Raw genomic sequence first — 72,089 nt, 5'->3', positions numbered from 1 at the left:
GCCTTCTCCATATTGGGTCTTCTCCATATTGGGCCGAGCCGGGTATACTAATAATGGGTACCCGAAGGGTATGCCCATGTCAGTAGCCCCCGAGTTTATAGGGAAGTCGAAGACTTGCGTAGAAACTCCAAGCATAACCATCTCCGTAGTCGAACAAATACAAGGCGAGGTCCATGTCGTAGATCATGTGTAGCGTAGATGATGTCGATGATTCTTGAAATTATTTTTCTATCGGGTGCGCGACAGCGCTCCCGATGGGAGTAGCCCCCGAGTCTATGGGTAAGTGCTTGCACTTAGGCATAGACTCAAGTTGTACTACTCGATGAAGAACTTAAGTATATTTCTAGAGGACTTGATGAAATCCATGTGCTCCCGATGGGAGTAGGCTCCGCTCGAGTCGTAGAATCGAGTTGAGTCTACAAACCTTGATTGTCATAGATGCTGTCGAAGTTATTTTTCTATCGGGTGCGTGATGCGTGTAGTTGACACGTCCGTTGGGAACCCCAAGAGGAAGGTGTGATGCGCACAGCGGCAAGTTTCCCTCAGTAAGAAACCAAGGTTTAATCGAACCAGTAGGAGTCAAGAAGCACGTTGAAGGTTGATGGCGGCGGGATGTAGTGCGGCGCAACACCGGAGATTCCGGCGCCAACGTGGAACCTGCACAACACAACCAAAGTACTTTGCCCCAACGAAACAGTGAGGTTGTCAATCTCACCGAGCTTGCTGTAACAAAGGATTAACCGTATTGTGTGGAAGATGATTGTTTGCGGAGAAAACGAGTAAAAACAAGTATTGCAGACAGATTTGTATTTCAGTATTAAAAGAATGGACCGGGGTCCACAGTTCACTAGAGGTGTCTCTCCCATAAGATAAAAGCATGTTGGGTGAACAAATTACAGTCGGGCAATTGACAAATAGAGAGGGCATAACAATGCACATACATGACACGATAAGTATAGTGAGATTTAATTGGGCATTACGACAAAGTACATAGACCGCCATCCAACTGCATATATGCCTAAAAAGTCCACCTTCGAGTTATCATCCGAACCCCTCCGGTATTAAGTTGCTAACAACGGACAATTGCATTAAGTATGGTGCGTAATGTAATCAACAACTACATCCTCGGACATAGCGCCAATGTTTTATCCCTAGTGGCAACAAGCACAACACAACCTTAGAACTTTCTCGTCACTCGTCCCGGTGTCAATGCGGGCATGAACCCACTATCGAGCATAAATACTCCCTCTTGGAGTTAAAAGCAAAAACTTGGCCGAGCCTCTACTAGTAACGGAGAGCATGCAAGATCATAAACAACACATATGTAATAACTTGATAATTAACATAACATGGTATTCTCTATCCATCGGATCCCGACAAACACAACATATAGAATTACGGATAGATGATCTTGATCATGTTAGGCAGCTCACAAGATCCAACAATGAAGCACAATGAGGAGAAGACAACCATCTAGCTACTGCTATGGACCCATAGTCCAGGGGTGAACTACTCACTCATCACTCCGGAGGCGACCATGGCGGTGTAGAGTCCTCCGGGAGATGAATCCCCTCTCCGGCGAGGGTGCCGGAGGAGATCTCCAGAATCCCCCGAGATGGGATCGGCGGCGGCGTCTCGGTAAGGTTTTCCGTATCGTGGTTTTTCGCATCGGGGGTTTCGCGACGGAGGCTTTAAGTAGGCGGAAGGGCAGAGTCGGGGCCCGACGAGGGGCCCACACCATAGGGCGGCGCGGGCCCCTCCTTGGCCGCGCCGCCTTGTGGTGTCGCCACCTCGTGGCCCCACTTCGTATGTTCTTCGGTCTTTTGGAAGCTCCGTGGAAAAATAGGCCCCTGGGTCTTCGTTTCGTCCAATTCCGAGAATATTTCGTTACTAGGATTTACGAAACCAAAAACAGCAGAAAACGAGAGCGGCACTTCGGCATCTTGTTAATAGGTTAGTTCCGGAAAATGCACGAATATGACATAAAGTGTGCATAAAACATGTAGGTATCATCAATAATATGGCATAGAACATAAGAAATTATCGATACGTCGGAGACGTATCAAGCATCCCCAAGCTTAGTTACGCTCGTCCGAGCGAGTAAAACGATAACAAAGATAATTTCGAAGTGATATGCCATCATAACTTTGATCATACTATTTGTAAACATATGTAGTGAATGCAGCGATCAAAACAATGGTAATGACATGAGTAAACAAGTGAATCATAAAGCAAAGACTTTTCATGAATAGTACTTCAAGACAAGTATTAATAAGCCTTGCATAAGAGTTAACTCATAAAGCAATAACAAAGTAAAGGTATTGAAGCAACACAAAGGAAGATTAAGTTTCAGCGGTTGCTTTCAACTTGTAACATGTATATCTCATGGATAATTGTCAACATAGAGTAATATAACAAGTACAATATGCAAGTATGTAGGAATCAATGCACAGTTCACACAAGTGTTTGCTTCTTGAGGTGGAGAGAGATAGGTGAACTGACTCAACATAAAAGTAAAAGAATGGTCCTTCAAAGAGGAAAGCATCGATTGCTATATTTGTGCTAGAGCTTTTATTTTGAAAACATGAAACAATTTTGTCAACGGTAGTAATAAAGCATATGAGTTATGTACATTATATCTTACAAGTTGCAAGTCTCATGCATAGTATACTAATAGTGCCCGCACCTTGTCCTAATTAACTTGGACTACCGGATCTTTGCAATGCACATGTTTTGACCAAGTGTCACAATGGGGTACCTCCATGCCGCACTGTACAAACGTCTAAGGAGAAAGCTCGCATTTTGGATTTCTCGCTTTTGATTATTCTCAACTTAGACATCCATACCGGGACAACATGGACAACGAGATAATGGACTCCTCTTTAATGCATAAGCATGTGGCAACAATTATTATTCTCATATGAGATTGAGGATATATGTCCAAGCTGAAACTTCCACCATGAATCATGGCTTTAGTTAGCGGCCCAAAGTTCTTCTCTAACAATATGCATGCTCCAACCATAAAGGTGGTAGATCTCTCTTGCTTCAGAAAAGACGGACATGCATAGCAACTCACATGATATTCAACAAGGAATAGTTGATGGCGTCCCCAGAAACATGGTTATCGCACAACAAGCAACTTAATAAGAGATAAAGTGCATAAGTACATATTCAATACCACAATAGTTTTTAAGCTATTTGTCCCATGAGCTATATATTGCAAAGGTGAATGATGGAATTTTAAAGGTAACACTCAAGCAATTTACTTTGGAATGGCGGATAAATACCATGTAGTAGGTAGGTATGGTGGACACAAATGGCATAGTGGTTGGCTCAAGGATTTTGGATGCATGAGAAGTATTCCCTCTCGATACAAGGTTTAGGCTAGCAAGGTTATTTGAAACAAACACAAGGATGAACGGTACAGCAAAACTCACATAAAAGACATATTGTAAACATTATAAGACTCCATACCGTCTTCCTTGTTGTTCAAAACTCAATACTAGATGTTATCTAGACTCTAGAGAAACCAAATATGCAAACCAAATTAGCAAGCTCTAAGTATTTCTTCATTAATGGGTGCAAAGTATATGATGCAAGAGCTTAAACATGAGCACAACAATTGCCAAGTATCAAATTATCCAAGACATTTTAGAGTTACTACATGTAGCATTTTCCAATTCCAACCATATAACAATTTAACGAAGAAGAAACTTCGCCATGAATACTATGAGTAGAGCCTAAGGACATATTTGTCCATATGCTACAGCGGAGCGTGTCTCTCTCCCATAAAGTGAATGCTAGGATCCATTTTATTCAAACAAAACAAAAAACAAAAACAAACCGACGCTCCAAGCAAAGTACATAAGATGTGACGGAATAAAAATATAGTTTCGGGGAGGAACCCGATAATGTTGTCGATGAAGAAGGGGATGCCTTGGGCATCCCCAAGCTTAGACGCTTGAGTCTTCTTAGAATATGCAGGGGTGAACCACCGGGGCATCCCCAAGCTTAGAGCTTTCACTCTCCTTGATCATATTGCATCATACTCCTCTCTTGATCCTTGAAAACTTCCTCCACACCCAACTCGAAACAACTCATTAGAGGGTTAGTGCATAATAAAAATTCACATGTTGAGAGGTGACACAATCATTCTTAACACTTCTGGACATTGCATAAAGCTACTGGACATTAATGGATCAAAGAAATTCATCCAACATAGCAAAAGAGGCAATGCGAAATAAAAGACAGAATCTGTCAAAACAGAACAGTCCGTAAAGATGGATTTTATTAGGCCACCAGACTTGCTCAAACGAAAATGCTCAAATTGAATGAAAGTTGCGTACATATCTGAGGATCATGCTCGTAAATTGGCTTAATTTTCTGAGCTACCTACAGGGATATAGACCCAGATTCGTGACAGACAAAGAAATCTGGAACTACGCAAGTAATCCAAATCTAGTACTTACTTTACTATCAAAGACTTTACTTGGCACAACAAAACATAAAACTAAGATAAGGAGAGGTTGCTACAGTAGTAAACAACTTCCAAGACACAAATATAAAACAAAAATACTGTAGTAAAAACATGGGTTGTCTCCCATAAGCGCTTTTCTTTAACGCCTTTCAGCTAGGCGCAGAAAGTGTAACTCAAGTAACATCAAGAGATGAAGCATCAACATCATAATTTTTTCTAATAATAGAATCATAAGGTAACTTCATTCTCTTTCTAGGGAAGTGTTCCATACCTTTCTTGAGAGGAAATTGATATTTAATATTACCTTCCTTCATATCAATAGTAGCACCAACGGTTCGAAGAAAAGGTCTTCCCAATATAATGGGGCAAGATGCATTGCATTCAATATCCAAGATAACAAAATCAACGGGGACAAGGTTATTGTTAACCATAATATGAACATTATCAACTCTTCCCAAAGGTTTCTTTTTAGCATTATCAGCGAGATTAACATCCAAATAACAATTCTTCAATGGTGGCAAGTCAAGCATATCATAGACTTTTTTAGGCATAACGTAAATACTTGCACCAAGATCACATAAAGCATTACAATCAAAATCTTTGACTCTCATTTTAATGATGGGCTCCCAACCATCCTCTAGCTTTCTAGGAATAGAAGTTTCAAGTTTTAGTTTCTCTTCTCTAGCTTTTATGAGAGCATTTGTAATATGTTTTGTGAAAGCCAAGTTTATAGCGCTAGCATTGGGACTTTTAGCAAGTTTTTGTAAGAGCTTTATAACTTCAGAGATGTTGCAATCATCAAAATCTAAATCATTACAATCTAAAGCAATGGGATTATCATCCCCAAGGTTGGAAAAAATTTCAGCAGTTTTATCACAAGCAGTTTCAGTAGCTTTTAGCGGCTTCGGGTAATTTTGCGCGCTTTGCACTAGGAGTAGAAGCATTGCCAACACCAATTATTTTACCATTGATAGTAGGAGGTGCAGCAACATATGAATCATTAGCATTGCTAGTGGTGGTAATAGTCCAAACTTTATCTACATTTTCCTTTTTAGCTAGTTTTTCATTTTCTTCTCTATCCCACCTAGCACGCAGTTCAGCCATTAATCTTATATTCTCATTAATTCTAACTTGGATGGCATTTGCTGTAGTAACAATTTTATTTTCAATATCCCTACTAGGCATAACTTTCGATTTCAAAAGATCAACATCAGAGGCAAGACTATCAACTCTAGAAACAAGAATATCAATTTTATTAAGCTTTTCCTCAACAGATTTGTTAAAGGCAGTTTGTGTACTAATAAATTCTTTAAGCATGGCCTCAAGTCCAGGGGGTGTATTCCTATTATTGTTGTAAGAATTCCCATAAGAATTAGCATAACCGTTACCATTATTATAAGGATATGGCCTAGAGTTATTACTAGAATTGTTCCGATAAGCATTGTTGTTGAAATTATTATTTTTAACATGTTCTTCTTGGGCAACCAATGAAGCTAATGGAACATTATTAGGATCAACATTAGTCCTATCATTCGCAAGCATAGACATAATAGCATCAACCTTATCATTCAAGGAAGAGGATTCTTCAACGTAATTTACCTTCTTACCTTGTGGAGCTCTTTCCGTGTGCCATTCGCAGTAATTAACCATCATATTATCAAGAAGCTTTGTTGCTTCACCAAGAGTGATGGACATAAAGGTACCTCCAGCAGCTGAATCCAATAAATTCCGCGAAGAAAAATTTAGTCCCGCATAGAAGGTTTGGATGATCATCCAAGTAGTCGATCCATGGGTTGGGCCATTTTTAACCAAAGATTTCATTCTTTCCCAAGCTTGAGCAACATGTTCATTATCCAATTGTTTAAAATTCATTATGCTACTCCTCAAAGATATAATTTTAGCAGGGGATAATATCTACCAATAAAAGCATCCTTGCATTTAGTCCATGAATCAATACTATTCTTAGGCGAGAGATAGCAACCAATCTTTAGCTCTTCCTCTTAATGAGAAAGGGAACAATTTTAATTTTATAATGTCACCATCTACATCTTTATACTTTTGCATTTCACACAATTCAACAAAATTATTGAGATGGGCAGCAGCATCATCGAACTAACACTGCAAAATTGCTCTCGCATAACAAGATTTAGTAAAGCAGGTTTAATTTCAAAGAATTCTGCTGTAGTAGCAGGTGGAGCAATAGGTGTGCATAAGAAATCATTATTATTTGTGCTAGTGAAGTCACACAACTTAGTATTTTCAGGGTTGGCCATTTTAGCAGTAGTAAATAAAGCAAACTAGATAAAGTAAATGCAAGTAAACTAATTTTTGTTTTTGTTTTTGATATAGCAAACAAGACAGCAAATAAAGTAAAGCTAGCAACTAATTTTTTTGTGTTTTGATATAAGTGCAGCAAACAAAGTAGTAAATAAAATTAAGCAAGACAAAAACAAAGTAAAGAGATTGGGAAGTGGAGACTCCCCTTGCAGCGTGTCTTGATCTCCCGACAACGGCGCCGTAAATTTGCTTGATGCGTGTAGTTGACACGTCCGTTGGGAACCCCAAGAGGAAGGTGTGATGCGCACAGCGGCAAGTTTCCTCGCAAGAAACCAAGGTTTAATCGAACCAAGTAGGAGTCAAGAAGCACGTTGAAGGTTGATGGCGGCGGGATGTAGTGCGGCGCAACACCGAAGATTCCGGCGCCAACGTGGAACCCGCACAACACAACCAAAGTACTTTGCCCCAACGAAACAGTTGAGGTTGTCAATCTCACCGGCTTGCTGTAACAAAGGATTAACCGTATTGTGTGGAAGATGATTGTTTGCAGAGAAAACAGTAAAAACAAGTATTGCAAGCAGATTTGTATTTCAGTATTAAAAGAATGGACCGGGGTCCACAGCTCACTAGAGGTGTCTCTCCCATAAGATAAAAGCATGTTGGGTGAACAAATTACAGTCGGGCAATTGACAAATAGAGAGGGCATAACAATGCACATACATGACATGATAAGTATAGTGAGATTTAATTGGGCATTACGACAAAGTACATAGACCGCCATCCAACCGCATCTATGCCTAAAAAGTCCACCTTCGAGGTTATCATCCGAACCCCCTCTAATATTAAGTTGCTAACAACAGTACAATTGCATTAAGTATGGTGCGTAATGTAATCAACAACTACATCCTCGGACATAGCGCCAATGTTTTATCCCTAGTGGCAACAAGCACAACACAACCTTAGAACTTTCTGTCACTCGTCCCAGGTGTCAATGCAGGCATGAACCCACTATCGAGCATAAATACTCCCTCTTGGAGTTAAAAGCAAAAACTTGGCCGAGCCTCTACTAGTAACGGAGAGCATGCAAGATCATAAACAACACATATGTAATAACTTGATAATTAACATAACATGGTATTCTCTATCCATCGGATCCCGACAAACACAACATATAGAATTACAGTATAGATGATCTTGATCATGTTAGGCAGCTCACAAGATCCAACAATGAAGCACAATGAGGAGAAGACAACCATCTAGCTACTGCTATGGACCCATAGTCCAGGGGTGAACTACTCACTCATCACTCCGGAGGCGACCATGGCGGTGTAGAGTCCTCCGGGAGATGAATCCCCTCTCCGGCAGGGTGCCGGAGGAGATCTCCGTAATCCCCCGAGATGGGATCGGCGGCGGCGGCGTCTCGCAAGGTTTTCCGTATCGTGGTTTTTCGCATCGTGGGTTTCGCGACGGAGGCTTTAAGTAGGCGGAAGGGCAGAGTCGGGGCCCGACGAGGGGCCCACACCATAGGCGGCGCGGCCCCTCCTTGGTCGCGCCGCCTTGTGGTGTCGCCACCTCGTGGCCCCACTTCGTATGTTCTTCGGTCTTCCGGAAGCTCCGTGGAAAAATAGGCCCCCGGGTCTTCGTTTCGTCCAATTCCGAGAATATTTCGTTACTAGGATTTCTGAAACCAAAAACAGCAGTAAAACGAGAACTGGCACTTCGGCATCTTGTTAATAGGTTAGTTCCAGAAAATGCACGAATATGACATAAAGTGTGCATAACATGTAGGTATCATCAATAATATGGCATAGAACATAAGAAATTATCGATACGTCAGAGACGTATCAGTGCGCGGCCAGCGCTCCCGATGGGAGTAGCCCCCGAGGCTACAGCCAAGTGTTTGCACTTGGGTGTAGGCTCAACTTGCTTTTAATCGACACCAAAAATTTTCCTCTTTCTTGTATCTTATCGGGAGGGTGAACAATACTCTTAATAAGAGTAGCCCCCGAGCCTATGGGCAGGTGCTTGCACCTAGGCATAGGCTCAAGTTGTACTACTCGATAAAGAACTTGACTATATTTCTGGGCGCAGCCCTCTTTTTATCGACTCCGAGCCGTTGCTATTTTTATTTGACATCCATATCTATATTGTACGGGGATAATGGTAATTGGGGCTAGTTCATCCGACGGATCAGTGTACTAGTTAACTGCTCTAGTGGCAATCCGCAAAAACCTACTTCAAGATCACGTCCCTGGACATGATCCCGGGATACTGGTGTTAACTCGACAGGTGCCGCTTAAGGTCTTACCATTCTGTCGAGTCCCAGTCATGTTTTATCGGGTACCTAACGCGTCCGTTAGAATTTTTCTTCGTATCTGTTGATACGGAAAAAAGTAGCAAACCGACGTCAGAGACGGTGCCACGCCGCTCAGAACGGATCTGGGGTCTTACCTTCGCAGAGTTTTTCGGCATTCGAGAGATTATTCGCGACTTTTAGCGCTCTGAGAATATATTGTCGAGTGCCTTGTTCGGCTGATGCAACGACCCATTTTACGGGCTCTTCTATATTTTTCTCGGGCGTGATGAGACAGCCGAATATATTGGATTCTTCTATATTGTCGGGTTCATCACCGATGCTCTTGCTCGGAAGAATATGACGAGTCAATGGACCCGAAGATTTGTCCATCTCTTTTTTTTTGGGTTCCTCCTTGATGAACATTTCGTCGAGTTCTTTCTTGAAGAAAATTTCTTCGGGTCCTCCTTGAGGACAATTCTTCGGGACCTTCTTGAAGATAATTCTTCGGGACCTCCTTGAAAATAATTTTTCGAGACCTTCTTGAAGATAATTTTTCGGGACCTTCTTGAAGATAATTTTTCGGGTCCTGTTCTTTCTTGAAGACAATTTCGTCGGGTTCTCTCTTGTAGACAATTTCGTCGGCTCTCTCCTGCATAAAATAAACAAACCTTTTCTATCTTTTCCTTGACTCTCTTTTTCGCATGAGGTGTCAGATGCTCGGATTCGATGATATGTAAAGTGAATATACGCCGCGCAGCCCCCGAGCGTCGGGTGCGGCGAAATTAAATGATAATCAACTTTATGTGAAATAAAGGAACACTTAGCTTATTGGGCACGACGGAGTCGATGCGCGATGAGGTCTTCGAGTGCAGCGAAAAAGTCGAGCCGAAGTAGAAACCACCAAATTAACGAAATTGGATACCACCAAATTGTTGATGAAGAGATAGCCGAGCCCCCGAGCACTGCTGGGGTGATTTCATGATTGTTGCTTAGACGCCGTGTCACAGTTGTTACTCGGGGCGAAGTCGTTATCGAGCCCCCGAGTATTATCCGTGACGCCGAAAGAAGGCCATTAAGGATGAAATACTGAAGATGAATCCGAGATGAAGTACTTGAGATAAATTCATATTAAAGATTACACCATCAAATATGATTCATATATTAAAGATGAATTCGCCGATATCATAGAAGATGAATCCATTGACCCGAAGAATCCAGAAATAACCATAGAAAATGAATCCGCATAGAAGATGAATACGCTGATATCATAGAGGATGAATCCATTGATCCGAAGAATCCAGAAATAACCATAGAAAATGAATCTGCATAGAAGATGAATCCGCTGATATCATAGAGGATGAATCCGTTGATCCGAAGAAAATAGTTCCAGTAATAACCATAGAAGATGAATCCATTCACCCGGAAACGCATCGGGGATATTGTATAAGTGAACCAATAATAACCCAAAGAAAACCAATCTAGTAATCCGAAGAAAATAAATCCACTGAGCCGAAGAAGATAAAGCCACTAAGTCGAAGAAAATAATTCCACTGAGCCGAAGAAAATAATTTCACTGAGCCGGAGAAGATATATCCAGAGCCGAAGAAAATAAATTCACCAAGTAACCGAGTATATTTGTGGTAACGAAATAATGGCACAGCCACGAGTGTCGGGTGTATTTGCTGTAATGAGGTAATGACGTAGCCCCCGAGTATTCGGGTGTAGCGAAAGTGAATAATAATTGACTCTTGGGAAAGGAACACTTAGCTTTATTGTTGGATGCGGCGAAGTCGAGGTGGGAGTAGGTCGTCCGGAAGATGGAGTCGGCGAAGCGAATATACTTGATGCAGCGGAGCCGTGCGGTGTTTAGCCGAAAATATTTGACACGGTGGAAGTAGTCGGCATGGAGGAGAGAGTCATCGAGTTCGCGGCGGGCGAAACCCCAGCGAGGCGAGTGCGGCGTTGTCGGGTTAACGGCGGGCGAGCCCCCGAGCGTGACAATGCACGATGTCGGGTGCGCGACGGTGGACGCGTGATGGCGAACGGGGTCAACACAACAAAGTAGTCGAAGTTTGTTTCCAATCTGCAATTATATTACGGCGCAAAAAGCCTACGCGCAAATAATTGTACGAGCCAAGAAATATTTGGCGAAATAAATTTTGCGAATAGTAATTAACTGAAAATATAAGACCTGATTTTTGAATCGGATGTCGCTGATGAACTTGATGGCTTGATCCATGTAGGGGAGTAATAGTCGATAAGGTGGACCTATTTGAAGTAGTCGCTCGGCGCCTGGTAAAATAGAGACGACGGAGTAGTTGAAGTTTGTTCCGATCGTAGTTGTACCGATAGTCTTTATGTTGGATCGCGAATTCGCCATGGCCAGAATGTGCTGGCGGATCCTCAACGACGGGACGAGGATACTCCAGTCGAAGCAATGCGATGCTTCTTGATCGAGGATTCCTGACTGTCTTTAGCTCATTATTGCCTTTGCACTTGTACGCACAAATGATTAGTAGATAACAAGTAAAATAAGTTTAGAAGGAGAGAGATTGTTTTATGCTTATCTGATGCGTCTGTGCTGCATTGATGTTCCGTCGACTTCAGACCGTGTTTTTTTTTTGGTGAGATCGTGAGCAAGATCACCTGGAAGCCGACCTGATCTGACTTTTTTATCTGCTGGTCTGCTGCTTCTCCACGAAAACTCCTGCAGTTGATCAATCAGGCCAATTGACCTGAACGCACTGGCCGCCGGCCTTGTGTGACCAGATTTTGACTGCGCGAGTGTCAGGCTTCATGACGCTCCGTGACGACAACGAAAATCTAGTCAATGTTGTTGTTGAAGAAGATAAAGGATCCCGCCCGGATAACAAAATCCAATCGCCGCGAGTCCCCACGGTCGGCGCCAATTGACGACGCCAATTGACGAGGGAACACCTCGCCAATGTCTACGTATTGTAGACTTGGGTTTCGGGAGAGAGCGACGATGGAGATTCCGGGAGCGAGATTAGGCACACGACGTACCCAGCTTCGAGTCCCCTCGGTGGAGGATCCCTATGTGCTGCTAGCAATCCAGTATATGATCATAGATGTGTTTACAGGATGCCGCCGTAGGCGGAGCTATGTTGTCTATCTATCGTCCTCCCTATTTCGGGTGCCCTGGCTAGCTTTATATATGCAACCAGCCTAGGGTTTTACAAGAGTCCTAGTCGACTACTTCTTCGGGTTTCCTTGTTGGGCCTTCTCCATATTGGGTCTTCTCCATATTGGGCCGAGCCAGGTATACTAATAATGGGTACCCGAAAGGTATGCCCATGTCAGCTGCACCTGGAAAAGCACTAGCAACAGGGGTGATGTGAAAGTAGCAGTAATATGAGAGCAGTAGTAACAGTAACACAGCAGCAGTAATAGTAACACAGAGGCAATGGCACCAGAAAATAGTTGATACTACTTCCAATGACATATGGAACGAGTATATGATGATGAAATATGGACCGGATTTCCCAGCTATCTTCACTAGTGGTAACTCTCCAATAACAAATGTTGGGTGAACAAATTACAGTTGGGCAATTGATAGGATTGAAATAACATTAAGACAGAATATCAAGATTACCAATCATGTAGGCATGTTTTCCATATATAGTCATACGTGCTCGCAATGAGAAACTTGTACAACATCTTTTGTTGAACCAGCCGGTGGCAGCCAGTCCTCAAGAGAATCTACTGGCAATTAAAGTACTCCTTTTAATAGAGCACCGGAGCAAAGCATTAACACTTGGTGAAAACATGTGATCCTCATACCTAAGCCTTACCCTCCAGTTATCCCAGTTGCTGTCACTCTGGGGCCTCGGGTTCCGGACATAGACATGTGCAAACAACTTGTAGATACAATCTAAGCAATAAGTATAGAGCTTAAATCTAAGATCATGCCACTCGGGCCCTAGTGACAAGCATTAAACACAACAAGATTGCAGCAACAATAACTTCATGAACTTTATAGTAACAATCCATTGGGTCCCAACAAACACAACACCGATTACATCAGATGAATCTCAATAATGTAAGGCAGCTCATGGTATTGAAGTACATGGGGGGGAGAGTACCAACTAGCTACAGCTAGAACCCGTAGTCCATGTGGGAACTACTCACGGAGCATGATGGAGGCGGTGGCGTCGATGGAGATGGCTTCCGGGGGCACTTCCCCGTCCCGGCGGCGTGCCGGAACAGAGATTCTGTCCCCCGAATTGGAGTTTCGCGATGGCGGCAGCCCCCCTGGAGTCTTTCTGGAGTTTCGTCAATTGGTATCGCGTTTTTAGGTCGAAAGGCGTCTTATAGGCGAAGAGGCGACGCAGGAGGATGCCTGGGCCCCCCTCACCATAGGCTGGCGCGGCCAGGCCTGGGGCCGCGCCGCCTTATGGTGTGGTGGCCCCCTGGCCCGCCTCCGACCCTCCTTCGGTGTTCGGGGTCTTCCGGGAAAAATAAGATTCTGGGTCTTTGTTTCGTCGAATTCCGAGAATATTGTCCGAACAGCCTTTCGGAACCAAAAACAGCGAAAAACGAGAACTGGCACTTCGGCATCTTGTTAATAGGTTAGTTCCGGAAAATGCATAAAAACATTATAAAGTGCGAGCAAAACATGTATGTATTGTCATAAAACAAGCATGGAACATCAGAAATTATAGGTACGTTGGAGACGTATCATGACTCCAAAAGGGAGTATTTATGCTCAATAGTGGGTTAATGCCTCTAGTAATCTGGGAGAGATAGTAACTTCTAAGGTTTTAGATGTGCTGCTACTACTAGGGAGAAAACCACAATGCTTTATCCAAGAATAATTCTATTATTTACTTTACACACTTTACTTAATGCAATAATCTGGTGCTTGCAACTTAATACTGAAAGGGGTGCAGATGTAACCTGAATGTGGATTATTAGTCATAGATGCAGTTGGATCACGGTCTATGAATCTTGTTGTAATGCCCAAATGAATCTCATAGAAATCATCTTGTCATGTATGGTATTTATTATGTCAATTGCCCAGCTGTAATTTGTTTACACAACATGTTATTTATCTTTATGGAGAGACACTTCTAGTGAACTGTGGATCCCGGTCATTTTCTTTTACAGTGATAAAACCATCTACTACAAAGCATTGTTCTCTTTATTTCGCTGCAAACAAACATCTCTTTACACACTATACGTCTAATCCTCTGTTTTCAACAAAACCAGTGAGATTGACAACCTCACTGTAAGTTGGTTCAAAGTATTTTGGTTGTGTTGTGTCAGGTTTCACGTTGTTGCTGACACCGGTAGTGCGCCCTACCAAAGTCAGCCAGCAACACCTTCAGAAGTGACTTTATTTCTCCTACTGATCGATTAAACCTTTGTTTCTTACTGAGGAAAAACTTGTTGTTGTGCTCATTATATCTTCCTCTTGGGGTTTCCCAACTTCGTGCTCTGCACAACATCAACCGCTGGCACACCTAATATGGTGGTGCGTCGGGGGTATTTTTTTCCTCAAAATCTAAAAGCTAAAAAACTCCTATTTCTATTTTGAATTTGACAGATCCAACAAATTCTAAATGACCGTATGTGGTTTAAATCGGATGTAAAATTTTCGGTAGATACATTTTGATATAAAAAGTTTTTCATTGGAGGTCATATGCAATAAGAAATCCCATTTTACCGAAACATGACGCCATTTTGCATAATATATCGAAAATCATGTTTTAAAATTTTGGTTAAAACTAGATGACATAATACATGGGTATCTCGAACCATTTTATTTTTTGAAACTTCTATAATTTTCTTTTGTTTTTCAAAAACTGAAAAGGTGATCCTACCGTCGGCGCACTCTGTTGCCATCTTCTCCTGGACCAAACCTGGTCAACCATTACCCCAGGCGCACCAAATTTGTGGTACGTTGGTGGTATTTTGGGATCACCGGCGCCCCTATATATTGGCGTGCCGGCGTTAACTGACGAGGTGGCTCCTCGACAATGCCCACCACGAGGGGCTTAGGATTAGTGGAAGCCTGCATGTTAATACTAAACTTCGGATATCAAACAAGCGGGCGGCGAGATTTACCGAGGTTCGGGGCCCTCGTAGAGATAATACCCATACGTCCTGCCTGTCTGATCTTGATTATGGTTTGGAAACGATTACAATGGGGCAGCCGATGGACTGCGTGGATGTGTTCTCACCGAGAGGCAAGATGCCTAGGGTTTGGTGTATGCGTAAAGGTTGAGAGAGAGATCCAACAACCCTCTCCTGGCCTTTATATAGGAGGCCAGGTCCCGAGAGTCCTGCCCGGATTCGGTTACGATACAAACATATTCTATCTAATCTTTTCATACTTGAACGTATCCTCGTCTTGTGCTTCAAGAATTCGCCACTTTTCATCTAATCACCGCGCAACCAACGGCTTTGACCTCCTAGAGATGCGGCGCTCTAGATGCGCCCCTGTTGGGCCAGACGAGGTAGGGCAATGTCGATTACCCGAAGGGTAATGCCCACATCAGCGCCCCTATATAGTGGTTCGCCGGCGGTAACCCTTGCGGCTATAGGCATTTTCCTAATAATGGTTTTGGTGGTATCAGACTCGACTGCCACGACGACCCTCCAGCTTGGTCAGGAGGTGGTGGTCTCGGACTCGTCTGTTGTGTAAGGCACATGCGCATATCCTGTTTGTGCGGCGTGGGTACCTATGGACGGTGATGGCGCTGTGCTGGTCGGTGGTGCGCAACGTTCGAAGTGCGGCTACACGCTATAGCCACGTGTACACCTCGTAGCTTCTCCTCTAGACACTTCAACCAAGACAGTTGGCATTGCCGTGGTAGAAAAGGTCCGGCCGATAACGAGCGTGTATACTAAGCGAGGTCATCCTGAACATCGGCGGTTAGCTCGGCAAGCAATTGTAAGAGACATATATTAAAAATGTATGTTAGGTAACGGAACCATACCTTGGATAAATAGAAAGAAAGTACTTATTGTGTGGTGTCTTGAGCCCACTGTAGACTGAGTCGGGTACATATCTCAAGGTGAAGCGGCGGGCATCTGATAGGGGTAAGATGGCTGGCTGAGGCAGAGTGGAGTCGCATGCATGTACCTCTGCAAATAGCTGTTGAATTATTCCGAATCAAACGTACGACGAGGCCATACATTTGTCGCCGCAGTCTCCTACTCTGAAACACAAGTACCTAGCTAGCCTCTGCATCCACTGAAGTGCGGACCTGTCAGCTCCCTCCTCATGTACCTAAATTTGCGTTGGAGGATCAATAAATATGGACACGTGTGGAAGACAATCAAATAATGTAATGCAGTAAATATATGTACTTGTTAATGACCGATGGTAAGGGGATATTTGCTCGCCGAGGATCAACTTCCTGGCGAGAACCGAAATGCCTCATCACCCTGTGTTGAGACATCTCCTATGGGATAGCTTCATTAAGGCACATATTCACATATTCATTATCACCAAATGGACGACAAGCTTCAAGCATATGGTCTTCTTGAGATCCTCATCTTGAACTTGCCCTTCTCAATCTTGATGACGATCACCACTTGATATCATCCTCTCGTGGGTTATATGAAATCTTCACATTTGATGCATGCACATGAAAAGATATACCTAAACGACATAGCCAGTACAAAGGCACATATAATGGGTTAGCTCATGAAGCATAATTGGAAAGATTACCATACCACAAGATCCCATGTGGTATATTCTTTGTGCTTCATGTGTTGACCAACTTAAAATCAAACTTAACACTTTGTATTGGTAAACACTTATTTTCGCATGCTCTATCTCAATGTCTAGAGGTACATAAAGAATCCTTCATTTGATTGCATGCTCTAAATCTTACGGTGTGTTTGGTAATGGAATGGGGCGGAATGTAATGGAACCGTTCCGTTCCTAGGGACTATTCTTGTGTTTGGTTAGTATGGTCTTACATGTGGGAGGTATGCTCACCATAGCTAAGTAAAGTGGTGAGCTGAATCCAATTCTAGCCATTCCATTCCACTTTTTGGGTCTCAACCAAACAGAAAACGGAACCGTTCCATTACAAATTCTTGTCCAAACCAACCACGAGAATGGAGCCATTCCATTATAGTGGGATGGAGCCATTCCATTACATGCCACCCTATTTCATTACCAAACACACCCTTAGTCATCCATAGCTCAACCCATGAAACCATCATGACGCCGACATAGAGACATATATTAAATTATTCTCTTGGAATCAAACTCTCAAGATCTTGATCATATTATATTCTTCTCTTCAAATCGATGATCTTGATCATATCATATTCTTCTCTTCAAATCGATGATTTTGATGCCAATAGTCATGATATATCTTTTCTTCATGGCATCCACACTTAAATCCAATGCATGGACTATAAGAATGACCTATGAAATATTCCTTCATACAAACTCAAAGAAAATATTAGTTCATATAGATTGTCATTAAATATCAAAATCACACATAAGGGAAATGTACCCTTACAATAGTACCTCCGATCCACAATAAGTATCGTTGATTTAGTGCAAAGATGACACTTATTGTGAATCGGAGAAAGTATAACGTTTTAATTAGTGGGTTTTTCTCGCCTACATGCTGCAATAAGTGGGCTAGCGTAAGATGCAAAACATGTACGTTGTCTTCAACAAATGTGAGGTACTCCCTCGGTTAAGGGGCGAGAGAACTTTTTAAATTTGTTAGGATCATAAGGCCTCTTCCCCAATGAATATATTTTCTTGGTTTCCATTCTCCCCAAAAATATGGAACTATTGAGGCATGTAGTAATTAATGAGGAGGAGTTATGAACTTTCTTGGTCCTAGTGATTGACCATCTGACCTTATAATCTCAAAGGGAGTAGATTTCTATGACTATTTCATGAAGATCTTTCCATTTCCATATAATTATCTATGTATTCCTAGATTTATCATTATTTTTCCGATAGAAGTCTGTCTGCCCGAAAAGGGAGATGGAGATTTGTTTAAATTTAGATGTATCTATACACTAAATGGTGTCTAGATATATCTGTCTAAATATAGATATATCTATACACTAAATAATGTTTATATATTCATATTTAGTTAAATCTGTGACATCCTTATCCTTTTTGGAATGGAGTGAGTACTAAACTTAAAGTGAGACTTAAACAATGTGCACTACTCCTTCGGTACCGATTTATTAGCATATTATTATGTATTTTGAGAAAAACTTTAACTATTAATTTGATTAACAAAATATGAGATATATACAATAAAATTATACCTTGGATTCATATTTTAAATAATTTTTTAATATACAATTTATGTGCTATATATTTTATATTACATTAACCAAATTAATGATTAAAGTCTTTTTTCGAAGTGCATTGTACACCCCTTTTGAGAAAATCTTGTGCCTCAGATGGCAAGCGAGTCTGCAACTTCCCACGTCGGACTTTCCCGAACACCCCCGTCCCAGCAGATTGCGCCATTGCCGCCGCGCGACAACACGGGGGCGGCCGTCGGCGACTCCGTTCGTCGGCAACCATCGCGATGCTCTCCTCCGCCGTCGCGCTCTCGCTCCCCATCCCGCCCCTCCGCTTCGCCCCCAACCATCCGTCTCTTCGCGCCCACCACTGCCACCTCCTCCTCACCCGCACGGCCAGCCGCCCGCTCCCCGCGCCTCGCCGCCGCCTCCTTCTCGCTCCGAGGGCCTCTCCCTCCGCCGCCGAGCCGGCGCGTGACGGCAGCAGCAAGGTGCCCGGGTATCGGAACAGGTTCCTGGACCTGGCGCGGCTGGGGGCGGTGGCGGAGGGCGCGGCGGAGGCCTTCTTCCGCAGCGAGATCCGCCGCCGGCTGGCCGTCACCGCCCTGCTCATCGTGCTCAGCCGCGTCGGCTACTTCGTCCCGCTCCCGGGCTTCGACCGCCGCCTCATCCCCGACTCCTATCTCAGCTTCGCCCCGCTCCCCGCAGGTTCGTCCGTCCGTCCTCCAGATTACTCGCTCCTGCGTGCTAGACCGATAGCTGTAATGTTCATGTCCGGAAGCGTGCAGGCATTGCGGCAACCTACTCACAGATTGTAATAATCCGCAACGCGCCTTCATCTATGCAGATGACCTGGTTGATTTCGCCTCTGAACTGAAGCTGTCGTTCTTCCAGCTGGGAATCAGCCACCAGATATCAGCATCTATTGTGATGCAGGTTCGGTGCACTTAATCATTTGTCCTGTCACGTGCTTCTGTATTCCAATGGCAATACCTGAATGTATATACTAGTATCTTATTTGAGTACATATCATGCTCGTGCCACTTGCCACAGCAGAAATCCCATCATTGTCCCATTTTTTTCTGATTTCTCAGTGATTCTCACGGTTGAAGTTACACCGTTGCTTGAGTTTTAGTTTGGTTGGCCTGTTCAAGACTTAGAACCTGGCTTATTTTTTGTTTGATTAGGTTCAGATCCTGTTAACCCCAGTCATGCATAATTTGTTGCATATGCTATGCAGCAGCAGAATAGTCTATCATCAGAACCAAAATGACCACAACGGAAGGATTTATGCAACTGACCTCAACATAACATAGACTAACCAAATCCGCGCTCGAAATTCCAGCCATAATATAGGTTCAGGTTTTTGTGTTTATTAGGCTCCGTTTCTCCATACAAAACATAACTTCAAGTTTTTTGGCCTTTATTAAGCACCATTACAGCTGCACATTAGGCCCCGTTTGGATAGCAATTTTGCCCTCTGAACCGTTGGGTGTAAAAATTAGCGAGCAGCGAGGTATTGTGCTGGTTGAATCCGTTGGATTATGGTAACCACCTGGAAATGAAAAAAAAAACACCTCGAGACCTGCTAATCTCAATCTGATAGACATATATATGGGGGAAAAGGCTGTCACCGGACAGAGGAAGGAGTCACTGCCGGTACCAGAAGGACGCTACACTACTGATGGAGGGAGGCCATGCCAGGGGTGGAGCGGGCGCCTCGCCTCCACAAATGGCAGGTGACTCCGGTGGACTGCCGCTGCCGCTGCCACTGCTGCTTCTTCTGGCTTCTCAATGCCGCCATGTGCTCGTCCTCCCGCCGTCAATCCCCCTACGCAGCTGCTGCCCCCGTCCCATACTTGTGTTGCCCGTCGCCGACCCCCACTAAAGCCACCGGCTGCTTCTACCACCTGCTGCTGCCGGCCCGCCGCTGTTAGGAGAGAGGCACTGACATCTGCTACCGGCTTTTGCTGCTGGCCCACCGCCGTTAGGAGAGAGTCACCTGCCGCTGCTGCTGGCCCGTCGCTGTGAGGAGGGGTGCCAGCAGCCGCCATGATCTCTCTCTTGCTTCCCAGCATGCTCTTCCTCCCAGCTTCATTGCAGCCTTGCAGGTCCCGAGCCTTCCCCAAAAACCTGCTACCCAAACGAGGCACAAAAAGAAAATTCCAAACCAAAGAAAGAGCATAGCTGATCACCGTTTTTTAGGGGGACCAGTGAAATATCACTGAAATTTGTGAAATTTCACTCAGCTCCCAGACTGGGCCTAAGGTTAGTTCATTTTGGAGAGAGAACCTGAGTTTGGGCTTTTCGATCAGGGGATAGGATTAAGCTAGGGCCTAGGAGAAGCTGCTGGGAGTGGGGCACATGCGTAAATGAATCAAGAAAACGAAGTCTATTGTCATACAGGTGGGGCCATTTTGATCTTAATTTTGGGCTGTCACGGCCAAAGAGCATACAGGACCAAGATGCCATGCATGTAATGATATGGATCCAACCCTGCAGATCCAATGAATTGCTGTCCCGATCTTTCACTGCGATAAACCACCAGATAACTATCCTTCCAATCACGTGACGAACACGCAACCTGAAGAACATATGGATGAATCCCAACACACAGTATCCCTTGACAGATTCAAGAACACCCATGCCTTTACGATCACCCTTGACAATTCAAGGACTTGCACGCCTCTACTCGCATGATAACTCTTGACAGATTCAAGAACTCTCACACCTTTATTGGATAACTGGACGAACGTCCGAGACGCCGTCACACACGCCGATCCCATAGGGACGGTGATAATATGAACTTGGAGTTCTACATTGTTCTGAATCAATTCTAAAACTACTAAACCCTAGCCGCACCACCACCTTATATGAGGGGGATGGTGGCCGGCCAGCCCCTATTGGGTTGGGGCGCCCCACTATGGGCCTAGCCCTAGTTGGGTTGGACAGGCCCAAACCCAACAGACACACTAAAAACCCTAAATGGCCCACCACATGACCTATCTACATTATTTCCTGATAATAATACTACGATAAAATACTGGTACAACCTTAGACTTAATCATCATATCACGGGCTGTCCTAGTGTACCAAGCTGCCTGGATATCCTCATCATGTAAACTCAAGCAACGGTGTAATAGCAATAGTAAGAAGTCCGAAAGAAAAAGATAAAATTGAGATTTGGGCGTAGATAGTGGCACAAACAACATATTTCTTTTCTTGGAGAGACAAAGGAGGGTCCAATGCCTCCTAGACCCTTGTTTTCCGTGTACAGAAAACCAGAATTCTTACAAACATCCAGTTATAGCTTCGTAAGTATGGCCATCAAATATCAAAACTCACTTGAAAGTATACCTGAATACAGTGTCTTTGACTATACTTACTAATTACGCTCAAGATAATCTTATTCCAAGAATAACAACCTGCTATTATTATAATAACAATTGTGTCTATTTTAGGTTCTTTGCCATGTTCTTCCATCACTTGAAAAGATACGCAAGGAAGGATTAGATGGGCATGAGAAGATCAAAAGCTATATGTGTGTTTAGTTGTCCATCTTTAACAGTGAGATTGATTTCTTTTGGCAACTGCGCTCCAGTTTCTGTAAGCCATTTCATCTAGTCTGAGCTCCGTCATCTTGCTGTTCAGATGGTGGCTGTCACTGGGTTTTGCAATTGTGGCTGCTTGTACTGTGTCATGCTATTCGCTGCAGTATTCCATATATGCAGCAAGTTACAGGTAAATTTCCTTTTTGTATATTTGATTTGATAGTTTGACTTCTATCCTGCGCTTAACTGGCAATCTTGCTGAAGTGCTCCATCATTGGCTACACCATGCCTGTTCTTCTGGTTTTGCACCTTAAGACTAGAACCAACACAACTGTATGCTGTTACCAGACTGCACGTAACGTATCACTTAATTTATGCCAGGCCATGGGCCCATGGCCCATTTTTACAGGGACAGACGTTACTAGTCCTCCTAATATGAGTGAACTGGAGGGATGCATTATTATTATTATTATTATTATTATTATTATTATTATTATTATTATTATTATTATTACTACTACTACTACTACTATTACTATTATTATTACATCTGTTGCTCCATTTATTTTGCTTCCATCTGTCTCAGGGTTAAGCATGTCGTATTAACAAGCTTTCTTCTTGTCCTCGGTGCAATGTCAACGACATGGATCTGTGACACCATATCGGAATCTGGATTTGGTAGTACTCCTATCTCGTGCATAGCTTTGTTTTAGCACCATCTGTTGCATGCCTTGACTATTATGTGTATCTGGTGTACTATGAAACATTTTGTCATATATATGCTGTACTTGAAGTCTTGAATGGTTGTTCATAAGAGTATGTTTTAGGTCACTTAGTTTCATAGTACTGGTATAGTAGATGTCTACACATCATATCCGTAAGTTGTGACCGTTTGATTATTAATTTTGTCTGAATGACATTTTTTGTTCTGCATGCTAATTGTACTAAATAAACTGAACCTAGCTGAACAAATGCATACGTTTGGGCTGTATATACGTTTCATGCGCAACAGCAGCAGTTTAGGTGTGGCAAGCTGGGAGCTGCAGTCAGCATCTTACGAGTCCCTGTGGCTGTTCGGCACAGTACCAATAGTCAAGAAGGCCTGTTAAAAAAAGGCCAGCAGATTAGGTGTGGCAAGCTGTGAGCTGCAGTCAGCATGTTATGAGTCCCTGTGGCTGTTCGCCACAGTTCCAATAGTCCAGCAGGTCTGTTAAGAAAAGTCCAGCAGATTGTTGGAAAAAACTATTGCTTATTCTAGGCTGTTATCCTTACGATTAATACTAAATGGGAAATGATTGTGTTGATATGCCATCTGTTATCCAGTAGCATGTTCAAATAGATTTCTTTTGGATGAAGTAAGAATAATCAGTTGGTATCAGTTCTCAAATCCCTCTCTCTAATCTATGTCCTCTCTACCCTAGCGGGTGCTGTCTCATGTAATCGTCGTTCTTCAGACCATCACAGTTGGTCTACTTTCTGCAATCCCTAACAATATGTCCAAGGAAAAAAAAAATGCATATCCATGTTGTGGAATAGCTTCCTGATTTGGTAATTTAATGTGTATGGTAGCATCTAGTTCCTGACAGAAAAAATTCCCCACTTTTTATTTTTTACTAACTGGTTTGTGTCCTAAGTAATGTGACTACTGGTATTGCTGCTCTTGAGAAAAATGAGAGTGATTTGACTTTGGGGCTTTCATTCTGTTCTATTTCATCCCCTATTTCACTAAACTGTGCAATGAGTAGAATTTCATCTTATAAGTAAAATGGAAAGTTAAGTATGCATGGTTTCCTTACCTTCGTAATGTAGAATACACGTGCAGTCATCCTGCATGGTTTCAAAACCTAATATATGCAAAATCATTTTTTACGTTGAATGAGTTGGTGAGGTAAAACTTTTTACCATGTTTGTTGTTACCCATAGCACTGCATATCTTGTTCTTTGTTAGCACTTCCATGCTTACTGCTGCTTGTGTATTGTGTTGTCCAGGGCATGGCTCATCTTTGATTATTTGTGTGGGAATATTGACTGGTTACACAAATACACTACACAAGATGCTAACTCAATTTTCAGGTAGTCTCTTAACTTTAGCTTGTCAAGTTACTAAGCGTTTGTTTTTGCGTTTTACTTAGCTACCTATAAATTTTAGTAACAGTGATTTGTATATTTCTGAACTGTATTTGTTGTCCTTCTTCCTTCCTTCCTTCCTTTTTTTTCTTACTTTTGCGTGCCTTTTTCTTTTACTTGCTTATTCACGGGCAATTGTTTGTACTGTTGACGGAAAGTCACGGTTGAATTCTTAAATCTTAGTCTTCCCTGGCAAATCAATCATATTCTGCCAACTTTATTGGAATGAATAAAAGAATACCCTTGTATTTTTTTCGTTATTTTTTCAATAAATTAAGACTTGTAAATTTTATGTGGAAACTTGCACTTAATGTTGTAGGAAATATTGTCTCGTTTGTGATATCTTGGCAATGGCATTACCCTTTTTAAACCATGCTATCAGATCTACTGGAGCTCTATCTCTGTAGCTAAACATAAGATAATTTCATGTATTCTCCGTCCAGCATCATATGGGTTGTGAACAGTTAGTACGGTAGTGCCAATTTGATATAAGTAGGTCGCGCTCCAATGTGGCGTCCAAACCTATTTTAAAACATTGCCGTGTCAATACTCGCAAAGTGTACTATCAAGTTTCATGCACCAACCAGTAAACCAAAAGTCAAAACTTGTGTAGAAGGTTGGGAAAATCCACATATACTTCAACATGTACGGCGACCTTTGCCATAAGGCTGCTTTACACCCCCTTCTTACTACTTTTTGTGTGAGCACGTTACTCGAGATATCCCCTAGTCTTATGTTTCGGTAACAACAGCACCTTAAATTTGCAGAGTTTTATACTGTATGATATGCAGGGAACTGATAGTGTGACAGTTCTACTTTATGTTATATTATCTTATTATAACTTGCCTTCTGGAGCAGGAAATGTGTACATGTGTTGGCCCTACATCTTGGGAATAGCTGGAATCTTTATGATGGTTACTATGGGGGCAGTGCTGGTGACTGAAGGGTCTAGGAAGATAAAACTTCAATACTACGGATTTAAATTAGCTTCTGGTGCAAGGTAATAATATAGTTTGATTTTGCATTTTTCTGTTGCGGCATAATGTTGATGTTGTTATTTTCAGGAATGGCTCTATATTCCTTCCTTAATCTTTGTAAAAAACTGTCATTTTAACTGTAAAATGTATTGTCCTTTCTTATGTTCCTTAACATTATATTTCTCTGAGGAAATATATCATTATTCTTCTTCCAACCTTGCCAAAATTATCTTGTCACACTAGAACATTACCTGCGCAAAATGGTTGTATCTCTTCAAAAGAGGGTTGCATTACTTAGCATATGGTGATGTGCTCATGTTGTAGGATGCAGGGCATTAAGTTCATGATACCTTGTACACTGTCACCTTCTATCATCTGTTTGGCTAAGTTACGGGAATTTGTGAGTTGGTCTCTACCGTACCAGGTCCCAGCCAAAGAAATGGTTTGCCAGGGACCGAACTATTTTTTGTTCATTGTAGGTTATTTACAGAAGCCGGAAAGCTACTTCCGTTACGAGTATTTTTTTCTTGATGAAATATATTTTTTAACAACACTCAGAACCACACCTTGCTTCTTTGGACTACTTTTAGGTTTTTAGCTTCTGAGCATTCTGTGATACTCTTCTACCAACTCTTTAGCTCTACCCTGGTATGTCATGATGAGATGACTGGATGCATTTTAACCCTTCAGAGATTACTTGCTAGTTAACATCACCTTTTCATCTAATGCGAAGTTTCCTGATATTAGGTTAATAGGTTTAAATTGTTTAGAAGCATTACAGTTTTCTTTCTATTTCACCCTTTGCAGGAATGAAAACTCCCCAGTTACAGAGGTTGAGCCATATATTCCCTTCAATATAAACCCAACAGGGATGCAGCCTTTGCTTACAACCTCATACCTTCTTGCTTTTCCAAGTATTATGGCCAGGTAATCCATCGTCTGCGTGTTTGTGTGCCCGTGTGTGTTCACATTTCTGATCATTCTGATGTGGAATTTCTTCAGCATTTTTGGTTCACCGTTTTGGGAGAACTTGAAGGAAATTTTGAATCCAAGGACTTTTGGTGGTAGTCCTTGGGTTTATTATTTGACCTATGCGTTTTTTGTCTTCGTCTTCAACATTTTTGACATTGTAAGTTTCTGTCATCTTCATAACTCCTTTTAAACCAACATTTTAAATATCTGTAAGCAGTTAATGAGTGGCCACCCTACCTTGAAGCGCAACTACAGAGATGGCCTTTAAAGTTTTAAATATAAGCATCCATGTGGACTATGTATTATAGAAAACATATAACTAAACAGTCTGTCCTAAGATTGTCATTTGTTTTTGTATGGGAACGGTTTTGTCGCTACTGGCTTGAACTTTCAAATGATGGAAGGAACTAAGCGACTAACATTATTTGATGAAAACAACAAAATAGAACCTGCTAATACTGTAACCTACATATGCACCACGAAAAGGAAGCAAAGTCACATAAGTGTGAACATAGTGTCTACTGTGTTGTTTATCAATTTGCACCAAGTACAATACTGCATCCTGATACTACTGTATTAATATGGACTTCTAAACCAAAATGTAAAACTATTTATCTGTGTCACCCATGGTTCAAAAAAGCGTACGCCTAGGCGCGCTTAAGCGCTGAGCGACGGCCTTCCGCTTCGCTTCTGGCCTGAGCGTTCAATTAAGCGAGCCTGGGAATCTGGTCGTGCTATTGTTGGAATCTGGTAGAGGAAACGGAGTAGGGAAGGAGGGGTGGTTGCAGGGAAGGAGGGGGTGAGGGCAGGGAAGGAGGGGCGGAGGCATGGAATCCATGGAAGAGGAGGCAGCAACAATGCCATTGCGGTTGTCGATGAGTGCCTGAAGGGAGCAGGTGAGAGAAAAAGAGATAGAAGAGAGTAGATGGACAATGAAAATTAGAGAATATGGATGGTTCAGATTGAGCTAGGTAGGCTAGGGTTTCATATGGGCCTTACTGGGCCAACATTGCCTTACTAGGCTAATATTGAAGGAATATTAGACCTTATATGCGCTGAAAAATGCAACCGGCTGCCCCTCCTGGTGTGTCCGTACAAAACGCTTAAGCGCGCCTAAGCGCCGCTTAAGCGGTGATTGCTCTAGGCGGTGGCCTACCGCTCGCTTAGTGCTTACCGCTTTTTTGAACCTTGGTGTCACCCGCAACAGGGCTCATGTTTCTGTCTATATAGCTTTTTGAGGAAGTCAATGTGCCTTCTCGAGTCAGTCACACATCAAGAATTCTTTTTCGTTTGGTTGCTATATAAAGACCTTTATAATATTTCAAGATATGCTAGAGTTTTAGATTTGCCTGCTCTGCATGCACCGTGAAGGTAGACCTAACCCTCTTCAGAATGTTGCGAGGATTGAATACAACAAACAACAACAACAACAAAGCCTTTATTCCCAAACAAGTTGGGGTAGGCTAGAGGTGAAATCCATAAGATCTCGTAACCAACTCATGGTTAGCAAGCTTCCATGTGGCTCTTTCCATGGCTAGTTCTTTGGTGATACTTCAATCCTTCAGATCTCTCTTTACGGACTCCTCCCATGTCAAGTTTGGTCTACACGTCCTCTCTTGACATTATCAGCACGCTTTAGCCGTCCACTATGCACGGGAGGAATATGCCCAAACCATTAGACGATGTTGGGCAAGCTTCTTTGCAATCGGTGCTACCCCAACTCTATCTCGTATATTATCATTCCGGACTCGGTCCTTTCTCGTGTGGCCACACATCCATCTCAACATGCGTATCTCCGCCACACCTAACTGTTGAACATGCCGCCTTTTAGTCGGCCAACACTCAGCGCCATACAACATTGCTGGTTGAACCGCCGTCCTATAGAACTTGCCTTTTAACTTTTGTGGCACTCTCTTATCACAAAGAATGCTAGAAGCTTGGCGCCACTTCGTCCATCCGGCTTTGATCCGGTGGTTTACATCTTCATCAATATCCTCATCCTTGTGCAGGATTGACCCCAAGTATCAAAAGGTGTCCTTCTGAGACACCACCTGCCCATCCAGGCTAACCTCCCCCTCCTCGTGCCTAGTAGTACTAAAACCGCACATCATGTACTCAGTTTTAGTTCTACTAAGTCTAAAATCTTTCGATTCCAAGGTTTGTCTCCATAGTTCTAACTTCCTATTGACCACGTTCGATTATCATCGATTAGGACCACATCATCCGCAAAGAGCATACACCATGGGATATCTCCTTGTATATCCCTTGTGACCTCATCCATCGCCAAATCAAATAGATAAGGGCTCAAAGCTGACCCGTGGTGTAGTCCTATTTTAATTGGGAAGTCATCGGTATCGCCATCTCTTGTTCGAACACTTGTCAAAACATTATCGTACATGTTCTTGATGAGGGTAATGTACTTTGCTGGGACTTTGTGTTTCTCCAAGGCCCACCACATGACGTGTCGCGGTATCTTATCGTAGGCCTTCTCCAAGTCAATGAACACCATATGCAGGTCCTTCTTTTGCTCCTTGTATCTCTCCATGAGTTGTCGTACCAAGAAGATTGCTTCCATGGTCGACCTCCCAGGCATGAAACCGAACTGATTTTTGGCCACGCTTGTCATTCGTCTTAAACGGTGCTCAATGACTCTCTCCCATAGCTTTATTGTATGGCTCATAAGCTTAATTCCACGGCTGAACATCCCCTTTGTTCTTGAATATTGGTACTAATATACTGCGTCTCCATTCTTTTGGCGTCTTGTTTGCCCGAAAAATGGAGTTGAAGAGCTTAGTTAGCCATACTATCGATATGTTTCCGAGGCCTCTCCACACCTCAATGGGGATACAATCACGGCCCATTGCCTTGCCTCCCTTCATCTTCTCAACGCCTCCTTGACCTCATACTCATGGATTCACCGCACAAAGCGCCTATTGGTATCATCAAAGGAGTTGTCCAGTTCAATGGTAGAGCTCTCAGACTCCCCATTGAACAGCCGTCGAAGTACTCCCGCCATCTAAGCTTAATCTCCTTGTCCTTCACCAGGAGCTGGTCTGCTCCGTCCTTGATGCATTTGACTTGGTCAACATCCCTCGTCTTCCTCTCTCGGATCTTGGCCAACCTATAGATGTCCTTTTTGCCTTCCTTCGTGCCTAACCGCTGGTAGAGGTCCTCATACGCCTGACCCCTTGCTTCACTCACAGCTCGCTTTGCGGCCTTCTTTGCCATCTTGTACTTCTCCATGTTGTCTGCACTCCTATCCAGGTACAGGCGACTGAAACAATCTTTCTTCTCCTTAATAGCCTTTTGTGTACCACCACCGGGTATCCCTAACTCCACTTCTACTTCCCCTGGACACACCATCCACATATTGTCCACATCACCTCCTTCCTCCCAAGGGCCCTCCTTAATGAACCTCTGCTTGAATGTCTGAGCTACCTTCCCCTTGAGCTTCCACCACTTCGTTCTAGCGACTTTTGCGCGCTTATCCTGCTGGACACGAAGTCGAAAGCGGAAGTTAGCCACCACAAGCTTATGCTGATGGACAACACTCTCTCCAGGTATCACCTTACAATCTAGGCACGCACTCTTGTCTTCTCTCCTTGAGAGGATGAAGTCAATCTGGCTATTGTGGTGGCCACTACTAAAAGTCACTAGATGTGATTCTCTCTTTTTAAAGAGGGTGTTAGCTACGATCATGTCGTACGCTAAAGCAAAGCTTAGGACATCTTCCTCTTCTTGATTCCTGATGCCATAGCCAAAGCCTCCATGCACCCCTTCAAAACCTATATTAGATGTACATGTACCCATGTGGCCATTAAGGTCTCCTCTTATGAAGAGCTTTTTGCCACTGGGTACACCCCTAACCAAGTCCTCTAGGCCTTCCCGGAACTCCCTCTTGGTGTTCTCATTGTGGCCTATTTGCGGGGCATAAGCGTTAATAACATTGAGAACTAAGTCCCCAACTACCAGCTTGACCAGGATAATCCGGTCCCCACATCTCTTGACGTCTACCACTCCAGATTTGAGGCTCTTGTTGATCAAGATGCCTACTCCATTTCTGTTTGGAGCCGTTCCCGTATACCACAGCTTGAAGCCGGTATCCTCTACTTCCTTCGCCTTCTGTCCCCTCCACTTGGTCTCCTGGACGCAAAGGATATCAATACCTCTCCTCACCGCTGTATCAACTAGCTCCCGAAGCTTACCTGTCAGGTACCCTACGTTTCAGCTACCTAAGCGAAACCTCCTAGGCTCGGCTAGCTTCCTTACCCTTTACACTCGTCGAGTCAAATGCGAAGACCCTTGCTCATTTTCCACTACACCCGAGCGTCGATGTAGCGCGCCACTAAGGATGCGACGACCTGATCCTTGCTCACTTGCCCACCGTATCCAGATCAAGATACGGGGTGCCACCTGTTGCGAGGATTGAATATTAGCGCAATTTTCTCTCATGATGAACATACTATGCCTTTATTATCTTGTCATCATGGTAGTTTAGTACTGTTATAGTTGTATATACTCTAATTACTGAACCAAGTGCTACCACATTGTAATGTTTAGGAGATTGATTTTATATTTTTTCACAAACAGAACATCAACTTATGATCTTCACTCTTATAATTTGATAGTGGGATGTGTGTTCTTAACATTTTTGCGGAACATGATATGCTTTTTTTAGATTCTGACTTCTGAGGCGCACTTCTGTTTGTACATGCGCTATCGTAATATACCTTAATCTATAAACTATGCTCTGCAGGCCAACTTACCAAAAGAGATATCTGATTACCTAAATAAGATGAGTGCCAGAGTACCAAAGATAAAGCCTGGAAGAGCAACAGTAGATTATCTTACAAAGATACAAACGTCGACACGTTTCTGGGGTAGGTTCACATGGCGAAACGTTTCGTTGGGTTTACCTCCTGCCCTTTTGTCATTCAGTTTATCTCTCTCTTGTATTTCAGGAGGTCTACTGCTGAGCTTGCTGGCAACTTCCTCATTATTACTTGACAGATATCTTAGACAAATAAATGAGGGGTTTTCCATAGGGTTCACATCAGTCTTGATTATTGTGAGTGCATCTCAAGTATATTTTTCATTATGATTTGAGATAAAAGTCTTGATTATTGTGAGTGCATCTCAAGTATATTTTTCATTATGATTTGAGATAAAGTATAATTGTGGAATTCCAACTTATACTGACTTCATCAGCTATTGTGTACTAACATTGATCATTTAGATATAGGTACCTGTCTCTAAATTGTAATGGACTTCCAATTATTAATGAAATCAAAGTTGCTCAAGCGATTTGAGCTGAATTCTGTTTACAGCCCTGTCAATTCTATATAACTATATAAATGAAGACCACTGACTGATTTTTCTGTTTGGTTTGGTGCCTTTGAGACTTTTAGAAGGGACATTTCCTTTTTCCTCTCTCCTTAAGTTCAAAATTACAATATTTAAATGGTCAGAGTTTTTTTTTTTTTTGGCAAATGAGCCTAATTCTATTCATCAACAGTTCATCGACTTCTCATCCTCTAGCAATTGAAACACTTCTGCTGTATCCTAAAGCTTATTTTCTGAAAAGGGATAATTGCTTATATGCTACTGAACGACTAACAGTTTCATCGTTTGCCAAAAAAAGAAAACTAACAGTTTCATCATATGCCACTGAAAGTTCCCCAATTCATTCTGTACCATTCACTTCCAAGATTTCACAGTTTGCCACTGCCATTAGTGTGCTGTTAGTGTGATTCCATTAAGTGGTAATAAATGTTAGTGTTTTCACTTAATTGCCTAGTTGACATGAGGCAACATGAACTGGCCTTGTCTGGTTCCCTGTAAGGCACCCATAGTGTCAGTAGCACTAGCATTGGATAAGCGGCATGTGCGTGCACCATTAACACTGCTAAACCAGGGTAAAATGGTCTCTTTACCTAATTGACAGAAGCTCACTAACACCCAGCTAACAGTGAAAGAAACTAATGAAGAGATTTTGGAAGGTATAGAATGATTAGTTTCTCAGTAAATAAGCAACTCCCCAAAAATGTGTGTATATCTGACAGGTGTTAAAGCCATATAGTCCGTTACAGACCTAAGAATGTCATACCTTAAAGCAACGTCTGGTCAAACCTAAGCCTTGCAGATTTCTTTGTTGTTGGGCTTCTGATTATGAACTCTATACTAGATTGTAGCTTTGTACTTTCATTTACTAATGGGTGTTAGATACTAATTTTGGTTTGTATTATAATGACCATTCAGGTGGGCTCCATTATTGAACTGAGAAGGTCCTATCAAGCATATAATGTGATGCCAGCACTAAGCAAAGTTTTGAAGAGATATGGTGCATAAGGTTATGTAAACATGATGGTGCCATCCAGAAGGTACTCTTCTCTACTTTGTTGCTATTCTTTATCAACATTCGAAGTTAAGCTTAATTTCTAGAAGATGAGCATCCTTCGGAGAAAAATCAGGGCTTAGAGGTTCACAAGTTCTGTCTGTGTTGCAACCTTTTAGTGAAATATTATTACAAACATCTTGCAGTACCTCACAAGCTGCTGTCGGGTTTTGTTACAATGAGAGGGAGTTGGTTGTGGAGCATTCCCCAAGGACATGAGTTCGGCTAAAGAACCAATGAGGATATCCAGTTGTTTTTTACAGCAGAATGTCCAGCCGTTCTTGATACAGTGAGGAGGAAGGAGCTGCGCCATTGTGCCTTTGGGTTTTGTTGCTGATGGCTTTCTGTTTTGTGGACAAAAAAGAAGGATACCAGTTCCATCCTGTTGTATAAATTTCTTGCGGATCATATTGCCAAACAGCTTACTGGAAGTTAGGTTGTAATTGCCTGGAGGTGCTGTCAAATCGAATGACCTGTGGAAGGCGAACATTGATTGTTCCAACATATGAAGCTGACAAAGAATGACTAGCACTTCAATGTGCCATATGCGATAATTCACCTGTCTACTATAGTGAGTATGAACTTAGTGCTGATGAATTTGACAGAGAAAATTCCTGTGGAGAATCCTATGATAGATGAATGAAAAAACATTTTATACTATTGCTGCTACTACTACTACTTTAAATGAGGATGCTTATGAACTTACTTTGGACGCTACTACTGTTTGCAAGAATTTTAGCTTTGAGGGGGGAAAATACTATTGCTACTGATAATGGTATGCTTCATGATATTGCTATGAATATAACTGTGCTCTTGATGAAATTGCTGAAGTAATACAAGACTAGTCTAAATGTGTAAATATTGATGATGTTGCTATTAAAAATAGAAATGCTACTGATGATGTTCTACCTACTCGTTCTGATAATGATTGTCCTATTCATGGAAGTCTATTGTATTCTTGAGTTCTCCTAGCCACGCGATAAATGAGAGTACTGCTTATTGTTGAGAGTTATGTTCTACTACTGGATTTGTTTGTGATAATGATATTCTTGGTGATAACTGTATTGATTTGCTCCTATGGCCACCAATATCATTATGAGAGAGAAACATGGTTATGTAAATATTCATCAAATTTTTCTCCTTGGGTTAGAAACTGCGAGTAATCTATAGAAATACCGCTTCAACTTTGACAGATACCCCATGCTTTCATTTTTTTTTTTTTTTTTTTTTTTTGTAAAACAGGCATATGCATAGGATGATAGGAAGTTCGATTTTGTGGTTATTTTGTTTTTACTTTTTGGTGCTATCTTTAATACTTCTATTTATTATGATTGTGCTATGCATTTGGGATATCGATGATGATGTGAGCAGGCTAGAAGTCGACAGAGGTGGTGCTTAGGCTTATAGGTTCATATAAAAATTAATTGCGGAGGAGCAGAACATTTTTCTAACATTTTTTTATTTTGCTTGTATGTATTTTCATAATTTTTATGCATTTTTCATAATCGGCGGCCAATTCCATCCCACCCTGTCTGATTTTGCGATCCCTGGCCGGATTACTTGGGAGTTTCGCCCAAATATGGCCGGACTCCAGCGAGTCTACCGACAAAATGTGTCGGCCCGAGGTGATTTTTCAATCGACTGTGTATCTAAGTTGGCCTGCAAACACGCCTTCGAAACTCTAAATATAAAAACCGCAGGCTCGTTTGGAGGTTGGCATGCAAATAAATTACGGGTTTAACCATTTTGAGGTGTCTGGTCTAACAAAAAAATATCTAAACCTTAAAACTGGTCCACAAATTTACAGGTTTGACCGGCGTCTCCTAGAGTTGCTCTTATCAGTTCCCGCTAATCCGTCCATCTTTTTTTAATCACAACGGTCAAGGGACGCCAGACGATCGAGGCCGTGAATTTTTGTTTGGACGGTCGCAGATCACAGAAACCCTAGGTCACTACCAAAAGTCCCACTCCATTCCCCATTCCCCAATTCGCACATCACACCACCCGCCACCACCACCCGGAAACCCTCCCGCGCCTCGCCAGCCATGGAGGCCGCGGTGGCGGTGTTGGAGGCGGCCGCGGAGAAGAATGCTGGAGCGGCGGCGGCTGCGAGGGAGGCTGCGGTGGCGGCCTCGGATGCTGCGACTGGGGCTGCAGGGGTGGCCACGTCTGCCAAGGAGGCTGCGGCGGCGGCCTTGGCTACTGCAAACCAGGCGGCGGCGGCATTGTCCACAGCGAAAGAGGTCGCGTTGGCGGCGGAGGCTGCTGCGACTAAGGCTGCAGGGGTGGCCACGGCTGCGAAGAAGGCTGCGGCGGCGGCCTTGGCTACTGCAGATCAGGCGGCAGCGGTATCGTCGACAGCGAAATATGTCGCGATAGCGGCGGAGGCTGCCGCGAAGGAGAAGGAAGCAGCTGCAGCGGAGACCGCGAAGGTGTTGGCGGCTGCGATGCGCTATTCTAAGAAGCGTACATTCCATCAGATCGACGACGGAGGGAGTGGTGGCGGCAACCGCGATGACAGGGGAAACCTCGATCTCATCAGCGCCCTCCCTGACGAGGTCCTCGGCAGCATCATCTCCCTCCTCCCCACCGAGGAAGGCGCCCGCACGCAGGCCATCTCTCGCCGGTGGCTTCCCCTCTGGCGCTCCGCGCCACTTAATCTCGTGGTTAAATTTGAAGTGTACATCAAGAAAGGGAAGCTCATTGCATCAGCCTCTAACATCAAGCTCATCGCCTCAGTCTCGAAGATCCTCTCTGAGCACCGTGGCCATGCCCACCGCTTATCGCTCTGGCTGCTCAACGCTGCCGACTTCCCCGCGCCTGGCGGGGGGTGCAATATCGATGGCTGGCTTCGCTCTCAAGCCCTCGACGGCCTACAGGAGCTCAATTTCGACTACACGAGTGAGCGTGACATGCCGCTGTCTGTGTTTCGTTTTGCTCCCACGCTCCGTGTCGCCAAGTTCAGCTTTTGCCGTTTCCCCGAATATATTTCAACACTGCGGCTGAATTTCCCGTGCCTCAAGAAGCTTGAGCTGTTCGGTGTCAACATTACCGAGGATGGTCTCCACAGCATGCTCTCTGGCTGCATTGCCTTGGAAAGCCTTGACTTGAGGCATGCTTTTGGCATAGCTGGCCTCTGCATCAGCTCCCAAACTCTTAGGAGCTTCTGCTTCTCCGCTTTCTGTAAAAGAAGTGTTACTTTGCAGCTAGTTATCAAGGATGCCCCGTCTCTTGAAAGATTGCTACTGCTGCCACCTAATCTAGACAATGGTCCAGTGATCATCCGGATCATCCGGGCACCTAAACTGGAGATATTGTGTTTGTGATCTCAAGGCATCTCAAAACTTCAGTTTGGAACAACAATTTTTCAGGTATCAGCAGCCTTCATCCATTGCTCATTGGCATTCCTATACACAGGCTATTATTCGTGTTTACACCCTTTTTTTCTGCAGAAAATGATTGCTGTAAGCTTAACAACCAAAATTCACACCATGAAGGTTTTGGTTCTTGATTCTATTGGCCCTAATCTGGATGCAGTTGTTGACTTCCTCAAGTGTTTCCCCTGCTTGGTGAGCCTGTATATCATTGTGAGTATATATATATTCGCTTGCGTTAAATTAAATGTCAAAATCAGTATTGATTTTTGTTATGATCTAGCCAATTATGATGCTGCTAACCTGTTAGCAACTGCCTTTATACTGTTTCGTCTCTCTATCTCCAGTCAGACCCAACAAAGGATATGAATAATGCGAGGGAGTATGACCCGTTGGATCCAATTGAGTGCCTTGAGCTCCATCTAAAGAAAGTCGTGTTGATGAATTATGATGGTAGCAAGAAGCCATCTGTTGACTTTGCCAAGTTCTTTGTTCTGAATGCTAAATTGCTAAAAGAAATGGAAATCCAAGTCATTAACAACGGAAACGACGACTGGATGACTAATCAACAGAAGCAGCTATGTGTGGAAAATAGGGCTTCTCGAGACGCCCGGATTGAACTGAAAATCAACACTAGGAAATCACACATACGCATGGATACCCATGATTTGTCAATGGCAGATCCCTTTGACAGCAGGCCCTTTCATTGATACTACAAATGTAGTTGATGCCCATTCCCAAGATTGTGTTGCTCTATCGAAAGTACAATATATTGTAGGTCTGTCTTGGTCTGTAACCTAATGCTGCCCACCCTTCAATTGCTCAGGATTGAGGAGGGATTGTAACTAGTGTGTAAGCTGAAGCGTCAAATCCAAACCTGGGAAGTTCAAGGTGCTAATAGAATGCTAGTTTAAGCTGCTAAGTTTAGCTGGTATTGGTTGCTACGCAGCAGCTACTATATTTCTGTTTCGAACACTCGCTTTAAGGAAAAAGAATGGCGCTTGTGTCTTTGGTCTAAAACATATGTAGTTCGAAGCTTGTTCCTTTGCAATGCATGACAACTTTGTCTGAGGTATTAAGATTTCAGATACTATTTGGAACTGCAAGCATATGAGCTGAGCGTTTGCAAACTTGTTTCTTTTCTGCCAACAATGTTTTTTTTAGTTTACCAAAGTATTCTCCTTCACGCATTTGATATATGTTGCCTTACATTAGTCATTAAACTGACAGAGCAAGAGCGTTCTCATTCTGAAAATTGTTGGGAGGGAAGACACCTGATCATGGCAATGCCAAGATGCGGTTCTGTAACTTCCATTGGGTGTAATCTGTTACTTTTTTAGGGGACACTTGGAAATTGCTACTCATATCTGGGTATTCAAATTTTATGGTTTTATGACCTTAACGTTGTGCTTGCGTTAATGAGGTTTGAGCGGCTTCGGTACTCAAATGATTGAAACAAGCATGGAAATAACTGAAAAGGGACTGGCATGGATGAAACCTGACCTAGGAAAATCACCATGAGTAGTGTCATACTAAGGGTTGAGTCTTGATTCATGCAGCATTATCTTGAAGAAAGAGTAGTTGTGCAATTGGTGGAATATTTGGCAAAACAGATTCTAACTAGTAAGTAGTAACCCTCAAAAACGAAAGTAAACCTTTCTCTACTTCTTCACTTTTTTTTTGTATAGTTATCTGAAGAAGGAACTTAGATCGAAAAGAAAAAGTGTTCTGGGACTATTTAGTAACATATTATTTACAACTGATTATATATTTTGTGTTTCTTAGTTTGTCTATTGAATTTTGATTTTCTGAATTTGATGGCATGATAGATGATCAGTTTGGTGAATGTAATGCTCTCTCTTTTTTTTTTTTTTTTTTTTTTTTTGATATTTTGTGAATGTTCAACGGGAGATCTGATGCTTGGGCCTGATTGGTGCAAGTTCCTGCTTTCAAGTACCATGTTTCCAAATTAATTGGAGTTCTAGGATTGTCCTAAGTCAAGCTACTTATGTTTGACCAAGTTCAAAATATCAACTTCTAAAACACCAATTTAGTTGTAGATATTAGCATGTTTTTTGTACCTGCAACGTGAGGCTGCACCCATGTAAGGCACCCATTGGTGGATAAGCAGCACACACCTCCTGCAGCCGAAGCACTCCTGAACCAGGTTTTACCCACTAGACAGAAGAAGCTCACTAAGACCCAGCTAACAGTGAAAGAAATAATGAAGTGATTTTGAAGCAAGTCGTTTGGACTGTTTAGTGTTTTTGAGTGGCATATAATGAAAGTTGGCCTTTCTTTATGATATGCACACAATCACCAACATCGAGACATATCTGACAGGTGTTAAAGTCGTATAGTCCGTTAGAGCATCCCATCAGATGGTGTAATCAGATGGTGTAGGTGTAAAAAACCTCTCATATACACCACTTGGGTGCAAAAAATGGCTCCCATCAGATGGTGTAGGTGTAAAAAACCTCTCATATACACCACTTGGGTGCAAAAAATGGCTCCCATCAGATGGTGTAGGTGTAAAAAAATATGGTTCCGAGTGGTCCAATTTTACACCAGGGGTGTATATTTGCTCCAAGTGGTGCAAATATATACACCACTTGGAGAGGTGGTGTAAAACCAACCGGCCAGCCATGCGCCCCCTCCAACCGTCACTTTTGTCTCGTAGCCTATGCCTAGCTCCTCCCCGCCCGCGCGATAGCCGCGCCGCTGCCGGCCGATTCCGGCGATGGAGCCCAGCTCTGGCCACTCTCAGCCCCCGCTTCCCCCGCCGCCCACCCGCCGGCGAAATCGACCGCCTCCGCCGCTGCTGCGGGTGGAAACCCTAGCGCGGTCCACTGCGGCGACTGCCGTGGGTGCTCAGTCGGCGAAGAAGATGGCCGCCAAGCCTGCGGCGAAGCCTAGGGGCGAGGCGAAGCGGCCTGCGCCGCCGGCGTCTGCCGTGCCACCGACTGCGTCACCGTCGCGCAAGAGGTTGAAGAAGACGACCGGGCGTGGGAAGAACGTGGCGGAGCCCTCCGTCAACTTCATCGTACCTCCACCGGCATCGCTGCCGCTCGCAGACTGGGAGGAGCCACCATCTACCGTCGGGCGCTCGCCGCACGCAACCTGCTCAGCGATTTGGTCGATGCGTATGTATCTTGTTTTTCCCAGTTTGCAATGTGTGCCATACAATACTTTGGTGAAATTGACGTTCTTTGGTTGTTTGTAGTGCTAATAGAGTACAAGCGGCCACCGGCGTTGATGAAGAGTACGCATATGAGGACCCCGACGTGGAGGATGAAGAGGAAGCCGTCGATGTTGATGAAGAGGATGAAGATGAGGATGAGGATGCCGCCGACGCTGATGAGCTAGATGTCGAGAATGAGGGGTTCTTGTCCCAACCTCCAATTGGAAGAACCAGCAACTACGCTACAATTGAGGACAAGCTCATTTGCAAGGCTTGGAAGAAGGTTGCACTTGCTGTGGCAGTGGGTACCGAGCAAGCGGGCCATGTCGAGAATGAGTGAGAAGCAAAAGCAATACATTGAGATGTGCCGTGACCAATTGATGGCCAAGAAGCAAATGGGGTCATACATGGCTACCTTTGGTGGTGCTATGGTCGGCGGCGCGGCAATGGGCATTGGAGGAGGGATGCTAGGCAGCTATGGTGGAGGCATTGGAGGAGGCATGCCTATCATGGGTGCATACAAGGCCGGCAGCTATGGTGGAGGCATGGCCGGCATGGATGGCGGCATGGGCGGTGGCAATGGTAGAGGCATGCCCACCATGGGATCCTACATGGGCGGCTACGGAGCAGGCATGGCCGGTGGCATGGAGAACTACAAGAGTGGCATATTTGGTGGATCTATGGATGGTGTCATGGCCGGTGACATGAGTGGTGGCATCTCTTCCAACACCACCAATGTAGATGAAGATGGAGGCAATGGCGGCAACGGAGGCATGACCGGTGGCGATGGCATGACTGGCGGCGAAGGCATAGGTGGCAATGACGATACCACCGTCATCAACGAGCCATGAGTGGCTTTGCAATGTTTCATTTGTGTTTGTCAAACTATGTTGTTTGTCTTTGTTTGTATGATGAACCATGGTATGATTGGGATGAACCTATGCAATGTTTGAACTTGATGACATGATTGTGATGAACTTGATGATTTGTGTATGTTTGATCTATTGGTGTATGTTATTTTATTATATATGTGCCATTTGTTGATAAAATTCATCAATATATCACCTATATTTGCAAATGTGAAAATATACACCACCTAGGTTTTACACCATCTGATGGGTACTTCGTGGTGTATTTTATACCATCTGGATCTGCTGCAATGGCAGGATTAAGTATTTATTTTCATATGCAGGACAATCAACTCCACACTGATGTCTTCCTGCTAGCAAAGCACATACATGTTTCATCCGCGTTGCATGTTGAAGCTCAGGCGCTATGTTTGGCAGCTCAACTAGCCTCGTCGATGAATATTCAGATGCCAGTTTTTTTCACAGATTGCAGCACCAGGTGCAAAAGACCCGGCAGTTCTTTGGAAAATTAGAAGGCAGGTTATTCAATTTCAGAAATCGGCAAAACCCATTGGATATTCAGTCTACCACATCAAAAGAGAAATTAATGGGGTAGCTCATGATTGTGCAAATCAGGCAAGACGATCAGTACGATCTGAGCCCATCAGTTCTTGAAGGAACTCAGCTCATAGCAATATTCTCTGTCCTGTGTTAGCTGCTGTCCAATCCATGTAGCTACTAGGATCTGTAATCATAGAGTAGGGCACCCTTCTCTATTCAAAAAAATAAAATAAAAGTCGGTTTTGCTATGTCTCAGTTAACTGAGATTTTTCTTAAGTCTAAGTCACTTACAAAAATGTGCTTTGAGTTGCACTTTTCTGTTAAAAAAGTGCAATTGCACTTTTCTGAAATGTGCAACTGAATCGAGTTGCACTTTTCTTTAAACTGTAGTTGCACTTTTTTGAATTAACTGAGAGTTAAGAAAATCTCAGAGACATAGAAACACCCAATAAAAGTAGCAGTACGGAACCAAGAGATTATTTGCTGTGCAGATCTGAGCCAAAGTTGGCGCTAATTACCAGTTCCCGCTAATCCGTCCATCTTTTTTTAAACACAATCAAGGGAAGCGAGACGATCCAGGCCGTGAAATTTTGTTTGGACGGTCGCAGATAACCGAAACCGGAAACCCTAGGTCTGTACCAAAACTCCCACTCCATTCCTTGGTTCCCCATTCCCCAATTCGCACATCCATCCATGGAGGCCGCGGTGGCGGCGTTGGAGGCGGCCGCGGAGAAGAATGCTGTAGCGGCGGCGGCTGCGAGGGAGGCTGCCATGGCGGCCTCCGATGCTGCGACTGGGGCTGCAGGGGTGGCCACGTCTGCCAAGGAGGCTGCGGCGGCGGCCTTGGCTACTGCAAACCAGGCGGCGGCGGCATTGTCCACAGCGAAAGAGGTCGCGTTGGCGGCGGAGGCTGCTGCGACTAAGGCTGCAGGGGTGGCCAAGGCTGCGAAGAAGGCTGCGGCGGCGGCCTTGGCTACTGCAGAGCAGGCGGCAGCGGTATCGTCGACAGCGAAAGACGTCGCGATGGCGGCGGACGCTGCCGCGAAGGAGAAGGAAGCTGCTGCAGCGGAGACCGCGAAGGTGCTGGCGGCTGCGATGCGCTATTCTAAGAAGCGCAGATTTCATCAGATCGATGGCGGAGGGAGGGGCAACAGCAGCTGCGATGATGGGGGAAGCCTGGATCTCATCAGCGCCTCTCCGACAAGGTCCTCGTCAGCATCATCGACCTGCTTCGGGAAGGAGCCGGCAGCTGATGTAGCGGCGACCGCGAAGGAGCCGGCGGCCGCAATGCGCTATTCGAAGAAGCTTAGATTCCATCAGATCGACGATGGAGGGAGTGGTGGCGGCAACCGCGATGACAGGGGAAACCTCGATTTCATCAGCGCCCTCCCTGACGAGGTCCTCGGCAGCATCATCTCCCTCCTCCCCACCAAGGACGGCGCCCGCACACAGTCTATCTCTCGCCGGTGGCTTCCCCTCTGGCGCTCCGCGCCACTTAATCTCGTGGTTAAATTTGAAGTGGACATCAAGAAAGGCAAGCTCATCGCATCAGCCTCTAACATCAAGCTCATCGCCTCAGTCTCGAAGATCCTCTCTGAGCACCGTGGCCATGCCCGCCGCTTATCGCTCTGGCTGCTCAACGCTGCCGACTTCCCCGCGCCTGGCGGGGGGTGCAATATCGATGGCTGGCTTCGCTCTCAAGCCCTCGACGGCCTACAGGAGCTCAATTTTGACTACACGAGCGAGCGTGACATGCCGCTGTCTGTGTTTCGTTTTGCTCCCACGCTCCGCGTCGCCAAGTTCAGCTTTTGCCGTTTCCCCGAATATATTTCAACACTGCGGCTGAATTTCCCGTGCCTCAAGCAGCTTGAGCTGTTCGGTGTCAACATTACCGAGGATGGTCTCCACAGCATGCTCTCTGGCTGCATTGCCTTGGAAAGCCTTGACTTGAGGCATGCTTTTGGCATAGCTGGCCTCTGCATCAGCTCCCAAACTCTTAGGAGCTTGTGTTTCTCCGCTCACAGTAAAAAAGGTGTTACTTCGCAGCTAGTCATCAAAGATGCCCCGTCTCTTGAAAGATTGCTACTGCTGCCACCTAGTCTAGACAATGTTCGAGTGATCATCCGGATGATCCGGACACCTAAACTGGAGATATTGTGTTTGCGATTTCAAGGCATCTCAAAACTTCAGTTTGGAACAACAATTTTTCAGGTATCAGCAGCCTTCATCCATCGCTCATTGGCATTCCTATACACAGGCTATTATTCGTGTTTACACCCTTTTTTTCTGCAGAAAATGATTGCTGTAAGCTTAACAACCAAAATTCGCACCATGAAGGTTTTGGTTCTTGATTCTATTGGCCCTAATCTGGATGCAGTTGTTGACTTCCTCAAGTGTTTCCCCTGCTTGGTGAGCCTGTATATCATTGTGAGTATATATATATTCGCTTGCTTTAAATGTCAAAATCAGCATTGATTTTTGTTATGATCTAGCCAATTATGATGCTGCTAACCTGTTAGCAACTGCCTTTATACTGTTTCGTCTCTCTATCTCCAGTCAGATCCAACAAAGGATATGAATAATGCGAGGGAGTATGACCCGTTGGATCCAATTGAGTGCCTTGAGCTCCATCTAAAGAAAGTGGTGTTGATGAATTATGATGGCAGCAAGAAGCCATCTGTTGACTTTGCCAAGTTCTTTGTTCTGAATGCTAAATTGCTAAAAGAAATGGAAATCCAAGTCATTAACAACAGAAACGACGACTGGATGACAAATCAACAGAAGCAGCTATGTGTGGAAAATAGGGCTTCTCGAGATGCCCGGATTGAACTGAAAATCGACACTAGGAAATCACACATACGCATGGATACCCATGATTTGTCAATGGCAGATCCATTTGACAGCAGGCCCTTTCATTGATACTATAAATGTAGTTGATGCCCATTCCCAAGATTGTGTTGCTCTGTCGAAAGTACAATATTTTGTATGTCTGTCTTGGTCTGTAACCTAATGCTTTCCACCCTTCAATTGCTCAGGATTGAGGAGGGAGTGTAACTAGTGTGTAAGCTCAAGCTTCAAATCCAAACCTGGGAAGTTCAAGCTGCTAATAGAATGCTAGTTTAAGCTGCTAAGTTTAGCTGGTATTGGTTACTACGTTGCTGTTTGGTGTTGTATTGATGGTACACCAGCAGCTACTATATCTCTGTTTTGAGCACTCGCTTTAATGAAAAAGAATGGCGTTTGTACCTTTTGTCTAAAACATATGTAGTTCGAAGCTTATTCCTTTGCAATGCATGACAACTTTGTCTAAGGTATTAAGATTTCAGATACTATTTGGAACTGCAAGCATATGAGCTGAGCGTTTGCAAACTTGTTTCTTCTCTGTCAACAATGCATTTTTATAGTTTACCAAAGTATTCTCCTTCACGCATTTGATATATGTTGCCTTACATTAGTCATTAAACTGACGAGCAAGAGCGTTCTCATTCTGAAAATTGTTGGGAGGGAAGACACCTGATCATGGCAATGCCATGATGCGGTTCTGTAACTTCCATTGGGTGTAATCTGTTACTCCCTCCGTTCCTTTTTAATTGACTCGGATTTAGTACAAATTTGTACTAAATCCGAGTCAATTAAAAAAGAACGGAGGGAGTACTTTTTTAGGGGACACTTGGAAATTGCTACTCATATCTGAGTATTCAGATTTTATGGTTTATGACCTTAACGTTGTGCTTGCTTTAATGAGATTTGAGCGGCTTTGGTACTCAAATGATTGAAACAAGCATGGAAATAACTGAAAAGGGATTGACATGGATGAAACCTGACCTACGAAAATCACCATGAGTAGTGTCATACTAAGGGTTGAGTCTTGATATATGCAGCATTATCTTAAAGAAAGAGTAGTTGTGCAATTGGTGGAATATTTGGCAAAACAGATTCTAACTAGTAACCCTCAAAAACGAAAGTAAACCTTTCTCTACTTTTACACTTTTTTTTGTATAGGTTATCTGAAGAAGGAACTTAGATAAAAAAGAAAAAGTGTTCTGGTACTATTTAGTAACGTATTATTTACAACTGATTATATATTTTGTGTTTCTTAGTTTGTCTATTGAATTTTGATTTTCTGAATTTGATGACATGATAGATGATTAGTTTGGTGAATGTAATGCTCTTTTTTTTTTTTGATATTTTGTGAATGTTCAACGGGAGATCTGATGCTCGGGCCTGATCGGTGCAAGTTCCTGCTTTGTTTGACCAAGTTCAAAATATCAACATCTAAAACACCAATTTAGTTGTAGATATTAGCATGTTTTTTCTAACTGCAACGTGAGGCTGCACCCATGTAAGGCACCCATTGGTGGATAAGCAGCACACACCTCCTGCAGCAGAAGCACTGCTGAACCAGGTTTTACCCACTAGACAGAAGAAGCTCACTAAGACCCAGGTAACAGTGAAAGAAATAATGAAGTGATTTTGAAGCAAGTCGTTTGGAATGTTTAGTGTTTTTGAGTGGCATATAATGAAAGTTGGCCTTTCTTTATGATATACTGTACACACAATCACCAACATCGAGACATATCTGACAGGTGTTAAAGCCGTATAGTCCGTTACAGAACTAACAAAATGTCATAACCGTAAAGCAGTACCTCTGGTCAAGCTAAGCCTTGCAAAATTATTCGTTCTTGCACTACTTGTTATGAACTGCTACATTAGATTGTCTCGTTGTGCTTTCGTTTAACGATTGGTGTTAGATACTAATTTTGGCTTGTCTGAGTGGTAATGAACTAATGATCATTCATGGTGAGCTCAATTATTGAACTGAGCAGGTCCTATCAAGTCAAGCATATAATGTGATGCCAGCACTAAGCAAAGGTTTGAAGAGATATGGTGCGTAAGGTTATCTAAGCACGTATGGTGATGATGATGGTGCCATCCCGAAGCTACTCTTTATGTACTTGTTGCTATTCTTTATCGACATTAGAAGTTAAACCTAGTATCTAGAAGAAGCGCATCTTTCTGGGAAAAAAATCAGAGTTACAACTTACAAACCTTTTAAAAAAATCAGGGTTACAAGGCTTCAAGTTGCCTCTGTGTTGCAACCTTTGGCTGGATAATGTTATCAACGTCTTGCAGTAACTCACAAGCTGCTGTCGGGTTCGGATTAGAATGAGAGGGAATTGATTCTGGATCGTTCTTGAAGGACATGACTTCAGCTAAAGAAACAATGAGGATATTCAGTTGTCATGTACTTCTGTACAGCAGAATATCCAGTTGTTCTTGGTACTGCAGGGATGAAGGAGCTGCGCCATGTGCCTTTGGGCTTTGTGGTTGATGGCTTGACGTTGTGTGGGAAAAAAGGATACCAGGTAAATCCTGTTATATAAATTTCTAGCGGATTATATTGCTAAACAGCTAATTGGAACTTTGGTTGTAATTTCCTGGAAGCGCAGGCAAATCGAACAATCTGTGAAAGGCAGAAATTGATTGTTCCAATATATGAAGCTGACAAAGAATGACCCGCTCTTCAATACGCTATATGTGATAATTCACTTGCCTACTGCTGTAGATAAGATGAACTTTGTGATGAGGCATTCCATAGATAATTTTTTTTATGGAAATCCTATGTTAGATGAATGATAAAATTTGTTAGAAAATAATACTATTGCTGCAACTATCGCTTGGAATGAGGATACATCTGAACTTACTTTGGACAGTGCTACTGTTTGTGAGAATGCTAGCTTTGAGGAAAATATTATTGGTAGTGATAATGATATGCAGAAAATACTAACATAGGATTATTGGTAACTTTATGGAAAATACTATTGATAGCTTTGAGAAAAATACTATTGGGAGTTCATATTCGATTTCCAAAACGTTTTATATTTATGGACAAAGGTACTTTATAATTTGCTTTATGAGGCGTACGCATTTCCAAAGAATCGAAGTCTCAAAAACTCAAAAAAAATTGCATATTCACACCTCTATTACTTCAAACAGAATCGATATTTTGCACTCCCACCTTGTGTTATATTTTTGTCCAGACTTTATGTTAGTACTCCATTCAGAGTTAGTTGTTCTATGATGGTCCTAAGTCAAAAAAAAAAAAGTTTGAACCAATGTCTACAAAAGTATATCAAAATTTGAAACACCACTTAAGTTTCATAACATTCATTGTAAAACATATCTTCATACTAACTATACAGACTTGATGTTGTAAACATTAGCACGTTTCTCAGTCAACTGGGAACTGAGCGCTAGCTCAGTGGCAAGGCATGCGAGTGCGCAGCCAGCCCACCCGGGTTCGAATCCCCATGCGCGGTAATTTCGCAGCCGGGACGAATAAAATCGGGAAAGTCTCATCCTACCTAACAACATACAGCCAAAGGAGGGATCATTCCCCCGTTGGTCAACGTTTTTTTTCTCAGTCAACTCAGTCAAAGGATATGTGCGCATGTAAACCAAACGCTAAGAGCATCTCCAGCCGTTGGGCTCTCCAGACCGAAATCTGGCGCTATTTAGCGCCGGATGGATGTAATTTTTGGTCTTGAGAGGCCTATTTTCCTAGCAGCGAGCTCAGTATGGATGAAATTTTTTGATAAAAAATAGCGAATTCAGACAAAACAAGGCGAAACTCGTTCAAACATAAGCGAAATTTAAAGATTTTAACTTATATAGGCGAGTTCGTACATATATAGGCCGAAGTCGTACATATATTTGAATTCGGCCAGATGAAAACATAAACTAAAAGTAATAACGGCCTTCTACATGCCGAAATGGCGGTAGAATGTCGTGTAGTCGCCGCCGTCGTCGTTGTCGCTCGAGTTGTCGGCGTCCTCGGGCGGCGGCGCCTCGTACCAGCGGCTAGAACCCTCGCCAGGGCCACCGACGCGTGGCAGCGTCGGCCGGTAGGGGTCGTCGTCGCTGCTCTCCTGGAGCTTGATCAACTCGATGGGCTTGGGCGCGACGTTCGTTGCGGCGGCCGGTGCGGCGGCGCGGACGGTGCGTTGCCGTGCGACAGCCAGGTCCAGCAGACGACGCTGCTGCTCCGCCTCCTGCCGCTCAAAGTCCCGCCTGGACCTGTCCAGCGTGGCGTCGATGGGGAGCGCGTTGTCGGCGGGGACCAGGTCGTTGAGCGACCTAGCGATCGCCTCCGCCACCGCGGCGTCCTCGGCGCGCTTGGCCTCCTCCTCGGCGAGCTAGTTCACGGCGGCGACGGCGGCCTCCATCTTCGACGACTTCCTCTTGCGCCCGCGCGAGGGAGAGGAAGGTTGCTCGCGGATGACGAGGGTGCCGCTGCTGCACCCTCTGGTCGGCGGTGGAGGCGCCGTCTCCTTCTTGATGAAGACCGGTGTCGATGGCGGAGGCGCCGATCCGCCGGACCTGGACCCAGACGACGAGGAGGACGACACCATCCTCCTCGGCGTCCAGGAGCTACTGTGTCGGCGCGACACGGTAGCCGCTACCGGCGGCGGCATCACCAGAATAGGGGAATTCCCACCCTCGATGTGCACGAGCACATTCTCGAGGGTGCGGCCAGGCGCGCTCCACCAGCGGCGGCGACCGGCAGCGTTGTTCCTAGCGGGAGGGGGATGTAATATCCCAGGTTTAGAGACGATCGAGGGGTAGATTTTAGAAAGGGATGTGCATTGCATCGTAAATTCTGGGGAAATTTCGCGCTTTTAAAACAAAACTGCATCGAAGGGGAACAAGTTTCTCTCTCGACACCTTACAGGGTTAGGGTTTCGAGAGTGCGACAAACTTGTTCCTACTCAACTAAATTAGGGTTTTGGAGAAGAGAGAAGGGAAATTGCATTACAAACTTAAGTTGCATGATTGAATTCAAATTTAAGTTGCATGATTGAATTCAACTCCAAAGTTGAATTTGAATTTCAAATTCAAACATCAAATTGTTATCTCATAATTTAAACTTGAGATAATTCAATAAACAATTATAAGTAATCAAGAATATAAACAGTACAACAATTAGATGAAGCTCATTAAGGAAAATTGGAGCTTTATTGATATTCACACAAAATACAATGTCAATTACAATATTCGGAATTGAGATATAAATTTACAACACATTACAAGAATTGGAGACATAGAAAATTAAAAGAAAAAGAAAAGAAAATTACAAAGTAGATGATCTATCCTAAATTCTATAAGATGAGTTGATCTTCATCTTGATCATCTTACGGTTTCCCTGCACACAAACACACCAAATAGAGATTATGCCAAGTGGTAAAACCACTTGGCGAGGTTAATAGAAAAATGGAATTGAGCGAGATATGGATCAGCTCTGCCGAGCTGATCATCTCACGGCCAAGGACCAAGCCGGATACCAAGTACTTGGTACACACACACAGCCTAGCAGCTCACCGGGCCTTGTGCATGCAGCACACACACACGGCACGGAGAGGAGTCACCAACACATGCCGAGGCGGTCTTGTCGACCCGGAGAAGCAAGGGCCGGGCATATAAAGACTTTTCGAGCCAAACCCTAGCTCATTCATCGACAAAGCGACGGGGTAAGTCACCGGATAGCAAGAACATCTCAAGAACACCAAGAACGGGTGAACGACGGAGAGCTGTCTCACTTATTTCCCAATCACCGAGAAATTAACCAAGCATCACCGGCAAGCCGGGAGGAGCGAGGGCAAGCTCATAATCCAACCGAGAAGAAATCCTCTACACCAACACCCATTTCTAGGAGCTGGAGTGAGGTATACCAATAAATCATGAGCAAGCAAGGTTTTGCTCATATAAATCCATCATATGCACAAGTCACAGAAGCAAAGTGGGTAGAAACCCTATATGTGAGTCATCATATGGCTACCGGCCAAATTGGTGCAAGTAAACAAGAGGAAAACCAATAGGAAGGCACCACGGGAACATTGGCTATGTCAAACCGGTGACATAATCAAAGACATCCAACAAGGGATGATCCTATCTAGCTAGCCAGATTCACTTAGCACCTATGGCCACTACACCATCAGACAGATAGACTATCAAGTGTCTATTCATGTTTGTCAACATCAAAAGCATTTGGCAACCAAATATGGTCAGGCCAGAGAGCAGTTGTCCATTTAACTCAAGCCAACAATGGTGGGAGCTTCCTGAACAGCCAGGAATGGCTGTTGAGGCCACCTCTACCACTTAAGCAATCAAACCACCAAACCAACACATATATCATTACCCAGAAGGGTTCAGTATGAGCTAGGGTACCCAACCAGTGGTTGGCATCCCTCTAGTCTCATCAATTCATCCATGAGATCATTACTGCTAGCGGTTCACATCATTTATCCATCTAATGAAGCAAGGAAATACGGATAAATGAAACGGACAAGTAATCAAAGCACCAACATCTTGCACCGTGATCCAAGGGATCACTTGCAAGCATCAACGAATGCTTGGGCAAGTAAAATAATACACCGGCACAAGCCGATAGGTCACACGGACACTAGGAAAAGCCTCGGTGAGGTTAAAACAGCGATCCGGCATCAAGCAAGCGATGATCGGTTGATCATCAGGGCTTGACAGAGCATGAAAATACATGCTAAAGCCAAGCTTAGCACCAACCATAGATCATATGAATTAAACAGCCACAGATCATGAATAATTGCATCATAGATAATCACATAATTAACTCATGATTGTATCCAGTAGCACCTCAAATGGTTGACGAACCACTGGATCATATTACACAAGCAAGCATACATCAATTCATTACTGAATCACACTGTTAAGGCCACAGTAATGCTCAATTGAGCATAATCATGAATTGAGCACAAGGATTAGCACACAATTGTTCTGGCACTTGCAAATTTGCAAGAATTGCACACTGTAATTAAGCCAAGGAAGCATGCATGAACACACATGAGTGATTGGCAAGCATAATAACATGAACAGAAGCACAGAGCAAGAATCTAGCAAGAATGGCAAGCACTGGCATGGTCAGGGCAACAATAGCCAAGGCCAGTAGAGGCAGTAGCATGAACGAGCATGAGCGAGCACGGCGATGGCAGCGACACGGCGGCACGAGCGAGAACGAGCGGCGGCATCACGGCATGGCCGCACCTCTACGAGGCACGGCAAGCCAGTGACCAAGCTAGACGAAGAAGAGGAGGAGAAGAGTAGACCAGGTAGAAGAAGCGTAGGCGGCGCACATACCTGGAGCAGCAGCACCACGGCGTGCCATGGCGGCACGGCGGCACGGGCCGGCCACGGCAGCGCCAAGCCGCGGCCAAGCCAGGCAGTCGCCGAGGCGCAGGGCTCCAGCGCAACCACGGCGGGGCACAAGGCCACGCCACGGTGATACGTCCCAAACGTATCTATAATTTCTTATGTTCCATGCTTGTTTTATGACAATACCTACATGTTTTATACACATGATATGTCATATTTATGCGTTTTCCGGAACTAACCTATTGACGAGATGCCGAAGAGCCAGTTGCTGTTTTCTGCTGTTTTTGGTTTCAGAAATCCTAGTAAGGAAATATTCTCGGAATCGGACGAAATCAATGCCCAGCATCCTATTTTTCCACGAAGCTTCGGAACACTTGAGAGCCACCGGAGGGGAGCCCTGGTGGGCCCGGATGATAGGGTGGCGCGGCCGGGGCACGGGCCGCGCCCCCTATTGTGTCACCGCCTCGTCGGCCTTCCGACTCCGCCTCTTCGCCTATTTAAAGGTCCCCGACCTAAAACCTCGATACGAAAAAGCCACGGTACGAGAAACCTTCCCGAGCCGCCGTCATCGCGAAGCCAAGATCCGGGGGACGAGAGTCTCCGTTCCGGCACGCCGCCGGGACGGGGAAGTGCCCCCGGAAGGCTTCTCCATCAACATCACCGCCATATTCATCAACGCTGCTGTCTCCCATGAGGAGGGAGTAGTTCTCCATCGAGGCTAAGGGCTGTATGCGGTAGCTATGTGGTTAATCTCTCTCCTATGTACTTCAATACAATGATCTCATGAGCTGCCTTACATGATTGAGATTCATATGAGTTTTGTATCACTATTCATCTATGTGTTACTCTAGCGATGTTATTAAAGTACTCTATTCCTCCTTCATGGTGTAACGGTGACAGTGTGTGCATCATGTAGTACTTGGCGTAGGTTATGATTGTAATCTCTTGTAGATTATGAAGTTAATTATTGCTATGATAGTATTGATGCGATCTATTCCTCCTTCATAGTGTGATGGTGACAGTGTGCATGCTATGTTAGTACTTGGTGTAATTGCAATGATCTATCATGCACTCTAAGGTTATTTAAATATGAACATCGAATGTTGTGGAGCTTGTTAACTCCGGCATTGAGGTGCTCTTGTAGCCCTACACAATTAGTGGTGTTCATCATCCAACAAGAGAGTGTAGAGTGGTTTTATTATGTGATCAATGTTGAGAGTGTCAACTAGTGAAAGTATGATCCCTAGGCCTTGTTTCTAAGCATCGAAACTCCGTTTACTTACTGTTCTGTTGCATGTTTACTCGCTGCCATATTTTATTCAGATTGATATTACCACTCATATACATCCATACTACTTGTATTTCACTATCTCTTCGCCGAACTAGTGCACCTATACATCTGACAAGTGTATTAGGTGTGTTGGGGACACAAGAGACTTCTTGTATTGTGATCGCGGGGTTGCTTGAGAGGGATATCTTTGACCTCTTCCTCCACGAGTTCGATAAACCTTGGGTGATCCACTTAAGGGAAACTTGCTGCTTGTTCTACAAACCTCTGCTCTTGGAGGCCCAACACTGTCTACAAGAATAGAAGCACCCGTAGACATCAAGCACTTTTACGGCGCCGTTGCTTGGGGAGGAAAGGTAAAAGGCACTCATACTCCGGTCCCGGAGTAAAGTACCTTTACGGCGCCGTTGTGTGTGTGCTCGAAGCTATTTCCTTTAGATCCTGCAATTGCATCTTTTTGTTTCTTGTTTTACACTAGTAAGGCATAATGGAAAACATCTGTGAGCTTTTTGTACTATTTCTCGAGTCAAGACATGAATGGTTTAATGCGAAAATTAAAAAACCTATGGAACCTTATTTGCATGCTAGTAGCAATGATATTAGTATGAACGCTTTGAACACCATTGTTGCTAATGATATGGAAAATTCTAAGCTTGGGGAGGTCGGTTTTGATGAAAATGATCTCTTTAGCCCTCCGGGTATTGAGGAGAAAGTTTATGTTGATTATGATATGCCTCCTATTTATGATGATTATAATGATAGTGGTCTTTTGGTGCCACCTACTATGGAGAGTAATATTTATGATGATAATACTATGCCTCCTACACTTGATGAGAATAATAATGATAGCTACTTTGTTGAATTTGCTCCCACTACAACTAATAAAACTGATTATGCTTATGTTGGGAGTAGTAATAAATTTATGCATGAGACTCATGATAAGAATGTTTCATTTGATAGTTATATTGTTGAGTTTGCTCATGATGCTACTGGATATTATTATGAGAGAGGAAAATATGGTTGTAGAAATTTTCATGTTACTAAAACACCTCTCTATATGCTGAAATTTTTGAAGTTACACTTGTTTTATCTTTCTATGCTTGTTGCATTATGCTTCATGAATTTGTTTATTTACAAGATTCCTATGCATAGGAAGCATGTTAGGCTTAAATTTGTTTTGAATTTGCTTCTTGATGCTCTCTTTTGCTTCAACTTTTATTTCTTGCGAGTGCATCATTAAAACTGCTGAGCCCATCTTAATGGCTATAAAGAAAGAACTTCTTGGGAGATAACCCGTGTGTTTATTTTACTACAGTACTTTTGTTTTATATTTGAGTCTTGGAAGTTGTTACTACTGTAGCAACCTCTCCTTATATTTATTTTATTGCATTGTTGTGCCAAGTAAAGTCTTTGATAGTAAAGTCAATACTAGATTTGGATTACTGCGCAGAAACAGATTTCTTGTCTGTCACGAATTTCAATATGCCTCTCTGTAGGTAACTCAGAAAAATCTGCCAATTTACGTGTGTGATCCTCAGATATGTACGCAACTTTCATTCAATTTGAGCATTTTCATCTGAGCAAGTCTGGTGCCTCTTTAAAATTCGTCTTTACGGTCTGTTCTATTTTGACAGATTCTGCCTTTTATTTCGCATTGCCTCTTTTGCTGTGTTGGATGGATTTCTTTGTTACATTACCTTCCGGTAGCTTTGAGCAATGTCCAGAAGTGTTAAGAATGATTGTGTCACCTCTGAATATGTGAATTTTTGATTATGCACTAACCCTCTAATGAGTTTGTTTCGAGTTTGGTGTGGAGGAAGTTTTCAAGGGTCAAGAGAGGAGGATGATATACTATGATCAAGAAGAGTGAAGAGTCTAAGCTTGGGGATGCCCCCGTGGTTCATCCCTGCATATTTTAAGAAGACCCAAGCGTCTAAGCTTGGGGATGCCCAAGGCATCCCCTTCTTCATCGACAACTTATCAGGTCATTTCTCTTGAAACTATATTTTTATTCAGTCACATCTTATGTACTTTACTTGGAGCGTCTGTTTGTTTTTGTTTTTGTTTTTGTTTGAATAAAATATGATCCATCATGCTTGTGTGGGAGAGAGACACGCTCCGCTGTTGCATATGAACACATGTGTTCTTAGTTCTATCTTTAATGTTCATGGCGAAGGTTAAAACTGCTTCGTTCATTTTTATATGGTTGGAAACAGAAAATGCTGCATGTGGTAAATGGTATAATGTCTTGAATAATGTGATACTTGGCAATTGTTGTGCTCATATAGATCATGTTTAAGCTCTTGCATCATATACCTTGTACCCATTAATGAATAACTACATAGAGCTTGTTAAAATTTGGTTTGCATGATTGATCTTTAGAGTCTAGATATTTTCTGGTTGAGGTGTTTGAACAACAAGGAGACAATATAAAGTCTTATAATAGTTACAATATGTTCATATGTGAGCTTTGCTGCACCTTTTATACTTGAGTTTGCTTCAAACAACCTTGCTAGCCTAGCCTTGTATTGAGAGGAATTCTTCTCATGCATCCAAATCCTTGAGCCAAAAACTATGCCATTTGTGTCCACCATACCTACCTACTACATGGTATTTTCTGCCATTCCAAGCAAATACTTCATGTGCTACCTTTAAACAATTCAAAAGCTATTATCTTTTATTTGTGTCAATGTTTTATAGCTCATGAGGAAGTATGTGGTGTTTTATCTTTCGATCTTGTCATTTACTCTTGACGGACTTTCACCAATGGACTAGTGGCTCATCCGCTTATCCAATAATCTTTCTATTCTTAATAGGTGATCCCATTTTCCTGCACATGCAAGGTATCCACCTCATCATGTATCTACAAGCAATCCTAGACTGCCAACTCAGCAGTCTTGCCAACAAATTTTGTGAGACCACATCATCAATTATTTTCTATTTTCCCTGGAGAGCGTTACATCTGTTGCAAGCCCTTCTTCTATGCCTCCACGACACTTCCCTCTTCGTCTCCTCCATTAATCATCACGATTCATCTCCCCAGTTCCACTCACGCGGATGAATAAAAAGGCATCGATTGATTGCCCTTCCTCTCAGCCACGTCACCCTTTTAAGCCACATGTGTGGTTGCTCACTGCGGCGTGGCTCCTCGCTTTGTCCCTCGCCATGAATGTTCCCGCCGCGAACTAAGGCACCCTGCTCACAAATGCTCATGAAACCGCCTCATGAATCTCAGCATTCAACGAGTAGAAACTGTTCAATTGAAGTGATCTGGCGCCCGCCGCCTCTAGGTTAAAAGCCAACCCATGCTGCCATGCGAACAGACCATGCCAGCCTCCTCGCGCATCACCTCTGGCAGTGTATCCACGCTGGTACTGCTCCCCATCTTAATCCCCCTTTCTCTTTTCAATCCCTCAACACATCTTTCCAATCAAGCAAAGCAGGTTGCAAACCGGATCGAATTGTACTCCACGTTTTGTCATCCACCCAGTTTGATTGGAATCTGTCTGCTGCAAGCTCAAGCCTCTCGGTTTAATTTGATTGGAATCTATCTGCTGCAAGCTCAAGCCTCTCAGTTTCTTTGGATTTATTGGATTCTCCATCTGCTCGCTGGTGCTAGGAGAAAGCGGCCTTCAGTCCCCCTCCTCCTAAAGATTGATCACGGCCAGGTTTCTGGACTCTTACCTGTGTTTGTTTTTTATTTTCAGGTATGCATGGGTCAAACGAATATCTTATGAGTAAGATTACACTTTCTTAGGAAGCCTCTCCCTCTGAATCCCACTCTCTGTGTGTGTTTTATTGTGTAGGCAGATGTTGGATTAAAAAAATTGTACAAATTCATCACTGTTTACATTTTTTGCCTCTGTTGTTTTTAGCCTATATTTCCAATGACTTCATGCAGATTTGCTTATGTAGACGAACTCTGAATATGATGAGGTAAACACTGTGCACGGATGGTTCTTTCTTTTACCCTGCTGTGTTTTCTTTGACTTTTCATATTTTACAGATCTTGTGGGGAATTCAATTGTAGATTCATGTTTACTGTGTATTATAGATTCCAGTTACATGACAATATTTATGTGTTACATGAATGTACAAAGAATTGGCAGGTAGCAATGGACAGGTTTTGTCCTCCGTTGGAGATAATTACCCCTCTCCTCATATTTATTTCTATAATTCAACAGGAAGATAGCGAATTGTTGACACCCTATTTTTCCCACGTTTTCTGAAGACCTCCCTATATCGGTGTGAGCGTATTGTAACTTCTATACAATGTGAATTGAATATACACAAAGGATTACTTTCAACTTTATTACAAATATCACAATGCACAGCGCTTACACAAGCGCTTAAATTTTTTTTTAGTTTAGCGTCTGTCGCTTGGGAGCAGTGATTCACACCTATTATGCAAGCGTCGGGCATCTACTTATGCAGCGATGCTGAAAAACTGACTGGAATCCGCCATTGAAACGAACGAAACGTTTGGGATTTATTTCCTAGCGCCTGCGTAAGCGTCGGACGTTGTACATTCCCTTACAAGTGAACTGACAATGTCTACCAAATATAAATATTATAGGACAATTTTTTTCACAAGTAACAGGAGTATCTGCGTCAATGATTCTATAGATTTTTCTGGAGTATGTTTTTCTTCGTAAAGATGAAGCTGACAAAGGTGAACATGTATTTCTGGAATGTATATCCGATAAGCTTCACTAATAAGCATCCATTTGTACCATTGAATAAAATAATAAAATGGTTCTCTGTTAGTTTTTTGGTAATCTGATACAGTTTTAATGCATTATTTGTGCACAAAACACTCGAATTCATATATTGTAATCAATCGGAAAAGCGCAAGATACTTAGTAAAATAATATTTCTTTAGCACTTATCTTTAAAAAATAACTTTAGACAATCCCGCCGCAACGCGCGGGGTATCATCTAGTTTTACAAAAAGAGCTGGCAATGGGGTTCCCAGCCCCAATTAATTAACTTGCATTAATAATTCTCTTCACATGTTTTTCTCTGATTCATCAGTAAGCAACTTAATTTTGCAAATAGACTACTCCTTCATGGTATGTGATTGTTGGAAGGCACCCGAGGATTCGGTTAGCCATGGCTTGTGTAAGCACAAGGTTGGGAGGAGTGTCATCCATAAATAATGAAACTAAAATACATGTGTTAACAAAAGAGAAGAGGGATGATCTACCTTGCTGGTAGAGATAACGTCCTTCATGGGAGCCGCTCTTGAAAGTCTGGTTGATGAGGTAGTTAGAGTGCCCACTACCATTCGTTGACAACAACAAACACCTCTCAAAACTTTACTTTTATGCTCTCTATATGATTTCAAAACTTAAAAGCTCTAGCACATGATTTAATCCCTGCTTCCCTCTGCGAAGGGCCTTTCTTTTACTTTATGTTGAGTCAGTTTACCTACTTCTTTCTATCTTAGAAGCAAACACTTGTATCAACTGTGTGCATTGATTCTTACATGTTTACCTATTGCACTTGTTATATTGCTTCATGTTGACAATTATCCATGAGATATACATGTTACAAGTTGAAAGCAACCGCTGAAACTTATATCTTCCTTTGTGTTGCTTCAATGCCTTTACTTTGAATTTATTACTTTATGAGTAACTCTTATGCAAGTCTTATTGATGCTTGTCTTGAAAGTATTATTCATGAAAAGTCTTTGCTATATGATTCATTTGTTTACTCATTATCTTCACCATTGCTTTGAATTGCTGCATTCATCTCATATGCTTTACAATAGTATTGATCAAGATTATGATAGCATGTCACTTAAGAAATTATCTTTGTTATCGTTTACCTACTCGAGGGCGAGTAGGAACTAAGCTTGGGGATGCTTGATACGTCCCAAACGTATCTATAATTTCTTATGTTCCATGCTTGTTTTATGACAATACCTACATGTTTTATACACATTATATGTCATATTTATGCGTTTTCCAGAACTAACCTATTGACGAGATGCCGAAGAGCCAGTTGCTGTTTTCTGCTGTTTTTGGTTTCAGAAATCGTAGTAAGGAAATATTCTCGGAATCAGACGAAATCAATGCCCAGCATCCTATTTTTCCACGAAGCTTCCAGAACACCCGAGAGCCACCAGAGGGGAGCCCTGGTGGGCCCGGATGATAGGGTGGCGCGGCCGGGGGCACTGGGCCGCGCCCCCCTATTGTGGCACCGCCTCGTCAGCCTTCCGACTCCGCCTCTTCGCCTATTTAAAGGTCCCTGACCTAAAACCTCGATACGAAAAAGCCACGGTACGAGAAACCTTCAAGAGCCGCCGTCATTGATGGCGTGTATTTCACACGTTCGTTGGGCAACCCCAAGAGGAAGGTATGATGCGCACAGCAGCAAGTTTTCCCTCAGAAAGAAACCAAGGTTTATCGAACCAGGAGGAGCCAAGAAGCACGTTGAAGGTTGATGGCGGCGGGATGTAGTGCGGCGCAACACCGGAGATTCCGGCGCCAACGTGGAACTCGCACAACACAACCAAAGTACTTTGCCCCAACGAAACGGTGAGGTTGTCAATCTCACCGGCTTCTGCTGTAACAAAGGATTAACCGTATTGTGTGGAAGATGATTGTTTGCGAGAGAAAACGAGTAAAAACAAGTATTGCAGCAGATTTGTATTTCGAGTATTAAAAGAATGGACCGGGGTCCACGAGTTCACTAGAGGTGTCTCTCCCATAAGATAAAAGCATGTTGGGTGAACAAATTACAGTCGGGCAATTGACAAATAGAGAGGGCATAACAATGCACATACATGACATGATAAGTATATTGTGAGATTTAATTGGGCATTACGACAAAGTACATAGACCGCCATCCAACTGCATCTATGCCTAAAAAGTCCACCTTCAGGTTATCATCCGAACCCCCTCCGAGTATTAAGTTGCTAACAACGAGACAATTGCATTAAGTATGGTGCGTAATGTAATCAACAACTACATCCTCGGACATAGCGCCAATGTTTTATCCCTAGTGGCAACAGCACAACACAACCTTAGAACTTTCAGTCACTTGTCCCGAGTGTCAATGCGGGCATGAACCCACTATCGAGCATAAGTACTCCCTCTTGGAGTTAAAAGTAAAAACTTGGCCAGAGCCTCTACTAGAAACGGAGAGCATGCAAGATCATAAACAACACATGTATAATAACTTGATAATTAACATGACATAGTATTCTCTATCCATCGGATCCCGACAAACACAACATATAGAATTACGAGATAGATGATCTTGATCATGTTAGGCAGCTCACAAGATCCAACAATGAAGCACAATGAGGAGAAGACAACCATCTAGCTACCGCTATGGACCCATAGTCCAGGGGTGAACTACTCACTCATCACTCCGGAGGCGACCATGGCGGTGTAGAGTCCTCCGGGAGATGATTCCCCTCTCCGGCAGGGTGCCGGAGGCGATCTCCTGGATCCCCGAGATGGGATCGGCGGCGGCGGCGTCTCGGTAAGGTTTTCCGTATCGTGGCTCTCGGTGCTCGGGGGTTTCGTCACGGAGGCTTTAAGTAGGCGGAAGGGCAAGTCAAGAGGCGGCACGGGGGGCCCACACCATAGGCCGGCGCGGCCGGGGGTGGGGCCGCGCCGCCCTAGGGTTTGGCCACCCCGTGGCCCCTCTTCGTCTCGTCTTCGGACTTCTGGAAGCTTCGTGGAAAAATAGGCCCCTGGGCTTTGATTTCGTCTAATTCCGAGAATATTTCTTTACTAGGATTTCTGAAACCAAAAACAGCAGAAAACAGACAGCGGCACTTCGGCATCTTGTTAATAGGTTAGTTCCGGAAAATGCACGAATATGACATAAAGTGTGCATAAAACATGTAGGTATCATCAATAATATGGCATAGAACATAAGAAATTATCGATACGTCGGAGACGTATCAAGCATCCCCAAGCTTAGTTCTGCTCGTCCCGAGCAGGTAAAACGATAACAAAGATAATTTCTGAAGTGATATGCCATCATAACCTTGATCATACTATTTTTAAACATATTTAGTGGATGCAGCGATCAAAACAATGGTGATGACATGAGTAAACAAGTGAATCATAAAGCAAAGACTTTTCATGAATAGTACTTCAAGACAAGTATTAATAAGTCTTGCATAAGAGTTAACTCATAAAGCAATAAATTAAAGTAAAGGTATTGAAGCAACACAAAGGAAGATTAAGTTTCAGCGGTTGCTTTCAACTTGTAACATGTATATCTCATGGATAATAGTCAACATAGAGTAACATAACAAGTACAATATGCAAGTATGTAGGAATCAATGCACGGTTCACACAAGTGTTTGCTTCTTGAGGTGGAGAGAGATAGGTGAACTGACTCAACATAAAAGTAAAGAGAATGGTCCTTCAAAGAGGAAAGCATCGATTGCTATATTTGTGCTAGAGCTTTTATTTTGAAAACATGAAACAATTTTGTCAACGGTAGTAATAAAGCATATGAGTTATGAAAGTTATATCTTACAAGTTGCAAGTCTCATGCATAGTATACTAATAGTGCCCGCACCTTGTCCTAATTAACTTGGACTACCGGATCTTTGCAATGCACATGTTTTGACCAAGTGTCACAATGGGGTACCTCCATGCCGCATGTACAAAGGTCTAAGGAGAAAGCTCGCATTTTGGATTTCTCGCTTTTGATTATTCTCAACTTAGACATCCATACCGGGACAACATGGACAACGAGATAATGGACTCCTCTTTTATGCATAAGCATGTGGCAACAATTATTATTCTCATATGAGATTGAGGATATGTGTCCAAGCTGAAACTTCCACCATGAATCATGGCTTTAGTTAGCGGCCCAAAGTTCTTCTCTAACAATATGCATGCTCCAACCATGAAGGTGGTAGATCTCTCTTGCTTCGGACAAGACGGACATGCATAGCAACTCACATGATATCCAACAAAGAATAGTTGATGGCGTCCCCGAAACATGGTTACCGCTCAACAAGCAACTTAATAAGAGATAAAGTGCATAAGTACATATTCAATACTACAATAGTTTTTAAGCTATTTGTCCCATGAGCTATATATTGCAAAGGTGAATGATGGAATTTTAAAGGTAGCACTCAAGCAATTTACTTTGGAATGGCGGATAAATACCATGTAGTAGGTAGGTATGGTGGACACAAATGGCATAGTGGTTGGCTCAAGTATTTTGGATGCATGAGAAGTATTTCCTCTCGATACAAGGTTTAGGCTAGCAAGGTTATTTGAAACAAACACAAGGATGAACGGTACAGCAAAACTCACATAAAAGACATATGGTAAACATTATAAGACTCCATACCGTCTTCCTTGTTGTTCAAAACTCAATACTAGATGTTATCTAGACTCTAGAGAAACCAAATATGCAAACCAAATTAGCAAGCTCTAAGTATTTCTTCATTAATGGGTGCAAAGTATATGATGCAAGAGCTTAAACATGAGCACAACAATTGCCAAGTATCAAATTATCCAAGACATTTTAGAGTTACTACATGTAGCATTTTCCAATTCCAACCATATAACAATTTAACGAAGGAGAAACTTCGCCATGAATACTATGAGTAGAGCCTAAGGACATATTTTCCATATGCAACAGCGGAGCGTGTCTCTCTCCCATAAAGTGAATGCTAGGATCCATTTTATTCAAACAAAACAAAAAACAAAAACAAACCGACGCTCCAAGCAAAGTACATAAGATGTGGCCGAATAAAAATATAGTTTCGGGGAGGAACCTGATAATGTCGTCGATGAAGAAGGGGATGCCTTGGGCATCCCCAAGCTTAAACGCTTGAGTCTTCTTAATATATGCAGGGGTGAACCACCGGGGCATCCCCAAGCTTAGAGCTTTCACTCTCCTTGATCATATTGCATCATACTCCTCTCTTGATCCTTGAAAACTTCCTCCACACCAAACTCGAAACAACTCATTAGAGGGTTAGTGCATAATAAAAATTCACATGTTCAGAGGTGACACAATCATTCTTAACACTTCTGGACATTGCATAAAGCTACTTGGACATTAATGGATCAAAGAAATTCATCCAACATAGCAAAAGAGGCAATGCGAAATAAAAGACAGAATCTGTCAAAACAGAACAGTCCGTAAAGATGGATTTTATTAGGCCACCAGACTTGCTCAAACGAAAATGCTCAAATTGAATGAAAGTTGCGTACATATCTGAGGATCATGCTCGTAAATTGGCGTAATTTTCTGAGCTACCTACGGGGAGATAGACCCAGATTCGTGACAGCAAAGAATTCCGGAACTGCGCGAGTAATCCAAATCTAGTACTTACTTTTCTATCAAAGACTTTACTTGGCACAACAAAACATAAAACTAAGATAAGAAGAGGTTGCTACAGTAGTAAACAACTTCCAAGACACAAATATAAAACAAAAATACTGGAGTAAAAACATGGGTTGTCTCCCATAAGCGCTTTTCTTTAACGCCTTTCAGCTAGGCGCAGAAAGTGTATCTCAAGTGTTATCGAAGGGTGGTGCACCTACAGCGGGGTTTGGAGTTTTCTCAACCATGCATAATATATTGGATACATAAGTTTCAGCGTCTCCCTTTTCATTAGTCTTGGGCTTGCTACTCTCATCGAACAAATTTTCGGGAACAAGCCAAGCATAGTTATTTTCTAGTGCATCATTCATAGCTAGGAGTTTACATGGTATTGGTGCTTTGATCTCCCCACCATCATTAATATTATTAGTGTATCTTATTCTATCCATGTCCATCTTTTCAAGGAGACTAACAAAATTAGTATGAGAACCAAGCATATTAAATTTAGCAAAGACCTTTCTAGCTTCTCTTGCTAGACCACCAAATTCTCTAAGAAGGGTTTCTAAAACAAAATCTTTCTTCTCCCCCTCTTCCATATCACCAAGTGTAAGAAACATGTGTTGGATTATAGGATTGAGATTAACAAATTTAGTTTCCAACGAGGCGAACTAAAGCGAGCAGCAGCAATTTCATAGGTGGGAGCAAGGTCTACCAAGTGTCTATCTTCGAAATCTTCAACGGTACTAACATGGGTGAAAAATTCTTCTATATTGTTCCTCCCAATTATAGACCCTTGTCCTACCGGTATGTTCTTTGCGGTAAAATCAAAAGGAAACATGATGAATCAAGTAAAGTAAATGCAAGTAAACTAATTTTTTTGTGTTTTTGATATAACAAACAAGACAGTAAATAAAGTAAAACTAGCAACTAATTTTTTTGTGTTTTGATATAATGCAGCAAACAAAGTAGTAAATAAAATAAAGCAAGACAAAAACAAAGTAAAGAGATTGAGAAGTGGAGACTCCCCTTGCAGCGTGTCTTGATCTCCCCGGCAACGGCGCCGAGAAAATATGCTTGATGGCGTGTATTTCACACGTTCGTTGGGCAACCCCAAGAGGAAGGTATGATGCGCACGGCGGCAAGTTGTCCCTCGGAAAGAAACCAAGGTTTATCGAACCAGGAGGAGCCAAGAAGCACGTTGAAGGTTGATGGCGGCGGGATGTAGTGCGGCGCAACACCGGAGATTCCGGCGCCAACGTGGAACCTGCACAACACAACCAAAGTACTTTGCCCCAACGAAACAAGTGAGGTTGTCAATCTCACCGAAGCTTGCTGTAACAAAGGATTAACCGTATTGTGTGGAAGATGATTGTTTGCAGAGAAAACAGTAAAAACAAGTATTGCAGCAGATTTGTATTTCAGTATTAAAAGAATGGACCGGGGTCCACGAGTTCACTAGAGGTGTCTCTCCCATAAGATAAAAGCATGTTGGGTGAACAAATTACAGTCGGGCAATTGACAAATAGAGAGGGCATAACAATGCACATACATGACATGATAAGTATAGTGAGATTTAATTGGGCATTACGACAAAGTACATAGACCGCCATCCAACTGCATCTATGCCTAAAAAGTCCACCTTCGGAGTTATCATCCGAACCCCCTCCGGTATTAAGTTGCTAACAACGAGACAATTGCATTAAGTATGGTGCGTAATGTAATCAACAACTACACCTCGGACATAGCGCCAATGTTTTATCCCTAGTGGCAACAGACACAACACAACCTTAGAACTTTACGTCACTCGTCCCAGTGTCAATGCAGGCATGAACCCACTATCGAGCATAAGTACTCCCTCTTGGAGTTAAAAGTAAAAACTTGGCCAGAGCCTCTACTAGAAACGGAGAGCATGCAAGATCATAAACAACACATGTATAATAACTTGATAATTAACATGACATAGTATTCTATATCCATCGGATCCCGACAAACACAACATATAGAATTACAGATAGATGATCTTGATCATGTTAGGCAGCTCACAAGATCCAACAATGAAGCACAATGAGGAGAAGACAACCATCTAGCTACTGCTATGGACCCATAGTCCAGGGGTGAACTACTCACTCATCACTCCGGAGGCGACCATGGCGGTGTAGAGTCCTCCCGGGAGATGATTCCCCTCTCCGGCGGGGTGCCGGAGGCGATCTCCTGGATCCCCCGAGATGGGATCGGCGGCGGCGGCGTCTCAGTAAGGTTTTCCGTATCGTGTCTCTCGGTACTGGGGGTTTCGTCACGGAGGCTTTATGTAGGCGGAAGGGCAAGTCAAGAGGCGGCACGGGGGGCCCACACCATAGGCCGGCGCGGCCAGGGGTGGGGCCGCGCCGCCCTAGGGTTTGGCCACCCCGTGGCCCCTCTTCGTCTCGTCTTCGGACTTCCGGAAGCTTCGTGGAAAAATAGGCCCCTGGGCTTTGATTTCGTCCAATTCCGAGAATATTTCTTTACTAGGATTTACGAAACCAAAAACAGCAGAAAACGACAAGCGGCACTTCGGCATCTTGTTAATAGGTTAGTTCCAGAAAATGCACGAATATGACATAAAGTGTGCATAAAACATGTAGGTATCATCAATAATATGGCATAGAACATAATAAATTATCGATACGTCGGAGACGTATCAGTCATCGCGAAGCCAAGATCTGGGGGACAGGAGTCTCTGTTCCGGCACGCCGCCGGGACGGGGAAGTGCCCCCGGAAGGCTTCTCCATCAACATCACCGCCATCTTCATCAACGCAGCTGTCTCCCATGAGGAGGGAGTAGTTCTCCATCGAGGCTAAGGGCTGTACCGGTAGCTATGTGGTTAATCTCTCTCCTATGTACTTCAATACAATGATCTCATGAGCTGCCTTACATGATTGAGATTCATATGAGTTTTGTATCACTATTCATCTATGTGTTACTCTAGCGATGTTATTAAAGTACTCTATTCCTCCTTCATGGTGTAACGGTGACAGTGTGTGCATCATGTAGTACTTGGTGTAGGTTATGATTGTAATCTCTTGTAGATTATGAAGTTAATTATTGCTATGATAGTATTGATGCGATCTATTCCTCCTTCATAGTGTGATGGTGACAGTGTGCATGCTATGTTAGTACTTGGTGTAATTGCAATGATCTATCATGCACTCTAAGGTTATTTAAATATGAACATCGAATGTTGTGGAGCTTGTTAACTCCGGCATTGAGGTGCTCTTGTAGCCCTACACAATTAGTGGTGTTCATCATCCAACAAGAGAGTGTAGAGTGGTTTTATTATGTGATCAATGTTGAGAGTGTCAACTAGTGAAAGTATGATCCCTAGGCCTTGTTTATAAGCATCGAAACTCCGTTTACTTACTGTTACGTTGCATGTTTACTCGCTGCCATATTTTATTCAGATTGCTATTACCACTCATATACATCCATACTACTTGTATTTCACTATCTCTTCGCCGAACTAGTGCACCTATACATCTAACAAGTGTATTAGGTGTGTTGGGGACACAAGAGACTTCTTGTATTGTGATCGCAGGGTTGCTTGAGAGGGATATCTTTGACCTCTTCCTCCCTGAGTTCGATAAACCTTGGGTGATCCACTTAAGGGAAACTTGCTGCTGTTCTACAAACCTCTGCTCTTGGAGGCCCAACACTGTCTACAAGAATAGAAGCACCCGTAGACATCACACGGCGCCAGGATCGTCGGCAGCGACGAGATCGCCGCGGAACCCCACGGCCATGTCGCAGAGGTGTTGGGGAGAACAGTGGCGGCGAGGAAACACAGATCGGCGCGGACCGATCGGTGCGCCGTCGTGCGGCCGTTCGATTGCGACCGATCTCGCCGGCGGGGACGGCCGGTGGCGGCCGGAGTAATTCGGCGACGGCGCATGCGACTACGGCGTCGCGAGACAGAGAGGAGAGCTAGGGTTCACGAGGGAGGAGGAGAAGGGGACGGGTGCGTCCGACCGAGCCGGAAGTGCGGCTCGGGTTAGGGTTAACCGCTGGGCCACCCTGACAGGTGGGCCCAGGGGCATTTTTGGCATTTCACAATTCAATTAAAATGCAGAAACTTTGAAAATACACAATAAATGTTTCCTAGCTCTAAAAAAATAATTAAAAATATGAAAACCACTCAGTATAAAAAACTCTATCATAATAAAATATGAAGTAGAATTTTTGAAGAATAACAAGAATAAGTTCAAATTTGATGATTTAAATAATCATTTAAAATCACATATATTATGTTCAATAATGAAAATAAGTCCATAAATTATTTTGGATTTTAAAAACATCTTGACAACATTTCAAGGTTGTATTTTCTCTAAATAGAGTATCTCCAAATTGTTCTTAGTATTAACCTCTCACATAAAATAATAACGACATCGGAAGGGGGGAACAAACCCTAAAACTGGAATCATGCATCAATGCTTCTTTAACCATTGCCCTTATCGGACAATGATGCTATTTTTCAGCAACAGAGGACAAGGGTCAGTCCACACCATCCAACTGCAACACTTTGCAGTATTCAGGCAAGTTCATCGCTTGCTCATGCCATTTGTGTATCTTTATCAAATTACTTGCAAAGTACTATGATTATCACTATTGCATAAAAACCAAAACCACTATTTTCATAACTATGAATATGACTATGTGGTTGGCAATGGAACCATGGATTGTGTTGATATGGTGGAGGTTCCATTGCAAGGGTTTATATCCATCTAGGATTCTTGTGCCGTAATACCCGTGTTAACCATAAGATCCGGAGTGGGACGGAGTAGTCAAAAGTGTTTCCACCTCTCGTACATCAACGGACGCGCTTTACCGTAGACACTTGTATCTGTTAGGGGCAAGCGGTAGGTCGGGGAAGCCTTAAGTCCCCACGGCATCGTACGTAGACACTTGTCGCCCGAAGAACAAGCGGTAGGCTGGGGAAGCCTTAAGTTCCCCACGGTATTGCGGTCTATGATGGGTTGCGGCTACGGCGAAGGAGTTTGGTTAACGAGTCCCAAACCGTCGTCGTGGTCGGGGTCCACCCCGAAATCTATGGGAATAATGGGACCGACGAGGACCCAGGGTCGGGGTATGCAACAAAGGGTGGGTGTGCGAGGTAGCGGAGGAACATGATTGGCTAGACCTTATACCGGGCCTCACACCATAGGAAGTGTGGACGGGAAAGCTGCCCGGTTGGCACCAAGGTTAAGATCTCTTATGGGTAAAGTAACACACCTCTGCGAGTGTAAAGAACCGTGACCTCGTCACTCCCCGTTCGGGATTTGGAATCTGCGAACGCTGCCGGAAAGGAACTCCATGAAGTTCTAGTAAACCGGTGAAGGCTGACGGACATAGCTCTTCAGAATAAAAGCAACCTCTTGAAGAAATGTTTATCAAAACTTGCATTGGTATTAGACTTTCTGGTCTAGTATCGTAGCTAGTACATTAAACACCTCTTTTCTATAATGAACTTGTTGAGTACGCTCGTACTCATACCACTCTTAAATCTCCTGCTTAGATTGTCTGAACCACTTGGAGGAGGACTACGACAACCCTGAAGGAGCCGATATCATCGACTATGAAGAACCAGACCTCTCTGGAGGTGTTGAAGGCGTAGACTACCTTATAGTCTACGGAACCGGGGAGGCTTCTGATGACGCGTAAAGCACACGCCCGTTGGGAACCCCAAGTGGAAGGTGTGATGCGTACAGCAGCAAGTTTCCCTCAGTAAGAAACCAAGGTTTATCGAACCAGTAGGAGTCAAGAAGCACGTTGAAGGTTGATGGCGGAGGAGTGTAGTGCGGCGCAACACTAGGGATTCCGGCGCCAACGTGGAACCTGCACAACACAATCACAGAACTTTGCCCCAACGTAACAGTGAAGTTGTCAATCTCACCGGCTTGCTGAAAACAAAGGATTAGATGTATAGTGTGGATGATGATGGTTGTTTGCGAACAACGATAAAGAACAATTGCAGCAGGTTGTATTTCAGATGTAAAGAATAGGACCGGGGTCCCACAGTTCACTAGCGGTGTCTCTCCCATAAGATAGCGAGATGTTGGGTGAACAAATTACGGTTGGGCAATTGACAAATAAAGAAGGCATAACAATGCACATACATATATCATGATGAGTAGTATGAGATTTAATCGGGGCATTACGACAAAGTACATAGACCGCTATCCAGGCATGCATCTATGCCTAAAAAGTCCACCTTCGAGGTTATCATCCGAACCCCCTCCAGTATTAAGTTGTAAACAACGGACAATTGCATTAAGTATGGTGCGTAATGTAATCAACACAAATATCCTTAGACAAAGCATCGATGTTTTATCCCTAGTGGCAACATCACATCCACAACCTTAGAACTTTCCGTCACTTGTCCCGGATTTAATGGAGGCATGAACCCACTATCGAGCATAAATACTCCCTCTTGGAGTCACAAGTATCAACTTGGCCAGAGCCTCTACTAGCAACGGAGAGCATGCAAGAACATAAATAACATATATGATAGATTGATAATCAACTTGACATAGTATTCAATATTCATCGGATCCCAACAAACACAACATGAAGGATTACAAATAGATGATCTTGATCATGATAGCCAGCTCACAAGATCTAACATGATAGCACAATGGGGAGAAGACGACCATCTAGCTACTGCTATGAACCCATAGTCCAGGGGTGAACTACTCACACATCGATCCGGAGGCGATCATGGCGATGAAGAGACCTCCGGGAGATGATTCCCCTCTCGGCAGGGGTGCCGGAGGCGATCTCCTGAATCCCCCGAGATGGGATTGGCGGCGGCGGCGTCTCTGGAAGGTTTTCTGTATCGTGGCTCTCGGTACTGGGGGTTTCGCGACGAAGACTATATGTAGGCGGAAGGGCAGGTCAGGGGGCCACACGAGGGACCCACACAACAGGACGGCGCGGCCAAGTCCCAAGCCGCGCCGCCCTAGTGTCTGGCCACCTCGTGGCCCCACTTCGTAAGTCCTCCGGTCTTCTGGAAGCTTCGTGGAAAAATAGGCCCCTGGGCATTGATTTCGTCCAATTCCGAGAATATTTCCTTACTAGGATTTCTGAAACAAAAAACAGCAGAAAACAACAACTGGCTCTTCGGCATCTCGTCAATAGGTTAGTGCCGGAAAATGCATAATAATGACATATAATGTGTATAAAACATGTGAGTATCATCATAAAAGTAGCATGGAACATAAGAAATTATAGATACGTTTGGGACGTATCAGCTTCCGGAGAAGATCAAGTCTAGAATCACCGAGTAGTAGTAGTATCCGAGCAGTGCGGACTCTTAGTACTTAGCTGCTCGATGGAATAATGTATAACCTAGTTAAACTTCTATATTGTAAGTTAAGTTGGGTTCGCCTCGAACCCAGGAGTATTCCTCTTAGGACCCAAGAGGAGCTCCGAGATGATATGTATGTTATGCTTGTAATAATAAATGAATGAGTTATGGACCTGCTATGTTCTGTTGTACTACTCTGAAGGATGTAATATTTGCGGAATGGTACTTCGTGAATGTTATATCAACGACTAGCATACTACAACATGCAGTGGTATGCAGGGTCACCACAGGGGAGGAGGCCCGTCGTACTGGGCGAGTTCACGTTTGCGTCCACGCCTCGTAATTGTTCGGCCAAAAGCGCTCCTTCGCGCGCTGCTCGTCACTGAGAGTGACGAGCACCGCGTCGATCTCCGCCTCCAGGGCGGCGCGACCCATCGACGGCGGCGGGATCGGGACGCCGCCCGCGTTGAGTCGCCATCCTTCGGGCGCGGTAATCCGGCGGCGCAGGGTAGCCCGCCACGTGCAGGAGCCGCCCGTCCCATTGGTGGAGAGAGCGGCGGCCAAAGCCATTATTCGTCGTGCCGTCGTTCACCATTGTGATGGTCGCTGCTAGCTCTCGCTCGAAATTGGTGGAACAGCGAGACGACGTGGTGAATGCGGCCAGACGCGGTAGTTCGGCGATAAATAGAGGGCAACGCGCGTGAAACCGAGGCGATGATATTAACTCGCCGCGTGGAAGCTACGCGTCTAGCGAAGACTGACCAGCGGCATGCTTTTACAGCGCGTAGAAGACGATGCGATGAGGACGACGATCGGACTTTCTCGCTGACAAGTAGGGGCCACCAGCCGTGCGAGAAGTTTTCTCGGCGTTTCTCGCGCTTTCGTTTCGTCCGGAGTCCCCGAGGGCCCAGAGATGACCTGATCTTCCCGGATGGATGAAAGCTCAAATCCTGACAAACGAGGATCCGGGACGTGACTGAGCTGTTTTCATCCATCCAGATGAAAAAAAGTCGTCATGTGGCCTCGTCGGGGAGACGGCTGGAGATGCTCTAATCCCTCCATCAAAACTTTTTGGGCCACAACAGTCAAGAAAAAACCAGACAGATCCAAGCCGTGGATGTTTTGTTTGGACGGTCGCAGATCACCAAAACCTAGTTCTCTGTCAAAAGTCAAAACTCCCGTTCCATTCCTTCGTTCCCCGTTCCGTTCCCCACTTCGCACACCACACCACCCCGAAACCCTCCCGCGCCTCGCCAGCCATGGAGGCCGCCGTGGCGGCATTGGAGGCAGCCGCGAAGAGGACCGCTCGAGCGGCCTCGGCTGCGAAAGAGGCTGCGGTGGCGGCCTCGGCCGCTGCGACGGAGGCTGCAGGGGTGGCCTCGGCTGCGAAGGAGGCTGTTGCGGCGGCCTTGGCTACTGCAGAGCAGGCGGCGGCGGCATCGTCGAGAGCGAAAGAGGTTGCGATGGCGGCGGAGGCTGCCGCGAAAGAGTCGGCAGCTGATGCAGCGGCGACCGCGGAGGAGCTGGCGGCGGCGATGCGCTATTCTAAGAAGCGTAGATTCCATCACGGAGGGAGTGGCGGCGGCAACCCCGATGACAGGAGAAACCTCGATTTCATCAGCGCCCTCCCTGACGAGGTCCTTGGCAGCATCATCTCCCTCCTCCCCACCAAGGACGGGGCCCGCACACAGGCTATCTCTCGCCGGTGGCTTCCCCTCTGGCGCTCCGCGCCGCTTAATCTCGAGGTTTCGTTTAAACAGGGTATAAAGAACATCAAGCTCATCGCCTTGGTCTCGAAGATCCTCTCTAAACACCGTGGCCATGCCCGCCGATTACATCTCTTCTTGTTCAACCCCACTGACATCCCTGCGCGCGGCGGGGAGAGCAAGATCGATGGTTGGCTTCGGTCTCAAGTGCTCGACGGCCTACAGAAGCTTGATTTCATCTACAGGAACATGGACATGCCACTGTCAGTGTTCCGCTTTGCTCCCACGCTCCGTTTCGCTAGATTCAGCTGTTGCAATTTCCCTGAATCAGTTTCAGCTCTGCGTCTGAAATTCCCATGCCTCAAGCAGCTCACCCTGCACATGGTCACCACTACGGATGGCCTCCACAGCATGCTCACTGGCTGCACTGCCTTGGAAAGCCTTGAGCTGAGCCAAATTTGTGGCAAAGGTGGCCTTTGCATTAGCTCCCAAACTCTTAGGAGCATAGCCTTCTCCGCTGACGATAAAAACGAAGGCGATATTTTTCACCTAGTCATCAAAGAAGCCCCTGCTCTTGAAAGATTGCTACCACTCTCTTTTTATGAGGGTCAAGCGACCATCCGGGTAATTCGGGCACCTAAACTGGAGATATTTGGTTTGCTATCTGAAGGCATGCCCAAAGTCCAGTTTGGAACAACAATTTTTGAGGTAGCAGCAGCCTTCATTCTTCCCTCATTGGCATTCCTATACACAGGCTATTATTCTTGTTTATACCTTTTTTTCATGCAGAAAATGATTGCTGTCAGCTTAAGTACCAAAATTCATACCATGAAGGTTTTGGTTCTTGTCTCTATTGGCCCTAATCTGGATGAAGTTCTTGACTTCCTCAAGTGCTTCCCCTCCTTGGTGAGGCTGTATGTCATTGTAAGTATACATATTTGGTTGCTTTATATG

The 72,089-nt window shown here is 43.8% G+C and overlaps 4 protein-coding genes across 4 annotated transcripts in view; all 4 read left to right on the top strand.

The window, feature by feature from the left end:
* Positions 1-18,586: 18,586 nt before the first annotated feature.
* Positions 18,587-33,040, top strand: LOC124706626 (preprotein translocase subunit SCY2, chloroplastic-like). Its single transcript, XM_047238304.1, has 13 exons — positions 18,587-19,022; positions 19,162-19,250; positions 21,776-21,855; positions 21,966-22,055; positions 22,452-22,543; positions 23,855-23,938; positions 24,851-24,992; positions 25,777-25,896; positions 25,972-26,098; positions 30,698-30,821; positions 30,903-31,009; positions 32,200-32,321; positions 32,482-33,040. The coding sequence occupies exons 1-12, from the start codon at positions 18,602-18,604 to the stop codon at positions 32,287-32,289; spliced, it is 1,566 nt and encodes a 521-aa protein (XP_047094260.1). The 5' UTR covers positions 18,587-18,601; the 3' UTR covers positions 32,290-32,321; positions 32,482-33,040.
* A 1,340-nt stretch (positions 33,041-34,380) lies between these two features.
* LOC124647912 (F-box/LRR-repeat protein At4g14103-like) lies at positions 34,381-36,160 on the top strand. Its single transcript, XM_047187761.1, has 3 exons — positions 34,381-35,706; positions 35,788-35,922; positions 36,057-36,160. Exon 1 carries the CDS (start codon positions 34,381-34,383, stop codon positions 35,659-35,661), a length of 1,281 nt encoding a protein of 426 aa, XP_047043717.1. The 3' UTR covers positions 35,662-35,706; positions 35,788-35,922; positions 36,057-36,160.
* A 5,188-nt stretch (positions 36,161-41,348) lies between these two features.
* LOC124647911 (putative F-box/LRR-repeat protein At5g02700) lies at positions 41,349-43,218 on the top strand. Its single transcript, XM_047187760.1, has 3 exons — positions 41,349-42,510; positions 42,592-42,726; positions 42,856-43,218. The coding sequence occupies exons 1-3, from the start codon at positions 41,395-41,397 to the stop codon at positions 43,216-43,218; spliced, it is 1,614 nt and encodes a 537-aa protein (XP_047043716.1). The 5' UTR covers positions 41,349-41,394.
* A 27,470-nt stretch (positions 43,219-70,688) lies between these two features.
* The window catches only part of LOC124647910 (F-box/LRR-repeat protein At2g42730-like), a 1,922-nt gene continuing 521 nt past the window's right edge, over positions 70,689-72,089 (top strand). Inside the window, exons 1-2 of the mRNA XM_047187759.1 lie at positions 70,689-71,843; positions 71,925-72,059. Coding sequence (XP_047043715.1) covers positions 70,689-71,843; positions 71,925-72,059 — 1,290 coding nt within the window. The remainder of the gene's footprint in view (positions 71,844-71,924; positions 72,060-72,089) is intronic.

Source organism: Lolium rigidum, chromosome 4, assembly GCF_022539505.1.
Source record: "Lolium rigidum isolate FL_2022 chromosome 4, APGP_CSIRO_Lrig_0.1, whole genome shotgun sequence".
In the NCBI taxonomy this organism is placed as follows: Eukaryota; Viridiplantae; Streptophyta; class Magnoliopsida; order Poales; family Poaceae; genus Lolium; species Lolium rigidum.
This window is presented reverse-complemented; position numbering and strand designations above follow the sequence as displayed.

What these genes read in the sequence shown, in the direction of transcription:
- LOC124706626 (XM_047238304.1), top strand. Translation starts at nt 18,602, where the DNA reads ATGCTCTCCTCCGCCGTCGCGCTCTCGCTCCCCATCCCGCCCCTCCGC. An exon ending in CATATCGGAATCTGGATTTG is followed by an intron (nt 22,544 to 23,854) that starts GTAGTACTCCTA and finishes TGTGTTGTCCAG; the next exon opens with GGCATGGCTCATCTTTGATT. An exon ending in GATGCTAACTCAATTTTCAG is followed by an intron (nt 23,939 to 24,850) that starts GTAGTCTCTTAA and finishes CTTCTGGAGCAG; the next exon opens with GAAATGTGTACATGTGTTGG.
- LOC124647912 (XM_047187761.1), top strand. Translation starts at nt 34,381, where the DNA reads ATGGAGGCCGCGGTGGCGGTGTTGGAGGCGGCCGCGGAGAAGAATGCT.
- LOC124647911 (XM_047187760.1), top strand. Translation starts at nt 41,395, where the DNA reads ATGCGCTATTCTAAGAAGCGCAGATTTCATCAGATCGATGGCGGAGGG. An exon ending in TTGGAACAACAATTTTTCAG is followed by an intron (nt 42,511 to 42,591) that starts GTATCAGCAGCC and finishes TTTTTTCTGCAG; the next exon opens with AAAATGATTGCTGTAAGCTT. An exon ending in TGGTGAGCCTGTATATCATT is followed by an intron (nt 42,727 to 42,855) that starts GTGAGTATATAT and finishes CTCTATCTCCAG; the next exon opens with TCAGATCCAACAAAGGATAT.